This window comes from Arachis ipaensis, chromosome B9 (genome assembly GCF_059453495.1).
Source record: "Arachis ipaensis isolate K30076 ecotype BB chromosome B9, ASM5945349v1, whole genome shotgun sequence".
Classification (NCBI taxonomy): Eukaryota; Viridiplantae; Streptophyta; class Magnoliopsida; order Fabales; family Fabaceae; genus Arachis; species Arachis ipaensis.
Genome location: NC_142444.1, coordinates 141,561,874 through 141,632,575, shown reverse-complemented (window position 1 = coordinate 141,632,575; position 70,702 = coordinate 141,561,874). Strand labels below are relative to the sequence as shown.

Here is a 70,702-nt window from a genome sequence, read left to right as displayed (position 1 = left end):
TCGAAAACTCCATAACTATTTGATATCCGCCTGACTGAGATTTACAAGGTGACCATAGCTTGCTTCATACCGACAATCTCCGTGGGATCGACCCTTACTCATGTAAAGTTTTATTACTTGGACGACCTAGTGCACTTGCTGGTTAGTTATGCGAAGTTGTGAAGTTATGTTTGGACCATGATTCTGTTCATCCGTTTTTGGTGTTATTGCCAGGGAAAGAACGAACAAATAATTTTACAAACCTACATCTGAGTGATCACGATTTCGCATACCAATAATTCTTTTGGACTGGAATAAATATTATTTTTAGGCAGAGTTAGAAAACAGAATAAGTATATGAATAGAAAAAATAATAAAAACTATTAATTTTACAAATTCAATTAAATTTTTTAAAAAATATTATAGCTTGAATTGTTTTCTTAATTTATATGTGTAATTATAACTAGATAATTCTCTAGACCAGACTAAATATTACTCTTAGACAAACATAAAATTACTATTTTTAAAAAGTTTTAAATGTTTTTATTTTAATGAATACACAACAATTGCATTGAAAATCAAACTTTGCATAATTTTCTATAATAAATTTTTTTGTTAGTAACTTTAACAGATGTCCTAGGACACATGTTAACTAAACCCTCCTAAATGGATTTTTATATAATGTTGTTGGATAACAACAATTGCAGAACAATGCATTACATTGCATTCCATTTTTGTTGTTGGATTCTTGCTTCTTGGAATTTTTATATAATATTTGAAAGGTAATAATTATATGCTAGGGAATTATTATTTTTCAACTACATCAATTAATTTTTTAATTTTTTATTTCAATTTTTATATCCTAAATCATAATTACCCTAAATTAGAATTTTGCTAGTAATATTTAAGGTATGTTTTTGTAATTTAGATGGAGTTGCAATTTACAAACCTTTGGAGTTAGAAATTTGAATTTTAAAAATTATAATTTAGAATTTAGAATTTATTATTTTTGTTTAGATTGTATTTTATTATAAATTTAAATATGTACTTATTTTAAGGAGAGGAATTTTGTATTTTAAATGTTGGAGAGAAAAAAATATAAGACATCAAATCTATAGATGTGGTTTTCTTGCATTATCACATAAGTCAGTTAGGTTACAAGCTAGACATAAGTTAGTTAGTTGCGATTAAAAGTTTGTTATGCAGTTAAGTTTAGTTAGAAGATATTTATTGTAAGAAGAGTTAGTAGTATAAACAGAAAAGGGAAAAATTGTAGAAGATGGAGTTAAGCCCTATTTTGGTCCTTGAGATTGGCGAGTTGCACTGATTTGGTCCCTGACTTCTCAATTGCTACACTTTGGTCCTCCAGATTAAAAAAAGTGCACCAATGTAGTTCCTCTTCAACACTGTTAGTGAGATAACTCAAGTCTTACCATGTTAGACATATTAAAACGACGTTGTACACGTTTTGACGCTAAAAGAGTACTAAATGATGTCATTTCAGGGTTTGAACAATATCAAAAGAGAGGGATATAACGTTTTAGTATTGTTCAAACCCTCAAACGACGTCATTTAGTGCCTTCTTTAGCGCTAAAACGCATACCACGTCGTTTTAATATATCTAGCGTGACAAGACTTGAGCTACGCCACTAACAGTGTTGAATTCCAGCGACGGAAGATACACGAGGGACTATATTGGTGCACTTTTTTAAATCTCGAGGATCAAATTGTAGCAATTGGAAAGTCAGGGAACAAATTAGTACAACCTGCCAATCTCAGGGACCAAAATAGGGTTTAACTCGTAGAAAGTGTGGTTTGTTCTTGTAAGTCTCATTTCTTGGAAGTTCAGAAAATACAGAAAAGCTTGGACAATCTCTTCTCTCATCCTCTCTTCTTCTTTCCCCTCTTTTTCAATCTTCTCAATGTTCTTTCGATTAGATTCTTTATTCATTCTCAAAACTCACATTTTTCGCATGGTGCAATGAGCATGGATGAGAAATTGAAGGAATCACCAATATTTTGAGCAAATTCTTAATCCTTGAACAAATCCAAAACTATCTCAGAGTTCGAATCCATGGATGAAACTCCACCTTCATTTCCTTCCATCGATATTCAAGCGTTAGTAAATCTGGTAAATCAGATCAACCAAATGCAGATCAATCAGATGCATATCAACAAGATGCAAATAAATCAAACCAAAACTCTAGCAAATCCAGCGCTAGATCCAACAAGCCATTATTATCTACATCCTGGAAAAAGTCCAGGGACTTCGTTGATTGGAACTACTCTTGGAGCAAGCAATTACCTTGAATGGGAGAAAGCAATGTGGCACGCACTAAGATCGAAGAACAAGATCGTGTTCATTGATAGATCAATCGAGAAACTAAAAAATGATGAACCGCTCTATACAACATGGGAACAGTGTAACACTTGCATGACTTCTTGGATCAACTTCTTGTTGAGTCCAGAAATTGCAAGAAGTGTGATGTGGATAGATCCAGCAAAGGAATTGTGGAAATAACTACAACATAGCTACTATCAAAGTGACATTTTTAGAATTGCAGAATTAGAAGAAGAATTATTCACTATGAGACAAGGAGATCTTTCGATAACTGCATACTACATGAAATGGAAAGGAATTTAGAAGGAATTAGAGAATTTCCAACCAGTTTCATCATGTATTGTTTGTGAAGGTGACAGTTGTAGGGGCGGGTTCAATGTGATGAGAGGATACAGAGAAAGAACCTGTGTAGTGAGATTTCTTAGAGGATTGAGTGAGTAATTCTCCACTATGAGGTCCCAGGTTATTTAGTTTGTTTAAGATTGCTTGTATTATCATTTTTAGATTAGAATAAATATTCGATGTTATCGGCGCCAGAAAAGTTTTAAGGCTACGTTCACCATCACAAAAGAGTGTATGTTGGGTTGACTATATGGGTCAATCTCATAACAGTGCGATGCTTTTTTAAATAAATTTAATAAAGTGCAAGGCAATTATTAACTTATTATTAATTAAAAAAGAATAAATTATCAAAATAGTACTTGAAAGACTTTGACGATGACAAAAAAGATTTTGAAAGATGTAAAAGATAAAATAGCCCACGTAAAATTTTAAAATTTGACAAAATCACCAAACCGTGAAAAGATGACGTTACAATAAATGAAAAATGCTGATGTGACCATTGGAAGAGAGCTCCGAGATGGCAGAGAATTTCAGTGACTGATAGATCACTATTTTACGGTTTATTTTGTATTGAATTGAGTGAATTTTATCAATTGTTCATATACTTATTCATATAAATTGCATGGATTTACAAATCCTTCGATCGCAGAGAATTTCAGTGACTGCTAAACCACTATTTTACGGTTTATTTTGTATTGAATTGAGTGAATTTTATCAATTGTTCATATACTTATTCATATAAATTTCATGGTTTTACAAATCCTTCCTAATTTTATACTATGACTGAAAACATGCTTCTTTGGCCTTAAATTTGCTAATTTTTAATCCTCCTTTATTACCATCGATGCCGTGATATATTTGTTAACTGTTTTCAGGATTTATAGGGCAGGAATGGCTTAGAGGATGGAAAAGAAGCATGCAAAAGTGGAAGGAACACAAGAAATTAAGGATTTCAGAATCTGGTAGCGACACGCACGCGTGGATGACGCGTACGCGTGGATGACGCGTATGCGTGACTGGTGCAGCATACAAATGATGCGCACGCATGGCTGACGCCTACGCGTGGCCAGTGAAAAGTCCAGCGATGCGTATGCGTGGCTGACGCGTACGCGTGACGAGCGTCACATGCTGCATTAAACAGAATTTGCTAGAGGTGATTTCTGGGCTGCTTTTGACCCAGTTTCAGACCTGAAAATACAGATTAGAGGCTGCAGAGTGGAGCTGGAAGGGAGACAAACTTTCATTCATACACAAGTTAGGTTTTAGATGTAGAATTCTAGAAAGAGAGACTCTCTCCTCTCTCTAGGTTTTAGAATTTTTAGTCTTGTTTCTTCTCAAATTCAGATTTCTACCTTACTTTAATTTATGTTTCTTCTACTTTTATTTGTTCTAGTACTTTAGTTTATCTACTTCTCTTGTTGATTTCTTCATGTTGCCAATCTAGTTTATGAATTCTTCTTGTTCCCTTTAATCCATATTAATGCAATTTATGTTTTCATGTTTATGATTGCTTTCTTTAATTTGTTGTTACTGTTTCCTCTTACAAGTGTTAGTCTTAGATTTTGCTATGTCTTATTAGTTTTCTATGTTTTTATTTTGTGCCTTCCAAGTGTTTGATAAAATACTTGGTTAGTTTTTAAATTAGATTTTTATGTTTTTGACTTGGATGGATTAATTAGAGACTCTTGAGTTATTAAAATTCTCTTGTTAATTGGTAATTGAAGATTGTTGGTTAGCTTGAGCTTCACTAAATCTAGTCTCTCACTATAATGTGACTAGGACTTGTGAACTCAAGTTGATTGTATGCACTTGACCTTCCTCCATTGGTTAGAGGTTAACTAAGTGAAAACAATTTACATTTACCATCACAATTGACGATGTTAATGAGGATAGTTCTTCTAATTCTCTTTCCTAGCTAAGCACTTTCTTGGTTATTAGTTTATTTTCTCGCCATTTTACTTTCTTGTTTCTTATTACAAAACCCAAAAATATATTTTCCCATAACCAATAATAAACTATACTTCCCTGCATATTTCTGAGAGACGACCAGAGGTTTGAATACTTTGGTTAATTTTATTGGGTTTGTATTTGTGACAAACAATCTAAACGTTGATTGAGGTTTAATTGTCGGTTTAGAATTATACTTGCAATGCGACATCTTTGTAAAAATCTTTACCGACATTTTTTCTCCGTCAAATTTTTGGCGCTGTTGCCGGGGAATTGCAAATGTGTGCCTTATTACTGGTTATTGTGAATATTGTGAATATGTTTGGCTTTTGTTTCTTTGTTAGTTTTTGCTAGTTTTAGGAGTTTATTTTCATTATTTCTTATTAGTTTTTGTTTTTATTTTCTCTTGTTACTATGAATTCTCACGCCTTCGGCTATGAGTTTGGTTCAAATTGTGTTGTAGGGAATGGAAGCTACAATGAGAACATTCATCAAGGTTGGGACAATCAAAGGTAGGAGGAGCCTCAAGCTTATGGACAACCGCCGTGGCAACAACCCTCTCCAATGTACTATGAGCAAGAGCCATTCCATGATGCATACCAAGACAATGGATATAGTGGACCTCCTTGTGACTACCAACAACCACCACCATATGCCCTATGAACCCCTAATAAACCCCATTTTTAGGGTTTATCTTGTGTTGAATTTAGAGGGTTTTGTCAACTTTTCTCCCATGAATCCAATGAAATAGCATGGTTTTGTAAATTCTCCTTTAATTGTGCTTAAGAGTGAAAACATACTTTTTAGGACTTAAAATAGCTAAATTTAATTCACCTTGATTCCATTAGATGCCTTGATGTGTTTGCTAAGTGATTTCAGATTTAGGAGGCAAGGATTGGATTGAGGGAATGAAGAAAAAGCATGTAGAAATGGAGAACTCATGAAGAAATGAAGGAATCGCAAAGTTGTCAAGCCGACCTCTTCGCACTTAATTGATCATAACTTGAGCTACAAAGGTCCAAATGATATAAAGCTTGCCATAGTTGCATCGCGTTTAGGGACGCGTACGCGTACTGTACGCGTACGCGCCGATGTTGCACGTGACTCACTTAAGTGCAACTCGTGGCCAGCGATTTCTGGTGCATTTTGGGCCCAATCCAACTCATTTCTGATGCTATTTAACCTAAGGACTGAAGAGGGATGAGGCATCTAGTTAGTTAGTGAAGTTTTAGTTTAGTTTTCACATGCTTTTAGTTAGTTTCTAGAGAGAGAAGCTCTCTCTTCTCTCTAAGATTAGGATTAGGTTTAGGTTTAGGTTAATCTCTTCTTAGATCTAGGTTTCAATTCATGCTTTCTACTTCTTCTTCTCAATTTCTTGTTGTTACAATCATCATTCTTCTATTCTTTTGTTGTAATTTCTTCTATTTTGTTTCTATGCTTTGTTGTAGATCTACTCTTGTTCCTTCTATTTTCTTTCAATTCAATTTGAGGTAATTCATAATAATTGTGTTTCTTTTGGTTGTTGTTATTAATTCCTTGCAATAATTGTTGTTAGATTTCATTGTTGTTGTCACTTTACTATGCTTTCCTTTTATGCCTTCCAAGTGTTTGATGAAATGCTTGGAAGGATGTTAGATTAGATTTTGTTCCTCTTGGCTTGGGATGGTAATTTAGGAACTCTTGAACCACTAATGTCCAAGTAATTGATGATTGGGAGCCATTGACTCTAGTTCTCACTAATTGAATTAGTGGAGAGTTAGGACTTATGGACTAGGATTGATATAGCTCATTTGACTTTCCTTTACTAGTTAGAGGATGATTTAATGGGATTGATCCTTGCCAATTCTCATGTTGTGGTTAGTGATAAGGATAGAGATCCTTGACCACCAAACCTTGCCAAGACCTTTTTGTTATTTGAATTTCCTTGCCATTTACTTTTCATGTTCTCTTGTCAAAACCCCAAACATTACTCATAACCAATAACAAGACACTTTATCGCAATTCCTAGGGAGAACGACCCGAGGTTCTAATACTTCGGTTTATAAATTTAGGGGTTTGTTTTAGTGACAAACAATCTTTTGTATGAAAGGATTATTTATTGGTTTAGAAACTATACTTGCAACGAGAATTCAATTGTGAAATTCTAAACCGTCAAGAATCCATTCATCAACCCCCTCCTCAATATAGCCCTCAACTATACTCACAAGCCCCGTTTTACCAAACACCTTCATATGACCCTAATCCTTATCCACCATACCAACCACCCTACGAGCCATATGAACCATACATAGAATCACCCACATTCCAACACAAATACTCCCAAGAACCACCATTCTCACATATACCACCTCAATATACACCATCTTCATACCCTTATCAAGATAAACCACCTTCCTATCATGAAAGCTTTCTCCCATATAATTAACCCTCCTATCCACCCCAAACCCCAATAGATGATTCTCTCACTTCACTACTTCAAGGGCAAAACGAGATGAAAAGGGCGACACTAGAATTTGCGGCTGCCTTGACTGAGTTAGTAAGTCGATTCGCTTCCCAACGGTTGGACACTCAAGAAACTCCCATGGCCACATGTGGAGAATCTAATGAGGAGCGTAGCATGAAAGAGAGATTAGAAACTCCGGTGGAAAATGAGGAATGTGAATTTATATTGGAACAATTAGAGGAAGCCGTAATCGTTGAAGAGGAAGAAGTGGTCGAAGACTTAGGAGATGCTGAACCTCCATGAGAATCTAGAGTTGTAGAGTATTCCTCCAAGAATCTTGAAATTGATGTTGAGGAGGATAGTGCACAACCTCCAAGGCATGTTCCCTATGAAGAATTGGACGGGATAGATCAAGAGATGAGTTTCCTTGGTGATGGTGATCATGAAACAACCATCCTAGTAATGAATTTGCATCCACAAGTCAACCCCTTGAGTTTAAAGAACCTTCTCCCGATAAAATTGAAAGCAACATTGAGGTAGATTTCTCTCAACCTCATATTTATGATTTGAGTGACGGAGAAGAGTTGGATGAACTCGGTGAGAAAGAGCTTGAAAGTGAAAAATCTTTTCAAAAGGTGGAAGTCCTTCGGCAAGGTTGGATGGGAGTTGAATATGCTTTGTCAAGATTGTTGGAGACTTCTCTACCTAGGTTGCCATCTACTCCTTCATTTGAGTGGGTAAAACTTATCTCTATTAGCTTTATTGTCCCACTTGAGTGTGGTATTATTGAAACGGATGGTCAACTTAGGAGGCTTTGTGGAATGAAGCGTAAGAGAAGGATGTTTAGTGATTGGAGTTGCAAATCAAGATTCGTCAAGGTTGAGATTTCAAGAGCTAGATGCAAGGGTTACACTAGTGATCAATTGGTTAGAGCTAAGAGAAGAGTTTGGTACTTCATTGAGAATTCGGATTGCTTGACACCCGGTTAGAACAGTGACGATCAACTTAAAGACGGGTGTAGAAACAAGATTTGGGTCCCGACATATAAGAGGATCAACTTTGGGAGCTCAAAGCTTGTAAAGAACTTCATCAAGGTTTGGTGAATTCACTTGGAAATGATGGAGCTTATTGGAAGTCCAAGCGTTGGTGGAAATTTCAAGATGAGTCCAAGCACAAGCCACCATGACAAGGAGCTCACTAAATGTCCAACTTAAGGACTTTAACTAAAAGTGCTAGGTGAGAGACACCCCACCATGGTAAATTATTCCTATTTTCCCTTTTATTTATATTGGTCATAAGTTGAATTTTCAATTTTAGTTAGATTTATTTATTTTGAGCTATAGTTTAGCTTGTTTAATAATCTTTGACATTACTTTGGTAGCTTGTTAGCTTCTCAATCAGCTTAAAAAAAAAGGCTGCCATGCGTACGCATCGATGCCAATTTTACTCTCTGGTACAAAAACCCGAGAGTTATGCTGGAACCATGCGAATGGGGTGCTAGGCGCACAACCGACCCACGCGTGCGAGTCGCTGACGCGTACGCGTCATTTGCAATTTTGGCTTCCCACGCGTGAGCGTGGCTGACGCGCACGCGTCATATGTTAATGATGCCACCTCTAGTATAAAAACCCGAGAGTTGTGCGGGCACTGTATGAGTGTTGTGCGAGGAGCACAATTCACACCCACGCGTATGCGTGACTGACGCGTACGCATCACCTTCTCTTTTCTGCATTTCACGCATACGCGTGACTGACGCGTACGTGTCACCTCTTCATTTTGCAATCCACGCATACGCGTGGATGACGTTTACGCGTCGCTTTTTCTTTTCCTTTCTTCTTCTTTCTTATCTCCTTTCTTATTCTTTCCCATTTCCTTTCTTCTTCCTTTTCTTCTTCCTTTCTTACTTTACTCTTCTCTAACTTTTCAACATTTCACTTCTCATTTTTTTTATCTTTCTTTTCTTTTGTTTATTACATTTGCATACTTGCATTCATTGAATTTTAATTTTGTTGTTTGTTCCTCTTTTCTTTTCTATATTTGTTATTTTAACATTGGTGTTAAATGTTCTTACTCATCTGTCGAATATTTCTTCCATTATTTTGGTGCTTAGTGACTTGTTTTATATTGTTGGGTGATATTATTTTTAGTTCAATGCTAATCTCTTATGACACTTGATTGTATTCCTTTTGCATTGATATGAACTTATATTGTCTTTCATGACCAACTTTCTCTCCCTCATGTTGCAATTCTTGCACTATTGATATGCCATTGCCTATATTGTTTTCTCACTTGCATGTTGTAGCTACAATGTAGTTGAGAACCTCATTATTCTTTGGCATTAGCCCACCCATATTTTATTTGTTTGCATATCTTTGTTTGTGGGTTATTCTTCTTCTTTTTGCTCTTCTTTCAGGATGGCCACCAAGTAGGAAAATGGAAAACTTCTAAATGGAGTGGACAAACAAGTTCCTGTGCACAATCTTTTGAGACAGCGCATCAGTTGTAGCAACCCGTCCACTTTCACATCCTTGCATGCACCAAGGAAGGTGCAATCTTTAAGTGTAGGGAGGTCGAGACCGACTTCCGTGGGTAACTACTTCCTATCTCAACACCAATGTTTAATCATCTTTGTTAGTTAGTTGTTACATTGCATAATAAATTTCATGTATAGTTATTGCTTGCATTGATGTCCTACTTGGTTGAAGTGATGAATTCTTTTCCAAGAAACTATTTTATAGCATTTTACTAATTTGAATTAAAAAATTTTTTGAACTTGTTTGAAGAAATTTATTTTGGAACATGGTTTAGAGCTCGAACACACAAAACCAGTGAGATTTTGAACCTATTTGATTGGTTGCATCTTATCAACCAATGTTTTATTTTGGTGTGTGTTGTTCTCTCTAAAATTGTGATCTTTGTCTTGCTTGATTCTATATTTTCATTGTTTGATGTATACATGCACCTACGTAATTGAGGCCTTTATTTCACTATAGCTCACATACTCATATGGCCTTACCCTTTCATTATCCTTTGCAAACTAATGTTGAGCCTATTTTACCCCATTTGTTCTTTACCTTAGCACATCATTAACTCTAAGCGAAAAATAATGAATAACCTTAATTTGAATCCTTGGTTAGCTTAGACTAGTGAAAGTGTTCATGATTTAAGTGTGAGAAAGTTGGGTTTGGAAAATATGGTTTGGGAATTGAGTATGTAAGACTTTTTTTGTGAAAATGTGAAAAGAATGTTGAGGACATGTTCATGCATTCAATACCTTAATCGTATGCATTGAGAAAAACAAAAGAAAAAAAGAAAAACCAAAAATAAAAGAAAAATAAAAATAAAAAAAGGGAAAAAAAAATAAAAAGGGGACAAATTGCCCCAAAGTAAATGGTGGTAGCAATGCATATGAGTTGTACTCAAAGTCGGATGCATGAATATGTGGTAAACATAGTTAATGGGTAGTAAGATTTTATGTTCTGATTACATGGATTGTCTTAAGTTAGGTGGAAAGTTTAGGTTAATCAAGGATTTAGATTTTAGTCCACTTGACCAAATACAATCCTGCCTTGACCCTAACCCCATTACAACCCTTAAAAGACCTCTTGATATGTGTATTCGTGCATTAAATTTTTGTTGATTGGTAGAAGAAGAGCAAGCCTTAGAAAGCAAGATTAGTAGAGAATTGAGAGAATCGAACCTCAAACACTTGAGTGATTAGAGTGTATACACTTCTGGTAAGGGTTCGATGCTCGATTCTTTGTTCCCGGCTTTCACGAGCTTTTTTCTTGCACGTCTACTTGTACTTTATTTTGGAATTCGAATTAGTGGAATTCAATTCATATTTGTTTTTGGAAGGTTGATTTACTTTTAACCAAGTAGGTAAAAGCATTTTGCATTTAGTTGCATTCATATAGATAAGTTGCATTTCATTAATAGCTATCATTCCTTTTCACCTCTTTTATAGCTTCTATTGAGCTTAGCATGAGGACATGCTAATGTTTAAGTGTGGAAAAATTGATAAACTACTATTTTACGGTTTATTTTGTATTGAATTGAGTGGATTTTATCAATTGTTCATACACTTATTCATATAAATTGCATGGTTTTACAAATCCTTCCTAATTTTATGCTATGATTGAAAACATGCTTCTTTGGCCTTAAATTTGCTAATTTTTAATCCTCTTTTATTACCATCGATGCCGTGATATATTTATTAAGTGTTTTCAGGGTTTATAGGGTAGGAATGGCTTAGAGGATGGAAAAGAAGTATACAAAACTGGAAGGAACACAAGAAATTAAGGATTTCAGAATCTGGTAGCGACGCGCACGCGTGGATGACGCGTACGCGTGACTGGTGCAGCATACAAATGACGCGCACGCGTCGCTGACGCCTACGCGTGGCCAGTGAAAAGTCCAGCGACGCGTACGCGTGGCTGACGCGTACGTGTGACGAGCATCACGTGCTGCATTAAACAGAATTCGCTGGGGTGATTTCTGGGTTGCTTTTGACCTAGTTTCAGGTCCGAAAATACAGATTAGAGACTGCAGAGTGGAGCTGGAAGGGAGACGAACTTTCATTCATACACAAGTTAGGTTTTAGATGTAGAATTCTAGAGAGAGGCTCACTCCTCTCTCTAGGTTTTAAGGTTTTTAGTCTTGTTCCTTCTCAAATTCAGATTTCTACCTTATTTTAATTTGGGTTTCTTCTACTATTATTTGTTCTAGTACTTTAGTTTATCTACTTCTCTTGTTGATTTCTTCATGTTGCCAATCTAGTTTCTGAATTCTTCTTGTTCCCTTTAATCTACATTAATGCAATTTATGTTTTCATGTTTATGATTACTTTCTTTAATTTGTTGTTACTATTTCCTCTTGCAAGTGTTAGTCTTAGATTTTGCTATGTCTTGTTAGTTTTCTATATTTTTATTTTGTGCTTTCCAAGTGTTTAATAAAATGTTTGGTTAGATTTTAAATTAGATTTTTATGTTCTTAACTTGGATGGATTAATTAGAGACTCTTGAGTTATCAAAATTCTCTTGTTGATTGGTAATTAACGATTGTTAGTTAGCTTGACCTTCACTAAATCTAGTCTCTCACTATGATGTGACTAGGACTTGTGAACTCAAGTTGATTGTATGCACTTGACCTTCCTCCATTGGTTAGAGGTTAACTAAGTGAAAACAATTTACATTTACCATCACAATTGACGATGATAATGAGGATATGACTTCTAATTCTCTTTCCTAGCTAAGCGCTTTCTTGGTTATTAGTTTATTTTCTCGCCATTTTACCTTCTTATTTCTTATTATAAAACCCAAAAATATACTTTCCCATAACCAATAATAAACTACACTTCCTTGAGAGACGACCCGAAGTTTGAATACTTCAGTTAATTTTATTGGGTTTGTATTTGTGACAAACAATCTAAACGTTGATTGAGGTTTAATTGTCGGTTTAGAACTATACTTGCAATGCGACATCTTTGTAAAAATCTTTACCGACATTTTTCTTCCGTCAGTGACATTTCCGGGATTCTTCTTCTTCTTCTTCTTCTTGCCATGGCGGCGGAAGGAACGCAGTACGGCGAGGTGCTGCTATGGCGGAGGGGATGCGTTCTCTCTTCTTATTCTTCTTGCCATGGCGGAAGGGAACACCGCAGCATGCCATGGCGATCTGGCAAAAGGAGACGCATCGGCGTGTTGAAGAAGAAGAAGAGACAAACACAAAGAACACGGAGAGGTGCTGCTATGGCAGAAGGGGATGCAATGGTGTACCATGGCGGGCTTCTTCTTCAACTGCCATGGTGGAATGGGACGCAGCGGCGTGTTGAAGAAGAAGCAGCGAACACGAAAAAGAAGGTCGCCGAAAATGTCGTCAGAGCTCTCTGCCATCATCAGAGTTCTCTTGCAGCGGTTATATCAGCATTTTCTGTTTACTATGATGTCATCTTTTTATGATTAGATGATTTTGTTAAAATTTAAAATCTTTCAAAAACTATTTTGTCTTTAACGTCTTTTAAAAAATTTTTTTTGTCAATATCAAAATTTTTTGGGTACCATTTTAATAATTTACTCGTTAAAAAAACCTTCTTTTAAGGCTCTCGATGCATCGTACTATGTATTAAAAATGTAAAAGCGTACTATTTTAAAAATATTAAAATAGTCCTACTACATTAGTTAAAAAACACATCATTTAATAATTCGATCAGAAATTTTAGGAGATCAATTATTTTTTGTCAGGACTGTATTATTTTTTTATACAATTTTAGTTATGTTTATCAAGTAAGCATGCAATTACGTTTGAATAATACATACATAAATTTGTTAAAAATATAATAATTCATATATCTCTTTTTATTCGCTTAAATTTTAAAAATAATATTTTAATATAGTACCAGAGTTTCTAAGCTTCTATAATATAAATATTTAAAGTTAATAACCCAAAAAAAATTAGCATAAGATTTAAAAAAACAATTATACAAAAAAACATATTAAAAATCATGTATGTGATTTAAATTTTTGAAAAAAATAATTTAGTCTATTTTCTTTTAATCATCATTTTCATTTATTTTTAAATGAGACTGGGAGTTGGATTTCATTTCCTTTATGACTTTCACTCCCCTTAAAGAAGGCAGAACTCAACACGGCAGGTAGCGAAGTGACTTCCGGATCTGGATTAACTGATTGAGGAGTCTTCCCGGAGAAAAGGCACCGATCTGACTTATTTAGAAAGCTAGAACGGAGAGGGAACACCCGGTTAAATATGGTTTGCTGGTACAGAATCCGTTGCTATTGTACTTGGCAAGTATAGCTGCATCTAAGCCTTATTTGGGCAAGTTGGCTTCATCGACTCAGCAATTGAAGTGGTTGATCTTGAACCACGAAGTCAGAATCGAATCTTTGTGTTGGCTTCCCAATTCATTCGTGAATAAGAATTCAAGGGCTAGAAGCGAGCGCTTCTAGCTGCTTCGCCTGCTTCTTATTATTTGAATAAATTTATGATCAGTATTGACTATAATCTAAATGTTGGACAAAAAATTATTAACTAGTTAGAACTCTATCTTAATTGAGTAAAGTATCGTTTTTATTCTTAACATTTGGGATAAGTTTTATTTATGTCTCTAACATTTAAATCATCCTATTTGTATCGATCTCTAACATTTATAAAAGTGATTTAATGTTATCCTGCTGTCAATTACATATCATAAGTTTTAGTTGGAGTTTTGAAAATTTATTCTTGAAGTTAGAATACAGATATTTGCCATAGAACCGATAATCCACCCTGGATAATAGTTCATCAAAAGTTAAAATTAATCCCTGCAACATTTATATAATTCATTTTTTTTAGGAACATAATTGAACCTGAACACAAATAATAGATTCAATATTAAAATCAAACCCATCCAAATGAGATCTAATTGAGAATGAATATGTTCAAGTGAGAATAATTAAAAAATACAATCAGATTTTTTAGTATAATTGACGGCAGAATAATATTTAATCACTTTTATAAACGTTAAAGAAACAATAGAACAATTTAAATATGAGAAATATAAATAAAACTTATCCCAAATATTAAAAACAAGAGTGATCCTAGGTAACCAAAGAATAATTACAATATAGAAATGTCATGTAAAAATTTTCATTCTCTTGATAAGCAAGTGACATACACCTCCTTATTACTTATCCTCCTTATCACCTATTATTTTGCTGCATGTTTGGAGTTATTAATGTTCTTTCCAAAATCAATTTCAGGTTTCTCCCAAATCAAATCCCTAACATCTCTCAATCACATTATTATCCATTAAAATGCAATAATTCTCTGTAAAAATTATGGAAATTAAGTTTAAAACTTTTAACAACTTTTACTATACAACTTATATTTTACATATAGACTATTAAAAATAAAAAATAAAATATAAAATATAAATAAAAATTAAAAAAATTCTTTAAAATAATTATTAACTCGTCATATTAAAATCAACAAATAAGCATACATATGAATATTAAATAAAAATATTAAAATAATTAAAATCGTGACCTATTAATGCACATATGAGATAATTTGAAAAATATAATAAGACAAATAGTTTAAAATGTGATAATATTAATTATAAAAATTTATTAATTATAAACATCATAGGTATGAAATTATGAATATTATGAGTATAAATTATGGATGTTATGTTTATGAATTTATGGATGTTATGAGTAAATTTATTAATTAAATAAATTAATTTAAGAATTTGATATTTTTTTTAAATTCAATTATGATAAAATTTAAAAACATCTGTGTTAACTTTATAGTTACTTATGCAATAACTAAAAAATGATATGTGTATGGATGTAATATCTAATAAATATGAATTTAATTTTTAGATGTTAGTTGTATATAATTATGGATGTTATGTATATGAACGTATGAATGTTATGTGTATGAACTTAGTTAGTACAATATAATTATAAATGCACATAAAAGTACAAAAAAAAAATTAAATTAGTTTATTACCATACCTCATCAAAGCTAGTGTGGTTTTCCATATTCTCGAAAATTGGTTGACTGACAACAATCTCGTCGGGTGAGTCCGTTTGTTGTTCAAATTCTTCATCAGCACTTTCTACCATAAATACCGTATTAAGGTCGAATTTAAATGTCATACTATTTGCAATGATAAATGCGACTTCTTATAAAATTTCTTGCCTTATACACTATTGTACTTGCAATGGTATTAGAGTCATATTTTTGAATTATCATAATTAAATTAATGGAAGGTATATATTACAAAGAATTAAGTGTAATTAAATGCCTTGACATACAGAAACAAAGAATTAATGATTTTTTTTCTATCTCTATTGATTGATATTAAATGCCTTAAGAAAAACAAAGAATCACGTGCAATTAACTCAATTAATATATTATTATTATTAATATTTAATGTATTTTTAAATATAAAAATTAAATTATAAAAAAATATTAAATATTAATTACAAGAATGTTTAATAGTAAGGGATATGATATTATAATTAATATCATTAATAAGTGGAGTTGATAAGAATATAATAAATAGAAGGGTAAAGTACTAAATTGGTCCCCTATGTTTGGGCGTAATTCTGATTTGGTCCTTAAAGTTTAAAGTGTTTTATTTGAATCTAAAAAAGTTTCATTTAGCATCAATTTAGTCCCACAGTGAGGTCAAAATTAAATAATTAACAAAATGTTCTACATAACAACAGTACAAGAACAAAATCGATAATCTGGAGAACAAGTACAAGTTCCAGAGGCATAAAATCAACCATTGATGCATCAATACATTTATTTATTATTTTTTATAATATAAATAAAATATTTTCTATAAAACTAAAGAAAATGATAAATAAATGTATTGATGCATCAATGGTTGATTTTGTGCCTCTAGAGCTTGTACTTGTTCTCCAGATTATTAATTTTGTTATTGTACTGTTGTTATGTAGGACATTTTGTTAATTATTTAATTTTGACCTCACTGTGGGACTAAATTGATGCTAAATGAAACTTTTTTAGATTCAAATAGAACACTTTAAACCTTAAAGACCAAAACAGAATTACACTCAAACATAGAGGACCAATTTAATACTTTACCCTAAATAGAATAATAAAAAAATAGAATAAAAAATAAAACTGTTATTAAATAATATAAATAAAATAAATTATAAAAAAATTTTAACTAATTATAATTAAAATTTGTTTGTTACCAAACTTTTTTCTAAAAACAAAATCAATACTTTACTCATCTTAATTAATAATTATGGTTGAAATAGTGATGGTCGATGTAGCTACGACATAAATGAAAGGGGCCACATACAGAAATAAGTGAACACTAAATTTAAAATGACATATAAACTACCACGGGAAGTGAACTAGGGTAGACATACAATACGATTGAAATGATAGGGAGGGGTGAAATAGAAAGAACAGTTGAGAGAGATTGAGTCAGAAAAATGAATTATGATTGTTATTGGTTGATAATTGATGATTACACTACACATAGAAAGGGAATATATATATATATATATGTTAAGGGAGAATATATACTCTTTTTTTTTTAATATATACTCTGATTTTGTTAAGGAGCCATTTCTTTCCTTTTTTTTTGGTCAATAATAATCAACCAACAACATATATTCGTTGAAAAAGTTAGTTGACTGTATATTAGTTGAAAAATAAAACTTCATTCCAAATCCTATTATTATTATTATTATTATTATTATTATTATTATTATTATTATTGTCAATTTTTTAAAAGTAATTCGGTAATATTAATTAATTTTTTCATTAATAGTCCGATTAAATAAAAAAGAAATAGTACATAATATAAGTGAGAAAAGAGAATAAGAATAGAAAAATTAATGAAAGTATTAACTTTATAACCTCATCTAAATTTATCTAAGATTGGTATATTTTTAATTATTTTCTTAATTTATGTGCTTAAATATAAGTAAACAAATATTTCCCACCGAAACAAATATTATTTTAAAAGAGGATTACTGATCAGTTACGGATATCTATTTTAGTTTTTACTAAAAATGCTTTTATATTGCATTTTAATTGGTTTTTGTGTGACTTATTAAATATTTTTCGTTACATATTACAAAACCCTTTAAAAGATTATATTCATTTTCTCAAAAACAATAGAAAAAAGTTGAATTGGATTAAAACAAAAAAATATAATAAATTAACCATTAGATTTTTTTTCTGAAATTATTTATATAAAAAATATGTGACGGTTATCAAAAAATAAAAAATAAAAAATAAAAATATATATAAATAATATATAATTTCATTTAAAGTAAATTTTATCATACGATTTATATCAATAACAAGGTTCAAGCTTCATAAAATTTTTATAAATAAAAAAATAACGAGTTTATATTCGTGCGATGTATAAAATAATTACTATATAATTATTACGTTATAGATATATTCAAATTCACTAATTTAAATTTTTATTCATTTTTAATATAAGCATTAGAATAAATAAAATTTATATAATTAAATGTAGTGTAACAATATATATATATATATATATATATATATATATATATAATATTAGTTAATTTTTAAAAAAATATGAAAAATTAGTTTCTTTTATTTTAGTCAAATAACTATTTATTAAAGTGGACAAACTAATTAATTTATTCTCATATAAAATTTTTTTCTAAGACATAAAAGTAATTGATTGGGAATTTAAATGAGACAATTATTAAAGTTACAATTCGTTAAAATTTTAATTTAAAGAGAAATCTTAGTTAATTTTGATATAAAAATCTTGAATTTAAAAGCATCAATAAAATCCACAAAAATTTTCTCCATAAATATTTTTCTTATTATATGTGCTCCATTAATTCTCTATTTTCCAAAAAATTATGTTATTAATTTATGATGCATATGCCTGTATTTGTCTTATTTATGTCTTTGTATGGATTCTCACATAAAATAAAAATAGAGTAATAATAATTTATGATAAAGTATTATAATTTGAACAATAAAAAAATAATAATTGTAGTTAGCATTTAATTTAAGTATGATAAATTTAAAAATAATATTTCACATATCTCTTTTCATTGTTTATTATAAGTTTATAACTACTTTAAATAGTAAACACATTTTCGAAGATGTATGGGGCCATTGTCTTTATTCATAGTATAAATATGTAGTTTCAAACATCGACTATTTTCCTTTTTTATTTTTTGCTGGGCTCTTACTTTTCTTGTAGAAAGAATTTTTTTTTTTAAAAAAAAAAAAGAGAGGAAAGAAAACTTCAACGAACGAAATTGAGAATGTTTTAAAAAAAACAAAAGTTGAAAAGTAGTGCTAAGTGTCAAATTTTTATTTAACATATAAGTTATCATGAAGGTAGAATGACTTTAACAAGCTATATCAACTAAATTCTTAAAATGATATTTGAAATTGGTCCTTTGTATTAAAATTATTTTAGAGATTTTAATAGTTATATAAAAAATATCTTTGAGATTGGCCGATGTGATCCACGTACATAATTAGTTCATAGTCTAACTTGCGTGTTGACATAATCAGTTACTTTTACGTGTTATAATATAATTTAACAACGTGTAATAAAATAATGATATAACAATTAGGGACATATGGCATGTTGATTTTCACATACATATCACAATTTTATTTGTCTACGAATTAGTTTGGTATAAATATTATGTACGTTGCAACATGATTTACCTACGTGTATGTCATCATTGCATCATGTAGATCAAATTAGTTCTAAAAAATTTGTATTGACTGGTTGATTTTAGTTCTTAAAATTAAATAATATAAATAAATAATCTTCGCATTGATATTTTTTATTTTTGTTTTATAATAATTTAATATTAATAAATTTTATAATATATATATATATGTCAGCTCCATATATTTTAAATTGAAATGTTTAACAAAAACAAATATAATTTAAAAAATCTATTAATTGTTATTTAAGAATTTATCCAAATCTTTAAAGTACTAGAGAATTTGTCCCTTAAGTCTTTTTTTTTTAAGTAAAATAGTTCAATACAATAAGATGGAACAAAAGAAAAGTAATAAAAATTCATAATGCTAAAAATAATAATTTTTAGTCATCTTTAGTATTGTTATTAATAATTATAGAGTTCACCACCAATCCACATAGTCATTGTAACTTATAAAGGATCTGTTAATAATGTTCATCACACTTAAACTTTATTTTTTGAAGATTCTATAACTTCTTTCTAAATAGCTCAACACAATAAGGTGAAATAAAAAAAAAGCAATAAAAACTCATAATGCTAAAAATAATAATTTTTAGTCATCTCTGGTATTGTTATTAATAACTACAGAGTTCACCACCAATCCACGTAGTCACAACTAGAAAATGGATTAATACAGACAGATTTACAGACGGATTTGGTCTTTATTACAGACAGATTTTTGGTTACCGACGAAATTACCGACGGATTTTGTCCCTCTGTAAAAGTCATGTCGGAAATTATTTACCGACAGATTTTTTCCGTCGGAAAATTACAGACGAATTTTTACCAGTTACCGACGGATTTTGCCTCTGTAAATTTTCTATCCATTTCCCAAAGGCGACAAACTTTCCGACGGATTTTCCGTCTGTAATTACAGACGGATTTTCAGACAGATTTTTTGTCTGTAATTACAGACGAATTTTCAGACGGATTTTTCGTCTGTAATTACAGACGAATTTTCTGACAGATTTTTCGTCTGTAATTACAGACGGACAGACGAATTTTTCGACAGATTTTCTGTCTGTAATTTGAATTTTGGAAAATCATCCCACGTTCTGATTACAGATAGAAAATCCGTCTATAAATCCGTCAGTAAGGTAAAATAGAATTTTTTTGAATTCTTTCATTGCAAAATAAATACTTTAGATTTTTTTTCTAAATTTACTCCATCAAACACACGATAAATTAGAAAAAATAGAAAGCCAAAAATCACATAAATAAACATAATATTCATTACATGATACCTATAAAATTGGATGTTATTTTTCAACACCATTAGTCAATATCTCACTGTCTCAATAAAAAGATACCCCAAAAAAATAAGATGACCATCCCAATAAACAAGTTCCTCATTATAGTTACTTTCCTATGAATATAATCATATCATTAAATTAATCCCTAAAGTGCTACTTCAGGATGCTAAAATTCAACTCCACTCCACAATTAGGAGGGGGTTCTTATCAGAATTTTCAATAGATCAAGCAAATTACAAATCAAGAGTTAATTTTCCTCATTCAAGCATGATGCTGTTGTTGTGACTTGTGAGAGGAGCTACTCCTGCAGTTGCACTTTGTTTATTCAGCCAAGGACCAAAAAGGTTCACATCCCTTAAAGGTTCCAATTTGGTGGTGGAGTCATGAAGGTTCCAATTTCAGTTCTTGTACCTGAGAAAACACTATTATTAAACTACTTGATAGTTAAAGAAGTCATGTGCAATAATAAAGTTGTATTATATTAAAATTTAAATTCTTAATATTCTTTAAACAAAAAAACGAACTGATTATTGAATTAAATTGGTTTAAAATAATCATATAGTATTGAATCTATTATAAAGAATAAAGTATACGAATTATCACATTGACATCATTATTATATATAAGAAACAAATGAAGCTAAGCCAAATAGCTAATTAGATAGCAGGGTTGTCTTGAGTTCTTTTCTTAATATCTTGTCGATTGAAGATTTTGGGATTGCGTCAATGAAAATTACTCTATGTAGCCTCTTGTAAAATACTACCTATTCGCAACAATTAAATTGAAAAATGTCATGCATTGTCTTATTAATTAATTATTTCTTATCAAATACAATTAAATTAATCAAGTATAAATCATTTACCTGTTTAGCTATAAAGTCCTTGACAGCATCTTCAGTAATAGGATCAAATAGGATCATTTGATGACCTCACCACAAAAGCAACTGGAACTTCACCAGCTACATCATCTTTTTGCCTATATATGCATATGTGTGCAACAAACCATTTAATTACTTATTATTACTCAATAATTATTATTAACTAATAGCTAGCTTAATTAATTTCAAAGATACATATAATTATATATGTATACTTACGGGACAACAGCTGCATCTTCAATAGAAGGGTGGCTCATGAGAATTCCTTCAAATTCTGCCGGAGCCAATGCATCAATAAAAGATGCTAGAAAAAAAATATACATAAGCATATTATTTGTGCTACTCTATTCAATGGTAGAATGGTTTAAGTTAGATGACTTCATGAATCTTTTCTTAAATTAACAATGGATGCAAAAATCAGTCCACAGATCAAGATAAAGAGACTCAAAATATAAGTTTTGCTTTCATGTTATCTGACTCTAGAGAAGGGTCAGTATGAATGTGTAGTAGGTAAGTTTATTAGCTTGAATTTGGCAAGAAGCTGATTTTACAACCAAAACTTCGAATGTTAACTACTGACTTTTGCACCATGGCTCCAAATTTAAGAGTTTTGGTAGTATTGCAAGTCTGTCTCATCTAAAAATAATCTTAGACCTTGTAAAGCAGAAAAAGCCATGAACATACCTGATTTAGTTTCCCCTTTGTGAGAATCTTCTATATAGTCTTCCCTTATCTCCACAAGACCCTCCTGTGCCAAAATCAAATATCATCACAAGCAAATCAATCAGTTAAGAAAACTTCATGAACACTTTCATATGCATGCATGATGAAAGCACAAGACGGATCAAGTCCCATTAATTTTAAAGTCAAAGAGCTTATCAACGGTGACAGGAAATGCCTTCTTTTCACGCACAGTGTAGCGTAGCTTATCATGCTTATCATAGCGCAATCCAACACCAAGTGTTGCTGATAACTACATTACAGTATCACATAACAAGAATTAATTAATTTAATTTGAAAATACGATTAGGACTTGGGAGTAAAACGGAACTGACCGAGGCGTAGAAATGTCTAATTTGGGCACTCAGAGAACTGGCTTGCCCGACTCTGGTATCAAGCTCTCCATGAACCTGCCAGAACAGTGCCACGTACACAAACCCCAACTATAAGGAGAAATATTTCTTCAATTACAGCATAGCATTTGATGGACAAAAAACACTGTTACCTAGAAGAAAGTGTTTGAGTCGATTGGGACTTTCTCCTTCGCATGGATTCTTAGAGCTTTCGAATCTCCTCCATATCTCAGAGATGTCTCCATTTTTTCCCCTCACTCGATTATCTCCTACTATCTTCAGCAGGACTTTAGATTGTTTATTCCATAAAACCCTAAAACATGCTACGTTTTTTTTTTTTCAGTTGATGATGCTACATTTTTTTATTTGGTGTAACTGTATAAGGCTTTCTTTTCCTAGTTCTTATCTATGGGCCCATTTGCTGTCCACTCTCTTGGGCAACATAAGCATATGGTAGATGGGTTTGTTTGCACACAAAAAGCTTTTTAGGATTAGCCCCAAATAGGGTAGGGACAAGCAGGTACATATAGCCTATAGGCATTACTAACTTAGAATGTCAATAGAATAACACACAAATTCAAAGAATCTTCAAACAAGATAGCAACCTTCACCACTGCTTATACTACAGAACAGCAGAACACACACCATTAACATGAATAATATATTTAATGCTTGCGAGAGTAAGAGAAAGAGGGGTACCCTCAAACGATCAGAGAGAATAGAAGGAGTGATGAGCTTGAATTTGGGAGCTTCAGAGAGGAGCTTGTCATAAGTACCCTGATCAAATAGCACCTGGTTGTTCACCTTCTCCTTTTGCTTTCCCTTGCTCCACTTCTGTTATTCACATTCACAATAACAAAAAAATCCAAACTTTAAAATCTCCAAAATTACCCAATAGGTCAACCAATGATTCATTTAGGGCCTAAAAAAAAGGTAACATTTATTTTAAAATTAAGGTCTAAAATTGGTTAATGCATATGGCCATGGGAGTCAAGTGACATTCAAACTACAAGTCAAACACCACACATATCAAATATCTGCTTAGAATGTATGTCTACTATGATTTACACAGCTAACAATAAATTCAATCTATTGTTCCAATATAAGGTCAACATTTTGCCTCCATTCACTAGTGTATTATTTATCTCTAATTCAGATTCACGTGGGAAATCAATAATTTCCATATCATATCATAGGACCTTGGTATTCTAATTATAAAACATAAAAGATCAAGAAGAATTTGGCCAACTTCAAAAGACATCACAGCAATTTAATTATTTGGTGCTTTAATTAAAAAGTAAAATACAACATAAGGAGTTATTTTGGTGGCCATACTATCATAGGCAAAGTCTGTTTCATGGCCATTTCCTTGATGTGCATCAAGATCAATGATCATCACCCTAAAGATTTTGCAAACAGTTAGAAGATAATTCTAATTTGCACGTGTTAAGAGCATGTCCTAACTTGCAATGATAAAGCCTAAACGACAGTTATACTACCTTGATATATTCAACCGAACCAAAGCAAAGTGGATGCAAAGAGAAATATCTGCATAAGCACAAAATCCATCTCCTTTTTCTGCAGAGTAGTGATGAAATCCTCCTCCTACGTTAATGGCCCATCCTCTCTCTTTTGCAAGTTTTGCAGACAAAATAGTTCCACCAACCTACTGCAGTAATAAGAATAAGACGGGAGTGGATCCTCTCCAGTGAATAAAAAACTGGATGGTGTGCAGTGTTTAATCTAACCATTCACCACATTCTCTCTCTTATTTATTTCTGGTCCCACTATTAAAATCAAAGGTGAGAGATTGCACTGTATTTTGTCAAGTGTTGAAAAAACTGGAGAGGATCCATTTCCGAATAAGACCTGAATTTTGGAGAAGCTAAACAGACAAAACAACGAAAATGAACAAGGGAAAAGAAAGTTACTTCACCTGCTTCCAGAATGGATAAAGAACTTGTTGTTGCACAAGACAGTTGGGAAATAACCCCATCGGAGGGACCTACGTTTATTATTCTATATCAGTGAATATTTAGCATGTCAACTGCATAAAGTTCCAGCAATTACCAATTTTGTACAAAATAACAAAATAATAAAAAACAAATACACAAAAGCATTCCAATAAATATGTAAGTTTATTTTCTTGATTTCTTCCTATTGTACAAAAGGAAAGATAAAGACTAACTACATACCCTTTCATGCAAGGGCACCATAAGTAATGAAAATCAAGGAATGAGAAGTATCAACATTGTTAAAAGAAAACATTGTTAAAAGAAAAGTGTCAAGCTAATTTAACCAATCAAACTGAAAAGTGAGACTTATAAAAAAATGCAGAATTCAATTCTATGATTTTTTAGCAACCAAACAGTAACAGAAACCAAAAAATAAAAAAGAAGCAGTGCGTCTGTGTCTTAAATCCTTGATCCAATAAAAGTGAAACATCTCTTCAAAAAGGGGGAAAATGAATACAAATTAGTTCCCTGGAGTTAAGTTTGCTAAACAACTCAGCAAAATGTAAAAATTGAAGAAGCACAAACATAAACACCAGTAACTAGTAAGCTTTTCTTAAAATAAAGAAGTTTAGAAGGAAACTAAAAGTGGATAGTAGATAGGAAGTCTAAAACAAAAAAACTGCAGGAAATACAGAAATCACTAGATTTCCAAGCAAATTATCTTCTTTCTGAAAATGGAGAAAATTTTACAAAAAACTAATAAAGCCCTACGAAGAAAGGTATAGCAATTAAATTAATGTATGTTTGCAAGCAATTCTAAGAGAAAATACAGATAACCCAAAGTGAGCAAACAGAATAAAAAAAAGGATGCACTTGTTAAGTCTATCAGGCAGATCATATATGAACTATTCTTCAACAAGGATGAAAAATATGTGAAGAACAATGTGAAACCAGAAAGGACACATCTAATAGCTCTAATACCTGAACTTTACGGAGAAGATTGCAAGTACGATGCAGCTTCTCTATGTGCTCCCTTTTGTCAAAAAGAGAAGTGTTAACGCTGTCACTCCTTGACTGCATAGACATTATCTGCAACAACCAGAAAAAACACACATTCCTATCAAACTCAATTCGAATCGGATTGAGTAAATTATAGCTACAACTACCTTCTCAAGAAGTTGCTCCATGTTTGAACCTTCACGAAATTCCCCAATTTAACGATTCCAAATCAGAACCGAACAAACAGAAAACAATCATAACGAAATGCGAAGAGGCTTGGAGGGGATATCGTCGGATAAAAAAGCACAAAAGCAGAGTATGATAAACCTAAAATTCGCACAGAAAAATTGAGCCCTAAGATTTATCACGAAGAACAGAATCACAAAATTAGGATATATATACCTGAAATTTGAGATGGTTATGAGAAGAACCGAGAGAGTGAGTTGAGATTAGATGGAAGAGGAGCTAGAGGGAGCAGATGCGATGAGAGCAGCGGCAGAGAGAGCTCTGCGACCATGGGAGTAGATGCGACGAGAGCGGCGCTGGAGGGATCTCGTGCAACGCAAGGGATGAGAGAGAGATTGTGCGACACAACGGCGGCAGCGGCGGAAGAAGCAGAAGTAGCAGCCACGGAGAGAAGTAGCTCGTGCTAGGGAGAGGAGAAGAAGCTTTCATTTGCAAGAAGCTCATGTTTCATTTACCTTTAATTCAATATTTTAGACGGAAAATTTTAAATTACAGACGGATTTTCCGTCTGTAATAATTTAATAAAACGCACCATTTTGTCTACTTATTTACAGACGGAAAATCCGTCTGTAACTATTTTCTACGAAAAAAAAATTAATTTTTTCGACGGAATTATCGACGGATTTTGTTTTCCTTCTGTAATTTATGCTAATCTATTCTTTTGATTTTCCGACAAAAAATTCCTCTGAAATTTCCTCTGTATTTCCGTGGGATAAAATCCGTCGAAAATATCCGTCTGTAATAACTAGTTTTCTAGTAGTGAGTCATCGTAACTTGTAAAGGATCTGTTAATAATGTTCACCACACTTGAACCTTGTTTTCTGAAGATTCTATAACTTCTTTCTAGCTAAATTGTTCAGATGACCGCAAAAAAGTCAACCAACCACCACTTTTATTCCATCTTTTTTGCTGATATATCCGCTCAACTTTCATAGTGTTGTTTGAGCGTACCTGGAATAGTCCATATCCTTCCAAGAGAGCAAACAACTAAGCACACCGCACCTGTCAAGTGAGCTCACAATGCAACCAATAAACAAGTGAAAAGCAATTTCAATAGACTTATAACATAATACACACATATTATCATTCTGGCTAATAACACTTAATCTACATGATCTTTTTTTTATATTCACTCTACCAACTAGTGCAAACCAAATAAACAACTCAATTTTTGGTGGGACGATTTATCTCCAAATAGTATTAATAAAGCTATAACTTATGATATCCGTAAAAAATATTTCTGTCTATAACACGTATACAAAAAAATTAATAAAATAAATACCTATTTTATCAAATTTTTAAACCACTTTATCTTTTCTTCCAATTATCAATTTCACTAAATATAAAATCGCATAAAATTAATTTACTAATTCCAACTCCCATTAAAATAATTTTCGTCTCCCATTAAAAATTTCCCTTAAGCCTTTTATTACAATATGAAAATATATAAGACCTAAGCAAAACATATTATTGACAAGAATATCTGAAAACGTGTTTTTGGACTATCAAGTATCGAGAATGGATTTTACTATTTTTTTAATATTTGAGAGAATAAAATATAATCTCTCACCTTTAATTTTATAAGTGGGATCAAAATTAAATAAAAGAAAAAACAATAAAAAATAAGTTCTTACACTGAACAATAGACACCATCCTATTTTTTTTTATTAAAGAAGATTCACTCCCATTAAATATCAACCACGTTAGTAAAAAAAATATAAAGTTGTGATTCCAATATCTCAAAAGTGACACGTTATCAAAGAAGCACAGAAATGCATTGAAACCAATAAACACTTCAGCAGATTGACAAAAAAAAATTATTTTATTTAATATTTATTAATTATTATAAAAATTAATAAATATTAAATTTGCAAATTTAAATTGTTTTTAATTAATATTTTTTTGTTATCAAATATTTTAGTTAACGTGATAGATGTTGAACAAGCTAAACCATTTTAAAAATAAGTCTTCTTTTAGCGGGGCATAGGACTAGTTGGCGAACGACAAAGATCGAAGAACTAGAAGCAGGACCAACGACGAACAGGGAAGCCGCTAGGCGGTGAGCGACGATGAAGAAAGCCACTGAGGAAGGGAGGAGCTCTAATGAGAAACGCCGACGGTGAGATGAGACCTAGTGAGAGAGATGTCCAAATGAGATGGGAGGAGAATTAGGATTCTGATGAGTTAGGTTACACTTAGCTATATATTTTTATTTAGAATAATATTATATATTTAAGTTTTTTTATGAATTAAATTTAATTAAATTAAATAATATATAAGACTTAGAACCAATAAGTTATAGTTTAAACGGTATAGTCTCCCCATATTTAATTAAGAGGTTATGGATTCGAATCTTTTATTTTTAGTAAGAAAAAAATATATATATAAGACTTAGAATAATATTAAAATAACTAATTTTTATTATATTAAATTAATTTAGTTAGACTTATTAATAAAAATATTTAAATGCTTAATATAATTTATTTATTTATTTTTTGAATATAAAGATCTGCGGATCAATTCTATGGATATCTACTTGAAATCTACAATCTAATTTTATTAACTTGTGGATTAGATTATATTCATAATTTTTAAATCAAATTCAGATAAATAACATAAATTCATAGATTGAATTTAATCCATCAACACCATTTCTCCTAATAGTGTACTACATCTTGTCACGGGCGTTAATTAAACGTGTTTCTTAAGAAATATTTTTTTATTGAGCAACGCTAGGGAACTAAAAAGGGTATTAGCCAAAAATCAACCAAAATATTTTTGGTGAATCCAAAATTTTTACGAATTAATATATATGGATGTTTCTTCTGCTAAGTATCAGAATGTTTCTTTTTCATACTAAATGAATGTTCTTTTATATATTTTTCGAATTTTTTTGTATTGCAAATGTGAATGCCTCTATTTTTTAAAAAATTTCATATTTTTTTTAAATTTTATAAATATTTAATTATTTTTGTTAAAATATAATTAGATATTTCTTTTGTTAAATATTAGGATATTTTTTTTCATATTAAATGAATGTTTTTTTTATATTTTTATTTAAATGCTTGTAACATCCACGAGAAATTTTGTTTATAACCTGGTTGGTGACATTTAAGTCTAAGATTACAAAAGAAGAGAAGTTTGTTGTCCCTAGCAAATCATCTACATAGGATGATGATGGTATTTATGTGGTAACAGAAATCAATTAGTGAGAAGGTGGATCTGGATTGAACTTGACAGATTCCCTCCATATGAACTCCTTGACATCCTCTTCAGTGCATGTTGGATGCTCAAAGTCAAAACTGAATGGCCTCGGACAAATCGGCTCATCATTGATGGCCTCCGTCGCCTCCTTAGATAGCACAATCGGCCTCAGGCTTATGCCGGAGCTACTCGGTCTCGACGCGCCTGTTCCTATCGCTGTTGACGCCGGCTCCGAGGGGGAAGTCACGTGCGCTGACGCGTGAAAACTCCGAGACTCGAACACGAGTTCAAACATAAGGTTCACAAGCTTCCGATCTGGTAAAGACAGTTCCGACTAGAAGCAGAAGCGATCGGAGGAGTGGGTTGCGGTGGGGAGGCGGAGAGGGCCTGCCGGTGAGAGAGAGATTGATTGTTAGAGGTGGGTAGATTAATGTGAGAGAGAAAATGAAGGTTTTTATAGGTTTTAATTAGGTTTAGTAAATTAATTTTTAATTTTTTAAATTTTGAATTTAAAAAATTTAAAATTAATTATTAATATAAATTAATGTGGTTTCGTTTAGTTTTTGGCTGGTAACCTTTTGGTTCTATATACTTTTCCTTTTTTATTTTGTGAAATGGTTGATTACCGATCAACGGTTCAAGTTCATTCCTCCTAAAAGGAGGCATGTGGGGTTTAATTTGGTCTTGACTATGCAATGCATGGTCCGCTTAATTATTGCTGCAAGCACTTTAAACTCTCTTTTAACAATATTTCGATTAAAAATTTGAATATATAGAAAAATAAATGTTTTAAGCTTTTCGTGTATATAAAAAGAATGCATACGTTACAAAAAAAAAAAAAAATACTTTTGTTTTCTTAGATTTTCTTAGAATACTTTTAGTTAAACTAAATAATAACTAAAAATGCTCTTAGAAAAAGATTGTTAGAAGAAAAAAAACTCAAATTCTTAAAATATATAGGTAATATTAACAAATATTTTAGAACATTTATTAAATAAAATCCTTGTTTTCTAAGTTTAAGATTTTGTGTCTTCTCACTACTTTTCTCAATTTTACTTTAATATATATGGGTAATACACTTTATTAAATAAAATATAATCATAATTGTGAATATCGTATTTTGTCCAATCAAACTATACTATTTTAAAAAAAAAATGATAATAAAAATGAATCAATTCATAATTTAGTTTGTGTTTATTATACTATAAAACAAAAAAAATAAATAAAAAAAAAATTCAGTTCTATGAATAAAAAGGAAAACAAAAAAAAAGGAAGTAGAAGAAAAAAAAGAAGCAGACGAAGAAGTTTGGCTAATATAGCCCAATATTCCTGAAGACTATGCTCAAGATTTTTTATTAGATTTCAACAAATGTACAAATTAAACCTACCGATAGCATTCATTATGATAAAGATTAATCAGAATAACACAAGAGAAAAATAATAAGATGTAATGGTAAATGAAGAAGAATGTCAATTGATGAAATATCCCCTATATAATGAAGCCACAAAGCATCAACACTCCCTCCTTAACTTGTTAAAAGATTTCAAATAAATGAAGAAATGAGTTGGAAGGCATGGAAGTGCAATAATATCAAACGTCTTTTATGTTCTATAAATTCTAAAGAAAGCATCACAAGGGAGGACCAAAAAAAAAATATTAGAGAGAGCACATAAGGCAGAAGGGAGTTTTCTTTGTTTTTTTTTTAACAAAAAAAAAAAAGACACAAAAAATTATTTTTTGAAAAAAAAAATATATATTGATAGTTAATGCAAAAAGCAAAGATGAAAAAGAAGAAAGATGATCTAGAAGTAAATACAAAATAGACATATTCAATATTAAGTATATTTCATGCATTAAACACTGTACGTAATTTTTTTTACTTGCAATGTAATATTCACGTAATCAAAAAATATAGTTCAAAATTTTTTTACAGTACAAAAATTTTGGAGGAATGGAAAAAGAAAATTCTATGAAGGCAATTGTGAAAACAGAAAATTTTTATTTTTATTTTTTATTTTTTGTAAAATTTATAAAAAAATATTTAAAGAGAATTTTAAGATATAAACTAAGAAGGAATAATAGATGTATCCATAAGTAGGATTTTTTTTGGTGTCAAATGGTGATTTTATTTTATTTTATTTTGATTTTTTTACATTGTAATACTCGTATAATAGAACGAGTTTAATTTTGTATGAAACTTTATAAATGTTTCTGATCCGGCCCAGTCCAATAGCAGTCAGGGGTCCAATTCCATGGACTACCAACCCGATGGGTCCTCAACCCGATGGGTCCTCAACCCGTATGCGAAAGTAACCCACACATCACTCTTTCTCTAAAGTGAAGACCTGGACAGCTGGCAAAAACTTCTAGAGGGACGGATCCAAGATAAAGGGCCTACCCGAGTACGGAGTATAAATAAGGAGGGACATACCCCTCTCTAGAGGTACGTCATTCATTACTCTAATTAGCCGCTTCTTCGTACGGACACTGACTTTAGTATTAGAGTGTTCTTACAGGTGGCCCCACCCGCCGACCTACCGATGATCGGGATGACTTCATCCCATTCCTCCATGAGCTCGCGTTCAGGTCCAATCTCATTCTCATTCACCCGTTGATCATGACCCATCCACCACAAGATCCGCCTAGTCAGTGAGCAACTGAAAATTGGCATCGTCTGTGGGAATCTGACGCGTCTATGGAGCTCTCCCCTGATAGGGAGGTACGAGAGGAAGGAGGAGTCCACCTGCAAAGTAGGGTGACCTCGGGGTCTTTTCAGGAGAACCTGAGATCCCTCTCTCGCCAGGGCGACTCCCACACTCGATCCCCGTGCGACTCCCGTTCCCGATCTCACGGGAAATGACCATTTGGGGGAACAGGTAGTGACAGCTCAAAAATCATGCAAGAGCTCAGACACCGGGAGCAAAACTTGGAGAAAGAGCTGGTAGCAAGGGACCGTTATCATCCCGAGAACAGCAGAGACTCTCATTCGAGCATATCTCGCACCCGATCTCCCACCAAGAGGTCGGAGGACCATAAGAAAAGCCCCAGGCGGGACGACGAGCATGAACGAGCCGACGCTCGGTCTCACTCCCACGCCCATGGCAGGTCGGAAGGCCGGGGAGAGGCTAAGAAAGACAGAGGAAAGAAGCGTCGAGATCCCATTATAATGGGTGCCACCCCCTTTCACCCGTCCATCCTTAAAATCCGGTTGCTAAAGAACTTCAACAAGCCAACAGAAACGAGGTATGACGGGACCAAAGACCCACAAGAACATTCAATGGCCTTTAAGGACAGAATGAACTTGGAGGGTGTTGGAGATACTGTCATATCCCGTACATTTCCAGTGACCTTGGCAGGTCCGACGATACAGTAGTTCAACACGCTCCCGCAAGAGTCCATTACGGCTTTTGCGAACATCGCGCCGAGATTCATAGCCCAGTTCACCACTAGAATAGTGAAGGCCAAGCACCTGATCAACTTGCTGGGGGTGACCCAGCGTGCCGGAGAGCCGACGAGGAAGTTCTTTGACCGGTTCAACGACGAGTGTCTAGAGATTGATGGCCTAACGAACTCGGTGGCGAGTCTATGCTTGACAAACAACCTATTAAATGAGGATTTCAAGAAGCACCTCACTACCAAGCCTGTCTAGACCGTGTAAGAGATCTAAAATGTAGTTAGGGAGTATATTAATGATGAGGAGGTTAGCCAAGTGGTGGCTGCAGTGGTGGCTGCCAACAAGCGGCAGCCACCCAACCTGCCGGCACATCAGACCAGATACTTAGAAAAACCAAAAGAGATGCCAAAGGAAGGAATGTTCGGGAAACCGTTCAAGCTGTTTCCCCGGGTGGACAAGTTTACTAACTACACCCCTTTGACGGCACCCATTGTGGAAGTTTACCAACAAATCACAGATAAAGGCATATTGTCGAAACTTCGGCAGCTCACAGATAGGACAGCAGGAAAAAAAGTTTGTACTGTGACTACCATAAAGGATTTGGCCACAAAACGCAAGACTGCTTTGATATGAAGGACGCTCTGGATCAGGCTATCTGAGAAAGGAAATTGACAGAGTTCTCGTAGTTTATACGGGAACTGAAGAAGAGAGAGCGGGAACGTTCTGAAGAGGATCGAAGCCAAGATGTGAAGGCAAGACAGGGGCCCCCGAAAATGCTAACAACGCTCCAACTATAGTCATCAATGTTGTGGTAGGGAGAGACGCACCACCCAAGTCAAAATCAGCAGAAAAGAAAGATGCAAAGGTCCTAGTCGTGACATCGGGAAGCCACGATGCCCAATCTAGAGAGCTCCCCGAAATATCTTTCGGCCCAAAGGATTGTTGGTGCTGCGACCTCCCCGAGGACCCGCCAATTGTGATCACGGTGAGAATCGAAATGGCTCTTGTAAAGCGGATCCCAGTGGACACGGGAACAGACTCGAACATCATGTTCCGAAATGTGTTTGATCCCCTGGGCTCAAAAAGAGTGACCTCAAAATCCATTAGCATGGGGTCGTAGGCTTGGGAGATAATTACATAAGACCCAACGGGCTGGTCACGCTCCCGATCTGTGTTGGAGCCGAGGAAAATAAGAAGTCAGCAATGGTAGAGTTCGTGGTCCTGAGGGACTCCACAGCGTACAATGTGATCTTAGGAAGGAGAATTATCAACGAGCTGTCGGCGATCATCTGCACGAAGTTCCTCACGATGAAGTTTGTGATAGATAGGGGAGCTGTAGGATCTATCCGAGGGGACTTGAAAACGGCGGTTGCTTGGAGACAATTCCATCCTATCTCTAAGGAAGAAGTCAAAGGAAGCAGCTGGGGTGTTCCTAGCGGATTTGGATGCGAGAGTTGATGACAAGCCGAGGCCAGAGCCTTAGGGAAACCTGGAGAAGTTCCGAGTAGGAGACACAGAAAACAAGTTTACCTTCATAAATCAAACCCCCCCCCCCCACACGAGATAAAGGGACCTCTCATTGAGGCTATCAGGACAAATAAGGATTTATTTGCCTGGACCTTGGCAGACATGCCAGGAGTAGACTCCAACTTTCTGTCGCATCGGTTAGCTGTGAAACCAGATGCCAAGCCAGTCGCACAACGACAAAGGAAGATGTCGCCAGAAAGAGCTAACGAGGTAGCCAGGAAGACGCCTAGCTTGTTAGAAGCCAGTTTTATATGGGAGTTGGAATACTCAACATGGCTCTCAAATGTGGTCCTTGTCAAGAAGGCCAACGAGAAGTGGAGGATGTGTGTTGATTATTCAGATCTCAATAAGGCATGTCCAAAAGATTCTTTCTCCCCTTCCAACATTGATGCGCTGGTAGACGCAGCAGTAGGATACCAATTTTTGAGCTTCATGGATGTGTGCTCGAGGTATAACCAAATCCCGATGCACCGCCCAGCGAGAAAAAAATGGTGTTCATCATGCCAACAGGAACTTAATGCCACAGGGTCCTGCCATTTAGGCTAAAGAACGCGGAGGCAACCTGTCAAAGGTTAATGAGCAAAGTCTTTAAGGATTATATTGGCAAGTCGGTGGAGGTATATGTTGACGATATACTGGTAAAGACGGCCGAGCCAAGTAGCTTGGTTGCCGATTTGGAGGTCGTGTTCGGGTCACTTCGGAAGCACAATATGAGGCTGAACCCCCTCAAGTGCGCATTCGCCATGGAAGCCGGGAAGTTTTTGGGCTTTATGATCACATAAAGAGCAGTGGAGGCCAACCCAGACAAATGCGAAGTCATCATCCGGATGTCAATCCCAGGATGTGTTAAGGATGTCTAAAGACTAGCAAGGAGGCTTACGGCTTTGTCTCGTTTCCTCGGTGCTTCGGCAGCAAAGGCCCTTCCCTTCTTTAACTTAATGAAGAAAGGGATAGCTTTTGAATGGACTCTGGTCTGTGAAGAAGCCTTTAATTACTTCAAGAGGATCTTGTCGGAACCTCCATTGCTCGGGAAACCGAAAGAAGGAGAGAATTTATACCTCTATCTAGCTATGATTGAGGAAGCCATGGCGGCCGTTTTGGTCCGCAAAGAAGACAAAATCCAGCATCCAGTATACTTCATCAGTAATGTGCTTCAAGGAGTGGAGTTAAGGTACACCAAATTGGAGAAGTTAGCTTATGCTTTGCTAATCTCCTCTCGGAGGTTAAGGAAATACTTCCAGGGGCACCTGATCACTTTGAGGACTGACCAAGCCATCAGACAAATCTTACAAAAACCCAACGTAGCAGGCCGTATGATGACATGGGCAATAGAACTATCTCAGTACAACATCCAATACGAACCTCGACATGCAATTAAGGTGCAAGCAATGATAGATTTTTTGGTGGACGTGACTGGGGATTTTTCCAAGAACTCGAGTGTACCGTGGAAGCTCCATGTGGATGGAGCATCCAACTAGGCTTTCGGAGGAGCTGGGATCATTGTAGAAAGCTTAGAAGGAGTAACCTATGAGCAATCAATCAAATTTGAGTTCTCGGTCTCAAACTGTTCATACCCTGGGTCGAGATGTCCGACCTGGGATGATCGACGACAAGCCGACCGACCTCTTCAGGTCAGGACTGTCCGACCTCTTCTCAAAGAGCTCGGCTAAATCACCAGAAAAAGCCCAAAAAGGGCCCAAACAGAGGAACACGACCCAAATCCAAAGGCAGCCCAAGCCTATAGAGATAAGGGTGATTCCCTTGAAGATAAGATGACTCCACTCAAAGATAAGATAAGATAACTATCTTATCTCCAGAAAGGTCATTCCTCATCATTATAAATACACTGGAGCACCCAGGTATAACTCATACTCTGATTCTACTAAAAACCTGCTTAATACCCTTGCTAACTTAAGCATCGGAGTCCCTTGCAGGTACTCCCACCCTCCGGTGACTAAGGATCAGAAGCATAGCCAGTCCAACAAGCCGGACACGGCAGCTCCGGCGGCCGCCCACCAGCTGGACACGTCATCTCCGACTAGTACAGAAGATCTCGTCCGAGATCGACCTACAGTTTCAGGTAACCCTCGAAACATTGGCGCCGTTGCCGGGGAACTTGGAAGTCATCCCATCATCATGGCAGACAACCTTGACAACGACCACAACTCTGATTTGGAGAACAGAACGTCACATAAGAACGCGGAGGTCACACTAGACGATACTTCTCAACCTAACAAAGACAAGAATTCACCAAACGCAGGAGCCATGGAGGCACTTCAGGATCGCCTAAAACAACTCGAAAGAGAGGTCGAGTATCAACGGGAAGCCGAGAGAGACCTACGAAGGGAAGCTAGGCGACGTCGCAAACTAGAGGACAAGATCCTAAAGATCGAAGCCGATCTCAAAGCTAAAGATACCAGATCCAGCCATGAAGATAGCTCCCGCACAGACCAAGACCCATTCACCAAGAAGATTATGAAGGCTAAAATCCCAAGAGACTTCAAACCTCCTGACATGACTCTATACGATGGCACGACAAGCCCCGGCCATCATCTTAGCAAATTCCGAAGCAGAATGTATCTCACCGACGCCTCAGACGCAACTCGGTGTAAAGCCTTCCCCACTACTCTGGTAAAGACGACAATTAAGTGGTTCGACAACCTGCCCCCCCAGGTCCATCTCAAGCTTTGACGACCTGGCCAAAAAATTTCTAGCCAGATTCTCCATTCAGAAGGATAAAACTAAACATGTCCCAAGTCTACTAGGGATCAAGCAACGAAATCGGGAAAGCCTTCGCAATCACATGGAAAGATTCAACAAGGCATGTTTGGATATACAAAATTTACCAACAGAAGCAGCCAATGGGCCTCATCAACATGGAGGAAAACTCCCGATTAGGAGAGACCTCAAAATCCGGATTCGCCTATAAAGATAAAGAGACCAAGAAAAAAGAAGATCAGTATGGGGAGAAAATAAAAAAATACCACAATTACACCTCTCTTCGGGTGTCTCTTGTGGATATCTATAGAGAAGTATGCCACACTGAAAAGATACCCCCACCCCGTCCACTCAAAAGCAAGAAAGGAGGAGGAAATCGGACAGAATACTGTGAATACCATCGAATCTATGGACATCCCACTAACGAGTACTTCGATTTGAAGAACATTATAGAAAAATTGGTAAGAGAGGGGAGGCTAGATCGATACCTAGCCAACAAAGCAGATGATCCAAGAAAAAGAAGAAGGGACGAAGAGGTCGGACGAACTGAACGGCCACCTTGTACCCCGGAGAGACATGTCCACATGATACATGGACGATTTGTAGGAGGAGGGGTCTCCAAATCATCTCGCAAAAGACATCTAAAAGAGATATATCATGTCGAAGGAGGAGAAGGAGCACCCGAACTCCCCACTATCACATTCACTATAGAAGACACAGTTGGCATCATCTCAGGGCATGACGACCCCATGGTCATCACTATCATATTGGCCAATGCTAATCTCCACCGCACGTTGGTGGACCAGGGAAGCTCGGCGGACATTCTATTCAAAACGGCCTTCGACAAGCTCGGCCTAGATTAAAAGGAGCTTAAAGCATATCCAAACAGCCTATTCGGGCTGGGAGACACTCCAATCCAACCACTTGGATACATCTCGTTGCACACCACCTTTGGAAAAGGAAATCGGTCAAGGACACTCAGCATAGACTACATAGTGGTCGACGTAGGTACAGCCTACAATGCCCTGATAGGTTGGACCACGCTAAATCAGCTCGGCGCGGTAGTCTCAACTCCACATTTGTGCATGAAGTTCCCGACCATAGAAGGAATCGCAACAGTAAGAGCAGACCAAAAGACAGCTGATAAACCACTATTTTATGGTTTATCTTATGCTCAATTGAGTGATTTTTATCAACTCTTTACCTGCTTATTCATAGAAATCGCATGTTTTATGTTTTTCCTTCCTGATTTTGTGCTATGATTGAAAACATGATTCTTTAGCCTTTAAATTACTAAATTTAATCCTCTCTCATTATCATTCGATGCCGTGATGTGTGTGTTAAGTGATTTCAGAGATTATAGGGCAGGAATGGCTCAGAGGATGGAAAGAAAGCATGCAAAAGTGGAAGGAATACAAGAAGTTGAAGAAACTGCAAAGCTGTCCAGCCTGACCTTTTCACACTCAAATGGTCATAACTTGAGCTACAAAGGTCCAAAAGACGCGGTTCTAGTTGCGTTAGAAAGCTAACGTCCGGTGCTTCGATTTGATATATAATATGCCATAGTTGCCCTGACAATAAGTGACGCGAACGCGTGCTCCACGCGGACGCATCGCAGTGACGAAAATCAGCGTGGCAAATTTCTTCTCAAGCGATTTCTGGGCTGTTTTCGACCCAGATTGCGGCCCAGAAAACACAGAATAGAGGCTATAAAGTGGGAGAATCCATTCATTTATGAACAGGCTTATTATTATTCACTTTTCATGATTTAGATGTAGTTTTTAGAGAGAGAGGTTCTCTCCTCTCTCTTAGGATTTAGGATTAGGATTCCTCTTAAAGGAATTAGGATTTCTTATTATTTCAACTTTACAATTTCTTCTGAGTTCCAGGTTCATTGTTCCTTTAATTCAACTTCTATTCTACTTTTATTTATTCTAGCTTACTAGTTTATTCTATTTTTCTTGTTGATTCTCTTTTTAGCCAAATTGGCTTATGAACTCTTCATGTTAGATTATAATTTCTATTCAATGCAATTCGAGATATTTCAGATTTATGATTTTTATTTAGCTTTTTATATTCTTGGCTTTAATTGATTAACTGGAGGCTCTTGAGTTATCAAACTTATCGTGATTGATTGTTATGTCTGCTAATTGAATTGAATTCCACTAACTCTAGTCTTTCCTTAGGAGTTGGCTAGGACTTGGGAATCTAACTAATTAGTCCACTTGACTTTCTCTTGCTTTCGTAAAGGTTAACTAAGTGTGATTAAACTCAATCTCGTAAGGATAACTAGGATAGGACTTCCGAATTTTCATACCTTGCCAAGAGTTTTATTAGATATTAATTTATTAATTTATTGATTCCTGCAACTTATTTGCCTAGTTCAAACCTTTCAAAACCCAAAAACATTGTTTTCCATAACTAATAATAAGAACACCTCCCTGCAATTCCTTGAGAAGACGACCCGATGTTTAAATACTCGGTTATCAATTTTATTGGGTTTGCTTAAGTGACAACCAAAATGTTTGTAAGAAAGGATGATTGCTTGGTTTAGAAACTATACTTGCAATGAGAATTTATTATAACTTCTAAACCATCAATCCTCAGTTCTTCAAAATGGCGCCGTTGCCGGGGAATTGCAAACGTGTGCCTAATTATTAGTTATTGTAAATATTTGCTTTTTGCTTGTTTATTTGTTTTTATTTTTTCTTTTTCGTAAATTAAGAGGTTATTGGTTTTTATTTAGTTATTAAAAAAATTTTTTCAAAAATTTTTCTTGGTGTTCATCTTGATCTTCAAGTTGTTCTTCGTGTTCATCTTGACCTTCAAGTTGTTCTTAGTTGTTTTCTTCTTTTTGATCTAAAAATTTTAAGTTTGGTGTCATTTTATTGTTTTTCTCTTTCCTCATTTAATTCAAGAATATCTTTTCTCTTTATTTTAATTGAATTTTCGAAATTTGCAAAAAAAAAAAAATTCAGATTTTTATTTTAAAATTTTTATCTTATCTTATCTTAGTTTTTAAATTTCAAAAATCATATCTTTTTCAAAATCTTATCTTATCTTATTTCAAAAATCAAATTTCAAAATTTAATTTTCAAATTCAAAATTTAAATTTTAATAACCTTTTAATTTAAATTTGTTTTTATTTTCGTTTTTAATTTTTATTTGCTATTATGAGTTCTCACCCCCATCGCTTTGAGTTTGGTCCAATGCTGTTGTAAGGAATGGAAATTATAACAGGAACATGCATCAATATCAAAACAATCAGAGATGGAAGGAGCCGCGAGGATCTGATCAATCCTTTCGGCAACATCACCTTCCAAGATACCATGGACAACGACCATCCTACAATACATGCCAAGACAATAGATATGGTGGACCCCCTTGTAGTTACCAGCAAGCTCCATCATATACCAATGAACCACCTCCTCAAAATAGCTTTGGACCACCATACTCACAAGTCCCTTTCCACCATTCACCTCCATATGACCCTAACCTGTATCCACCATACCAACCACCTTATGAGCCAAATGAACCATACACAGAACCACCCCCATTCCAACACAACTACTCTCATGAACCACCACCTTAATATACACCATCTCCTTATCATTATCAAGATGAACCACCTTCCTACCATGAACCCTTTCTCCCAACAAATGAACCCTCCTATCCACCCCAAACCTCCATGGAGAAAGCACTTGCCGATCTAAACTCTACTATACAAGCTCTCGTCGCCCAAATCGGACCACCAAATACCTTCAAAAATCAACCCTCAAGCTCTAGTGCACTTTCTTTTCAACCACAGAATGATCTCTCCATCCCATCACCACCATCCATGGAAGAGCACCCACATCCATCAATCCAAGAGCAATATGATCCCAATGATGCTATTGACATGGAACAAGAGAGAAGGGATTATCTTCGCGAATCCATACTTCATAAGGAGCTAGAGGAGGCCCTAAAGATGAAGGTAGTAAAGACCCTTGAAGTCGAAGGAGTGGTTGAAGAATTAGTGAAGGAAGACATCAAGGAGAAGTCTGATTTTGTCTTAGAGCAAGAGGATGCCCAAAATGTGGAGATAGGAGAGACCCTTGAAGATGAAAGAATAGTTGAAAGGAGTTGTCATGGAAAGAAAATCATCAAGGATAAGTACGATTTTTTATATTAAAACTACTGGACAAAGCAGTAATTATTGAAGAGGAAGAAGTGGTTGAAGACTTGGGAGATGCTGAACCTCCATGGGAAAGTCAAGACATAGAGCCTCCTTCCAAGACGGTTGCATTTGATGTTGAGGAGGGTGTAAAACCTCCAAGACATGTCATGGTTAAGGACTTGGAAGAGGTCGATCAAGAGATGGAGATTCAAGAAGAAGAAGCACAACCTCCCATGCCCTTGGAAGGCAGTGAAGAGGAGATTGAATTGGAAGAAAGCTACCAAGAGGAAGATGTTGAAATTGAAGAAGCTTACAAGGAGGCGGAAGTTGTTAGAGAAGAGCACAAGGGAGTGGAGCTTGCAAGTTCATTAGAAACACCTCTCCCAAGGCCATTACCGTCCAACACAATGTTCAAGTGGGTAAAATTATTATCCTTGACCTTTACCTTCCCACTTGAATATGGGCTACTGGAGACGGATGGTCAACTTAGAGTTCTTTGTGGCATTAAGAGTAAGAGGAAGATGGTCAGTGGTAAGAATTGTCCTGCAAGGTTCATTATGGTTGGAAGCTTTAAGTTTAAATGCAAAGGTTGGTGTAGAGCTCAATTGAATTGGTCTGGGAAGTTGTTTGGACGCTTCAGTGAGAATTCTAAGGCAAAATCACTTGGATGGAATCATGATAATCAACTTGAAGACGGGTGTAGAAACAAGATTTGGGATCCAGGAATATATGAGGATCAATTTTGGGAGCTCAAAGCTTGTGAAGAACTCCATCAAAGCTTGAGAAATTTACTTGGTATTGATAGAGCTTATTGGAAGTCCAAGCATTGGTGGAAGTTTCAAGACGAGTTCAAGCACAAGCCACCATAATGGGGAGCTCACCAAATGTCCAACTTAAGGACTTTAACTAAAAGTTCTAGGTGGGAGACAACCCACCATGGTATGATCGTTCCTTTTCAATTTTAATTCGTTTTTAAGCTTTATTTTATTCCATTTTATTGAACCTGGAATTATTCATAACATCCATATCAGCACTGCATTTGCATATGCATATTGCATACAAAAAAAAGAAGCATGCGACGCGACGGCGTCGCTGACGCGTCCGCGTCACAAGTGCATTAGGAAGAAAAGAAAAGTGAACAGAGAGTCACGCGAGAGCGTGGCTGGAGGCGCGCTTTAGGCACAAACATACCCACGCGTCCGCGTGACCCACGTGGCCGCGTCATTTGGAAAAGTAGCCTCCCACACGTCCGCATCACGCACGCGAACGCGTGATCCTACAAATCGACGTAAAAGGGGTGCATGGCAGAGAGTTATGATGGAGCGGGGCTGGAATGGTGCTAGCAGCACAAGCCCCACCACGCAAACCCGTCACCCACGCGTTCGCGTCATATTGGAAATAAGGCTATTCACGCGATCGCGTCACCCACGCGACCGCGTCACCCTAAAAAATTGGCAAAATGAGTTTTAGACAGAGAGTTGCGCGAACGCGAGGTTGCACTCGGCCAATCTCACAAATCAGGCCACGCGATCGCGTGACCCACGCGTCCACGTCACCTGACCTTATCGCACACCACACAACCGCGTCCCTCATGCGTCCGCGTCGCCTGCGCTGCACAGCTTATCCAGATCAGTGCCAATTATCTTATCTTTTTTTTTTCTAATCCTAATTTCTTCTATCTTTTCTTCTTTCTTCCTCCTTTCTTCCTTTCTTTTTCTTTTTCCATTGGTGTTAAAATTCTCTTCTTCAACTATTGCATCTTTTCTTGAATTGTTTTGGTGCTTCATGACTTGTTTTATTCTAATTGGGTATTATTATTCATAAGTCAATGCTAATTTTTATAATACTGATATTCCTTTTGCATTGATATGCACTTACACTATTTTGCATTACCCACACCCTCTTCCCCATTGTTGCAATTCTTGCACTATTGATATGCCGTATGCTTCTACTGTTTTCTCACTACATGTTGTAGCTACCATGTAATTGAGACCTTTATTATTTGGCATTAACCAACCCATATTTTATTTATTTTCTTATCTTTATTTATGGGTTACTTTTCTCCCTTTTTCCTCTTCTTTCAGGATGGCCACCGAGGAAGGAAAAAGGAAGAACTTCTATATGGGGAGACAGGCAAGTCAATCTGTACAATCTATAGAGAAATGCATCAGTTGGAGCAGCCCGTCCACTTTTACATCTCAGCATGCACCGAGGACGGTGCAATCTTTAAGTGTGGGGAGGTCGATACTGGTCTCCATGGGTCAGCTATTTTCTTCTTTTCAACACCATTATTTTATTTTCTTTATTTGTTCATTGTTGCATTTGCATATTTGATTGCATATTTGTTTGATTTTATGCATATTCTACTTGGTTGAAAAATAATAAGTTTCTTCTAAAGACCCTATTTTTGAAAAATTTTACTAATTTAAATTGAAAATTTTTATGTTAAAACTTGTTTGAAGTTGTATTTGGAACATGAATTATAGCTAAGAACACACAACCTGTGAGATTTTGAGCTTATTTATATGGTTACATTATTTAACCATAAATCTTTTATTCTTGTGTGTTTTCTTCTCTATAATTGCAATCTTTGCTTTGTTCCATTCTATATGTCCACTATTTAGTATATTTACATGCTTGCATATGATTGAGGCCATTATTTATTATTAGCTCACTTATCCTAAATAAGCCTACCTTTTTCATCACCCTTGTTAGCCACCTTGAACCTTTTTATCTCCATTTATTCTGTTCTATAACCACATCACTAGCCTTAAGCAGAAAAATAATTAAATATCCCAATTGAATCTTTGGTTAGCTTAAGATAGGGATTGTGTAACAATTAAGTGTGGAAAAATTATGGGAACATGGGTTAATAGGGAATGTGTTATGTTTCTACAATTGATAAAATACTGGGAATTTGGGTACCTACTCATGTGAAACTAGAAAAATTAAAAATCCATGTGCATTGATAAGTTATGTTTACTTTTACTTTTATTTTCAGAAAAAAAAAGAGAAAAAATCCAAAAAAAAAAATTCAATAAATAAGTAAATAAATAAAGGGACAAAATTACCCTAATGTTAAGTCTAATGAAAAATCAATGCATATGTGATGCAAGTTAAGAGAAAAGTTGATACATGAGTATGTGAAACATGCAAAAGTGGGAAAATTATGGGTAGCTAGGCGTGATTCCAGAGTTATACAGAGTGTATGTATGTTAGGTGATAGCTTAGGTTACTCAAAGATTCAATTTATAGCTCACTTGGCCATACATATATCCTCACCCTTACCTTAGCCCCATTACAACCTTAAAAAGACCTCATGATGTTTGCATTGGTGCATTAAATAATTGTTGATTGGTTAGATGAAGAACAAAGTTTTAGAAAGCATGACTAGAGAAGACTATAGTGATTAACCCTAGACACTTGAGAGATGAGAGTGATACACACTACCAGTGAGGGTTCAATGCTTGATTCTATGTTCCCTGCTTTCATGAGCTATCTTCTTACAAGTTTACTTGTCTTTTATTATATGAATTGAATTAGTGGAATTTGAATTATTTTTGTCTTGGAGAACTTATTTACTTTTAACCAAGTAGGTAGAAACATCTTAGCATGTAGTTGCATTCATATAGATAGGTTGCATTTCATACATTCTACCATTCCTCTTCACTCTTTTATAGCTTCTCTTGAGCTTAGCATGAGGACATGCTAATGTTTAAGTGTGGAGAGGTTGATAAACCACTATTTTATAGTTTATCTTATGCTCAATTGAGTGGTTTTTATCAACTCTTTACCCGCTTATTCATAGAAATCGCATGTTTTATGTTTTTCCTTCCTGATTTTGTGCTATGATTGAAAACATGCTTCTTTAGCCTTTAAATTACTAACTTTAATCCTCTCTCATTATCATTCGATGCCGTGATGTGTGTGTTAAGTGATTTCAGAGATTATAGGACAGGAATGGCTCAGAGGATGGAAAGGAAGCATGTAAAAGTGGAAGGAATACAAGAAGTTGAAGAAACTGCAAAGCTGTCCAGCCTGACCTCTTCGCACTCAAACGGTCATAACTTGAGCTAAAGAGGTCCAAACGACGCGGTTCTAGTTGCGTTAGAAAGCTAACGTCCGGAGCTTCGATTTGATATATAATATGCCATAGTTTCCCTGACGATACGTGATGCAAACGCGTGTTCCACGCGGATGCATTGCAGTGACAAAAATCAGCGTGGCAGATTTCTTCTCCAACGATTTCTGGGCTGTTTTCGACTCAGTTTGTGGCCCAGAAAACACAGAATAGAGGCTATAAAGTGGGGAAATCCATTCATTCATGAACCAGCTTATTATTATTCACTTTTTATGATTTAGATGTAGTTTTTAGAAAGAGAGGTTCTTTCCTCTCTCTTAGGATTTAGGATTAGGATTCCTCTTAAAGGAATTAGGATTTCTTATTATTTCAACTTTACAATTTCTTCTGAGTTCCAGGTTTAATGTTCCTTTAATTCAACTTCTATTCTACTTTTATTTATTCTAGCTTACTAGTTTATTCTATTTTTCTTGTTGATTCTCTTTTTAGCCAAATTGGCTTATGAACTCTTCATGTTAGATTATAATTTCTATTCAATGTAATTCGAGGTATTTCAGATTTATGATTTTTATTTAGCTTTTTATATTCTTGGCTTTAATTGATTAACTGGAGGCTCTTGAGTTATCAAACTTATCGTGATTGATTGTTATGTCTGCTAATTGAATTGAATTCCACTAACTCTAGTCTTTCCTTAGGAGTTGGCTAGGACTTGGGAATCTAACTAATTAGTCCACTTGACTTTTCCTTGCTTTCGTAAAGGTTAACTAAGTGGGATTAAACTCAATTCTCATAAGGATAACTAGGATAGGACTTTCGAATTTTCATACCTTGCCAAGAGTTTTATTAGATATTAATTTATTAATTCCTGCAACTTATTTTCCTAGTTCAAACCTTTCAAAACCCAAAAACACTGTTTTCCATAACTAATAATAAGAACACCTCCCTGCAATTCCTTGAGAAGACGACCCGATGTTTAAATACTCGGTTATCAATTTTATTGGGTTTGCTTAAGTGACAACCAAAACGTTTGTAAGAAAGGATGATTGCTTGGTTTAGAAACTATACTTGCAACGAGAATTTATTATAACTTCTAAACCATCAATCCTCAGTTCTTCAACAGTGCGCCGCTGCTATAACGAAAGTCTGAACCTCCGAGGCAAAGGAGAATAAATTCACACCATTGAGCTCGGGAGAGTTCGAGGACGGGAAGAACTTCGTCCACAACCTGAAGGCGAAACAGAAAAAGTTCAAATCGGAGATACTCCAGATAAAACGACCAATATTGGCACAATCCTAAAAGGGGGACGAAAAGGAGTCCCTCATACAGTTCTTGCGAAACAATGTCGATCTCTTTGCATGGAAGGCCGCAGACATGCCGGGCATAGACCCTGAGTTAATGTGCCACAAGCTGGCAGTTTACCCCGGATATCGGCCAGTACAGCAGAGACGTAGAAAGCTCGTACCAGAATGATCCCAAGCTGTGGAAGAGCAGGTACAAGCTCTACTGGAGGCAGGATTTATAAGGGAAGTCAAATAGCCACTATGGTTAGCTAATGTCATCTTGGTGAAAAAATCAAATGGAAAATGGCGGATGTGCACTGACTACACTGATCTCAACAAAGCTTACCCAAAAAATCCTTACCCACTCTCAAGTATCGATGCCCTGGTGGATGCCTCCTCCAGATACAAATACCTCTCGTTTATGGATGCCTACTCGGGATACAATCAAATTCCAATGTACCCTCCTGACCAAGAAAAAACCTCATTCTTAACTCCGAAAGCAAACTACTACTATATAGTCATGCCATTCGGACTCAAAAATACAGAAGCGACTTATCAAAGATTAATGAATAAAGTCTTTGCAGATCACATCAGAAAAGTCATGGAAGTTTATATAGACGACATGTTAATAAAGACACAAAGTGAAAAGTTGTTATTGTCCGACCTCACTCAAGTGTTCGACACTATAAGAAGGCATGGCATGCGACTTAACCCGGCAAAATGTACCTTCGCAGTAGAAGCCAGTAAATTCTTGGGTTTTATGCTCACACTAAGAGGAATCGAGGCAAATCCAGATAAATGTCGGGCTATACTCGACATGAAGAGTCCGACCTGTGTCAAAGAGGTACAACAACTCAATGAAAGATTGGCAGCCTTGTCCAAATTCCTAGCGGGATCGGCAATAAGATCTCTACCTTTCTACGCCACTCTACGGAAGAGAAAGAGGTTCGAATGGACAACGGAGTGCGAGCAGGTCTTCCAGGAAATAGAGAAGTTTGCCTATGCTCTCATACTAACATCTCGACGACTTCGCCTGTATTTCCAAGCCCACATCATCAGGGTTCGGACCAATCAGCCCATAAAAGGCATCTTACAGAAAACAGACTTAACAGAAAGAATTTTGCAATGGGCAGTCGAGTTGTCCGAATTCGACCTTCAATATGAAGCTCGGACAGCCATTAAATCACAGTATCTGGCTGACTTCCTTGCTGAGTTTACGGACACCCCAGAAATCCCTACAGAATGGAATCTATACGTAGATAGTTCTTCAAACAAAACGGGAAGTGGCGCAGGCGTGATACTAGAAAGCGATTAGGGAACCCAAATTGAAATTTCCCTCAAATTCGGGTTCCCCACTTCAAACAATCAAGCCGAATATGAAGCACTACTAGCTGGTTTGAAGCTGGCTAAGGAGGTTGGAGCTCAAAAGCTTACCATCTTCAGCGACTCACAAGTAGTCATCTCACAAATAGCAGGGAGCTACCAAGCCAAGGATTGCACCATGAAAAAGTACTTGGACAAAACCAGGGAACAACTCGGACAACTCAGGGAATATGAGATCCGTCACAGACCTTGGGAACAGAATGCTCGAGCTGATGCACTCTCAAAACTAGCCAGCACCAAACCAGGGGGCAACAATAGAAGCCTCATACAGGAAATGCTACAGAACCCGTCAATCTCGAAAGAAATGGTTTTAGCCATAACAAGTTTGGATCAGGGATGGATGACTTCCATAATCAAATACCTCAAAACAAAAACACTCCCTACAGATAAGAAGGAGGCAAAGAGGTTAAAACGGGAGGCACAATACTACACCATCATAAACAACACTCTATATAAGAGAGGGATCTCAACACCACTGTTAAAATGTGTGCCGACTTCCAACACAAAGGAAGTTTTAGAAGAAGTACACAGTGGCATCTGTGGCAACCACCTCGAAGAGCAAGCTCTCACAAAAAAAGTACTCCGGGCCGAATTTTATTGGCCGACTTTACAAAAAGAAGCAACAGAATTCGTAAAGACATGTTCACCATGTCAGAAACATGCCAACTTCCACATCGCCCCACCAGAGGAACTTATCAGTGTAACCTCACCCTGACCTTTCACAAAATGAGGACTCGATCTTTTCGGTCCTTTCCCTCAAGGATCCGGACAAGTCAAATTCCTCATCGTGGGAATAGACTATTTCACAAAATAGATTGAGGCGGAACCTCTAGCTAACGCTACTGCTCAAAGAAGTCAAAAATTCCTGTACAGAAACATTGTCACAAGGTTTGGGATTCCATACTCCATCACCACAGACAATGGCACTCAATTTACGTCCGTAGAACACCCCCAGGCCAATGGACAAGCAGAAGCTGCTAACAAAGTCATATTAGCCGGGTTAAAATGGAGATTACAGGATGTAAAGGAAGCCTGGGCTGAAGAGCTCCCACAAGTCCTATGGGCATATCGAACAACCCCACACTCCACCACAAAGGAATCACCTTTCCGATTAGCTTACAGAATGGAGGCAATGATCCCAGTGGAGGTCGAAGAAGGGTCACCCAGAGTGATCCACTTCAGTGAAGAGGACAACTCCCAACTTCAAAGGGAAGAACTCGACCTACTTTTAGAAATCCGAGAAAGAGCTCGGATCAGGGAAGAGGCGTTAAAACGTCGAATGGCTTCAAGATACAACTAAAAGGTGGTGCCACGAGGTTTTTCCGAGAACGACCTCGTCCTAATCCAAAATGATATCGGAACAACTCGTCCTGGAGAAGGAAAGCTGACAGCAAACTAGAAGGGACCCTACCGAGTCATAGAAGTACTCGGAAGAGGCTACTACAAGCTATCCAAACTTGAAGGGCGAGAGCTCCCAAGGTCATGGCATGCCTGCAACTTAAGGAGGTACTACAGTTAGGAGGTAAAAAAGATCTTAGGATGAGGTGCACTCTTTTTCCTTAAAAAGGTTTTTTAACGAGGCACCAAGCCAAGATCCATAAAATACCTAACTTAGAGGAGTAAAACTCCCACATGTATATATTTGCATATTTTTTATTTTGAATAAAGTTTTTCAGATTTTCTACAAATCCTTTATCAAGACGTATTAATCTGAAACGCAAAATTTCATCGCTCGATTATAAAGCTACAGATCGGCCAAAGTGAAAACCAAATTCACTATCCGATCACAATAAATACCAACAAAGATGAAAACTGAATTCATCAGAGGTCGACCAAACAAGGATCAAACCCAATTTTTACAAAATCGGTAAAGATGAAAAGCGACAAAATAGATTAAATGCAAGAAGTTATCAAAAGTGACCCATAGGAAAGGACCTGACGAGGTCTTAATAAAAATGGGTTGCTAAAAAATAACTTAAAAAGACAGACCGACATGAAGAATTCGGACCAGTCGACCACAAACAAAGTTATAAAAAGTAAATCCCTAGAAAGAGGCCTGGCCAGCCCTAAAAAAGAGGATTACTAGAAATAACTTAGAAGGGACCGACATGATGAAGTCAGCCTCCCACAAACCAAAGTTATAAAAGTAATCCATAAAAAAAGATCTGACCAAAGATCCAAAAAAGGATTACTAGAAATAACTTAGAAGGGACTGACATGATGAAGTCATCCTAAGAAAGTCACAAAGTTATAAAAGTAATCCATAAAAAGAGATCTGACAAAAGATCCAAAAAAGGATTACTAGAAATAACTTAGAAGGGACTGACATGATGAAGTCATCCCAACAAATTCACAAAGTTATAAAAGTAATCCATAAAAAGAGATCTGACAAAAGATCCAAAAATGGATTGCTAGAAATAACTCAGAAGAGGCCGACACAACAAAGTCGACTCCGCAAGGCTACCAAAAACTATAATCCATAGGAAGAGATCAACCAAGATCCAAGCAGAAGGGATTACTAGAAATAGCCTCAAAACATGACCAAGTTTAAGAAGTCGGACAACAGAAGGCAGGCGCTATAAGGGACCTAAGTTGGACCCAGAAAGCCATGACCTCAAGAAAATCAAATTATAGGCATCATATATCAAAAAAATGCAAAGAAGAGATTGGACAACAAGGCTCCAATACTCCCAAGATTCCAAAAAATGTCAAAACTGTGCAGACAAGCAATTAAAAGCAAAATTGCTGTAATAAACAAAGACCTAAGAGGCCACCCGAAGTCGACCCCAAAAGCCTAGGGAAAATACTTTGTTTTTAAAAAAAATAAAGTTGCTAATAGAAAAGTAACTATGAGTATCTGGCAGATAAAAACGACAAATAAAAACGAGTTCAACGCCCACAGACCGAGCTATACACATCAGATATTCATAAACAAAAAACTACAACAGATTCAAAGATTCTCCAGTGGCAGCATCCCGGGGTGAATGAGGACGAGTCTGAAGAGGCACCGCATCTACCGTCCCATCATCCCGGTTCAGAATTCGAACATCTGGATCAGACTCCGGCTGACCAACTTCAGCTGAAGTGGAGGAGGGCGGAATAACAGAAGTTTTGGCAGAGGATACAGCTGGAGGGCTGACGTCATCATCATCATCAGGATCATCAGGGATAATCTTACCATCCTTAACAATGTTGTCCAAACTGAAGAGGGAAAGGTCAAGCTCGGGCGCAAGAACTCGAACTTGCTCCTTCAAATTCTCATAAGCAGCATTAACACTGCGTACAAGATGACCTTGAAGTTCGGCATAATCAGCTCGGACAGATTCCAAACTCTCCCTGAGAACCATCATCTCCTTATAAGTAGTGACATAGCTCTCCTTATGCTTCAACACCATATCCTCAGCCAACTTCGCAGAGGCCGCCAAAACAATAGCTCTAGTCTTTTCACCCTCCAACTCTTTCTCCAACCTGGTCACTTTCACCTCAAGCTCCTCCTTCAAATCCTTAATCCGGTCAAACTCTGATTTAGCCTCCTCCATAAAGGCCTTCGTCACATGGATAGGAAGATCTTGGGTGGTTCGGTACAGAGCTGCCCCCATATGTGCCATCTTGATGCTGCTTCGAGTTATAAAATCCAAATGACGAAGAAGAGAAATATCGTTAGTAGGAATGACACCATAGGAACCGATCTGCTGGTTGACAAACCCAACAGCGTCAAAATCAGGAGCATCTAGGTTGAAGGGCTCAACAGTCCGAGGTCTTTTTGAAGGATGAACGGCCATAAGAGAAGAAACAGCAGCAGAAGCCTGGGGAGGATCGAGCACATGGACCCGAGGGGTAGGAATCATCCTCCTCGGTCCAGGAGAGCTCGTCATTGGTTGCTTGGGAGGAACACGAGAAGACCCTTCCCAAGCCACTCTGGCCGAGATGTTTTGGGCCACAGTAGCCTTCCTCGCCTTTTTAAAGGCTTTCATAGAGTCATTGTTCTTGGCCATCTCTGAAAAACAAAATCAACCATAGAAGCAGATTACAAACTGGAAAAAGAAAGAAGCAAAGTAAAAATAGAGCAAAATATATTGATCAATACCCAGCGTAGTTCGGACAAGGGATGGACCCCCAAAAAACTTCTTGGTATCAAGATGGGGAGGTTTCCCCCAAATATCCTCCAAGACATTTACAAAATCCTGTTCGACCTCGTCAAGCATCTCCCACGAGTACCGAGACACTACCACATTCTTTTGCCAACACAAGGGAAGGCAGGTTCACTATTTGCTTCTAAGAAAAATGGTCAAGCTCCCTCAACAGCTCGTACCTTAAAAAAGTAATTCTTAAAGTCCCGAAAGGACTCGTCATACATAGCAAACACTTTGTGTCCCTGGGCAGATCGAAAAGAAATCCAAGAGGCTTTCTTTTTTGAGGAAATCCCGGGCTTAGTCAAAATAAAAAGATAAAGAAAGAGAGTCTGAGAAGGTGTGATGTCTAGCTCTTGGCAAAGCAACTGAAAAATCTTGATAAAACCCCAAGAGTTTGGATGGAGTTGGGATGGAGCTACATTACACGACCACAACAAGTCGGTTTCAAAGGAAGTGAAAGGAAAAGTAATATTCAACTGGCTGAAAAAATAGTCATAAGCATAAAAGAAGGGACGCTCCCCCCGGGTCAGAGCAGGAAAGCAAACCCTCTCATCAGAATCAGGCGCTACCAATTCATAGTTCTTTTCCTGATCCCTATCCTTACAGAGCCGGTGATGTTTCCTAAGCTCCACACAAAACTCAGCATTTACCACGGAAACACACATCAACACAAGGGAGTCTAACCAGTCGGACATCCCCTTAGGAACCTTAGAAGACGTCTCAACAATATTTTTGCGAGAAGACATGGCCAACTAGTCCTACAAACAAGAAAAGAAAATGGATTACTAACCAAAAACAACTCGGACAAACATGACTCAGAGTAATACAAAACAGTAAAAGGAAAACCCCAACACGCACATCAAGGTCCAGGGGCATCCTTTGGAGGCAGGGACAGAGTAAGGAGGACTCAGAAAAAAGTTTATAAAGATATACCCCAAAACCCTCAGAGAAATCCCTTTCCAGACAAGCAACAACACGAGAAGAAAATTAAAGTTATCCCAACAAAGAAAAACCTTCTTTCAATCAACACTCTGAGAAGAAAATTACAAACCAAATAAGTCATCCATAGCCACCTCTCAAACTACAGCTTCAGTCTATCAGCAAAAAGAACTACCAAGCAACAAAACATGTCAAGCGGAAATCATCAAAGACCTAACCGTCCTTCAGAATCAAACAAACCATTATCCCAAAAAGCTACAAAATCAAATAATATAGAAAGAGGCAACAAACATGAAAAGCCCTAAAAAGCTTCAACCATCAGGAGAAACGCCAAGAGTATACATAAGGTCGAAAGAAAGCCAGAAAAAATACATCACAGTGACAAACGAGCACAAGAAATACGAAAAGGTTCAAGCTTTCCAACATACACTCAAGCAAAATCAAAACTTTACCAAGAAATAAGAACAACGGAAAGAAGAACCAACCTGAAAAAAGGAGAAAGCTCCAAAAAAATTGAAGACGGAGAGGCAGAATCCGGAATCACCTTTCGAGCAAAGAAAGCACCAACAACCACCAATGACGTTACAGAAAGAAGCGTGAAGACGCGCGAACAAAAATCTTAAAGGAACAAGGAAGTACAAACAAAACGGAAGAATAAGAAAGAAAAGGGGGAAGTTACAGCGAGCAACGGTGAAGAGAAAACAGAAAAAGAGAAAGTCTTGATGCAATTCAAAAAATAAAACAAAGAAAGTGGGAGACAAAGAAACAGAACGATTAATTAATGGGGCATTAAAAACCCTTGCACGTTCCTAAGACAGGGAACACCTGTTTTCAAAAATCAAAGAAAAGGAAGAAATGCTCCGTATTCATAAGAGGGTCTCTACACAAAAGAAGTCAACAAATGCTCGAGTTCTACTTCCCCAGAGAAGGACTGAAGTCCTCAAAAAAGGAAGACGACGCTCGAGCAGGGGCACTGTTCATACCCTGGGTCGAGATGTCCGACCGGGGATGATCGACGACAAGCCGACCGACCTCTTTAGGTCAAGACTGTCCGACCTCTTCTCAAAGAGCTCGGCCAAATCACCAAGAAAAGCCCAAAAAGGGCCCAAAAAGAGGAACACAACCCAAATCCAAAGGCAGCCCAAGCCTACAGAGATAAGGGCGGTTCCCTTGAAGATAAGATGACTCCACTCAAAGATAAGATAAGATAACTATCTTATCTCCAAAAAGGTCACTCCTCATCATTATAAATACACTAGAGCACCCAGGTATAACTCATACTCTGATTCTACTAAAAACCTGCTTAATACCCTTGCTAACTTAAGCATCGGAGTCCTTTGTAGGTACTCCCACCCTCCGGTGACTAAGGATCAGAAGCATAGCCAGTCCAACAAGTTGGACACGGCATCTCCGGCCGCCGCCCACTAGCCGGACACGTCATCTCCGACCAGTACAGAAGATCTCGTCCGAGATCGACCTATAGTTTCAGGTAACCCTCGGAACACAAACCATCAGACAGAGTATGGGGCCCTAATAGATGGCTTAATCTTAGCCAAAAAGGTCGAAGCAACGAAACTCAAAGTCAACAGCGACTCGTAACTTCTCAAGTGAATGGAACCTACCAGGCTAAAGATCCTTTGTTACAAAAATATTTGGAAAGAACAAAAAGGTTATGTGAGGGTTTTGAAGAAGTAGTGGTCCAGCATGTACCCAGGGAGAGAAATGCTAGGGCTGACCTCCTATCGAAATTGGCGAGCACCAAGCATGGTGCGGAAAAACCGATCCCTAATCCAAGGTTTAGTGAAGGAACCATTGGTGACCCTTTGCATGACCCAAGTCCTAAAACCTCCTTCGTGGATCGACCCAATTCAATGTTTCCTTGAAGATGGGACACTCCCTGGAGTTGAAAAGGAAGCCAAAGTGATAAGAAGAGAAGATGCCAAGTACGTAGTAATACAAGGGCAACTATACAAACGAGGACTTAATCAGCCTCTGTTGAAGTGCCTGCGTGTCGACCAGACAGACTACATTCCAAATGAAGTCCATGTGGGATGCTGTTGCCACCACATTGGAAGGAAGGCGTTAGCCAGAAAGCTCGTCAGAGCAGGATATTATTGACCCTTTATAATGGCGGACGCCCAACAGTTTGTAAGGAAGTGCAGGAAATGTCAAGAGAATGCAAATATTTACAAGGCTGCAACGGGAAAGCTAAGTTCCATGTTGGCCTGCTGACCTTTTTCCCAGTGGAGAGTCGACCTTTTGGGGCCATTCCCGGTATCCCCAGGGCAAGTTAAGTACCCATTATAGCCATTGATTACTACACGAAGTGGGTAGAGGCAGAGCCGTTAGCTAGCATATCGTCAGCAAATTGTCAAAAGTTCCTTTGGAGACAAGTACTCTCTAGATCGGGATCCCAGAGATTGTGATCTCGAACAATGGGACGAAGTTCTTTGATAAAAAAGTTTGGGAAGTTCTTGGCTGGATTAGGGATCAAGCAAAAGTTTTCCTTAGTGGAACACCCCCAGAGTAATGGTCAAGCCGAGGCAGCAAACAAGGTTATCATTAGTGGGTTAAAAAAGCGTCTTGATTAGCGAAAGGGCTCTTGGGTAGACAAGCTAGCTTCAATTTTGTGGTCTTATAGGACAACACCGCAATCCTCCACTGGGGAGACGCCTTTCCGACTTATCTACGGAGTCGATGCGGTTATCCCTGTGGAAAACGGGGAACCAAGCCCAGGGTTACTCCTGGGTGGCGCTAGTGAAGCAACCGAAAAAGATTTAATGAAAAAAGGGAGATGGCTCACTTGTCGAAAGCTGCACTAAACAAAGAATAGCCTTGTGTTACAATCGTAAAGTGCTAAATAAGAGCTTTGAAGAAGGCGATTTGGTGTTACAACATAACTATATTGGCCCACTGATCCCTGGAAAAGGCAAGCTAACAGCCAACTGGGAAGGGCTGTATAGAGTAAGAGAAGTGTTTGGGAAAGGCGCACACAAGTTAGAACGATTGGACGGAAAAGAGGTTCCGAGAACTTGGAACGCGACAAATTTGAAGATGTTCTACTCATGACAACAAACGATCAAACAACCTGACGGTTATTTTTATCATTACCATATTTCATTTTACCTTATTTAGTTGTTTAATTATTTAGTTTGTTTTTGTTTCACTGTTAAAGAGTACTCTTTCCCCCGTCCCTAAGGTGGGGCAACGGCGAGGGATTTTAACGAGGCCCACCATTGAAAGATTGCATTGTGATTAAGTTTGCATCTATTTTGATTATTCATAAAACGTCAATAACGGCCGCCTGGGATTGATCACCCCGGGCACCACAACACGACAAGCGGATATTGATTACACAATAAGTCAACGGCCAAATAAAGAAATAATATCAATAAGCATTAAAATTCCAACAACGTATTAAAAACATCAGGATGGTAGCTAACACGTTCAAACACAAAAGGAATCGTGCCGATCTAACGGCAAACAAAAGTAACATTGCTTTGTTACAAAATAGGGGCATCACATCTGCCTAATATTTCAAAGTCAAAGATAAAGTTATAGATTTCAAGTTACGAGGCTACTTCCTTGGGAGGTTGACAATTTTGCCATCTTGGATTGTCTTGAACTCTCCAACGGCTGAGGTGTCGAAATCCAGGGCCAACAGCGAAACTTGAGCCTTGATAGCTTCGTCGGTAGCCCCAATGGCCTCCAGAGCATTCCTTATAATTTCCTTATTTTTCTTCTTAAGGAAGGACACCTCAAGTTTGGCGGTATCAACCGACCTCACGGTCACGGCCAACTCCTTCTCCAGGTCGGCCACCTTGGTCTCAGCTGCAGATGCCCGACCCAGAGCAGCATTGAGCTCTCTTTCCAGGGTAAGCTCCCGGTTAGAGAAATGAGCCACCGTTTCATTGGTTTCCTTTAGTTTCTTTTCATTCTCCTCAAGGAGAACCTTTATTGCCTCCCCCTCAGCATTCAAGTCACTGATGTCCCGTAGGGCTGTCCGGTATTTCCCTTCCAGGACCTGGCATTAGGCCAAAATAGGTTTCTCCTTCTTCGCAATGGCGGCACCCCCGAAGAAGACTCTGGTAAGTCCATCGCGCCTGGGAGGCCAAGTCCTTATCTTGGAAGAAGAACTCTGTGCCCAACAGGAGTTGAGAGTCAATGAAACCCCCGGAATCGAAGTTCCTTTGCATCATGGTGAGGGTCCCTTACGGACTAGACTTAGCTTTCCTCTTCTTGGGGTTGGGGAGAATGACTAGTTCGGGACCAGACTCCTCTAGGATAACCTCGTTGCGAGGCTCACCCCCACCCTCGGCACTAGGGCCGGGAATTGTTTTGACTGAAGGATGGGATTGGACCTTGGCAATGGGAGAAGGAGGAGCTTCTGTAGATGGGGTCGCTGAGCAGTCCTTACTACTCCTAGGAAGGAACTGAGCCATCAAGTTCGTCAGACTAGTTTGTCCGGCTGCCATCACAACTGAAAATAAGAGGAAAAGTAATGAGGCCAAGTTAATAAAACAAAAATATGCAGAAGTAAATAAGACGGGAGAAGAAAGGAGACAATTCGGAAGATCGGGGGATGGGGGACAACATTTACCTACATGACACCTACTAGTCTCATAGTCTCGCCCCCATCAAAATATGAGGATTAAGGTTATTGATGCCAAAGATGGCTAACATACATCGGCAATACGCCGATTCTATTGACTTAACCCCTCATAGGTCATCTTTATTAAATAATTAGAGCCAGCACCAAAGCTCTAGTAGGTCGGAATATAGCGTTCCCCTTCTAGTGTAAGTCGAAAAGGATGCCAAGCTTGGGCAGGCCGTACCTTGGAGAATTTCTTCTTAAAGCCATGAAACGAATCTTTGAAGAGGCCAAAGATTCGTCAATTATGCACGGCTCGGAAGGAGAGGTAACCCTTTTTATGCTTTCCCTCTCTCGAAGGATTGGTTAGAAGTAAGAGGTAAAGGAAAACTTCAACAGAGGCCGGGAGCTCCAAGAAGTCGCGCACCATCTCAAAACAACGGATGGCGGCCTATCTATTCGGGTGAAGCTGTGATGGTGCCACTTTGCACCGGTTGAGGAGCGACATAACGAAGGGAGAGAAAGGGACCCAAATGCCTAGATTGGTGAACATGGACTTGTATACCCATAACCAGTCAGCGACCCGGGGTGACGACATGTTTATGTGGTAGATGTGCTCCCGATATCTGGGAACGAACACATCGTAGTTGGCCTCCTCTGGACCACCCCCACATAATGACCCAGAGTTACAAAATTCTTGTTGTTCCTCCTGGGTTATCCAGGAGGCTACGTCTTTCATGCCAAAGGCAACCCAGATATAATTATCTATGACCTCTCTTGCCGCAGGCTGCTGCACCATACCTACAGTGGGACACCATTTTAGTCAGATTGAAAAACCGAAAACTCAGATGAAGATAAAACTAAACTACACTATGCTAAACGCTACACTATTCTACGTTCCAGTTCAAGCCTAAGTCTAAGGAAGACAAGGATCTATGGTACCCCCTCTAGGACAAAACTAGCAATGGCATTTCAGACAAGGTAAAATCAAAAAGCAAGCACAGATACAACAACGAAATACTCAGTTTCAAGAAGCATCAAAAGATGCATAATCAGTATAGAAGAATCACTTACCAGTAATAGAAGCAGAAGAAGTAGTTGATCCCAAAGTGAATACAATAATGTGCAAGGAGCATGTTAGTTAAGAAATGAGAAATAAAAACAGAAACAAGTTCAGCGAGAGAAGTTGGAAAAAAGCATGAAAAAGAAGAACATAGGGAAAATATAGGTGATAAAAGTCGTAAATGTCGAGGGGAGCGTGAAAAGGCAGGGGTAAAATAGACTTTTTCTCTTGCTTTTAAATCAACAGTAAAGGCATTTAATGCTCAGTGCAGAAACCAAAGCGACGCCCTCGGCTGACGGTTGGGGGGAACTCGCGCATGCCAAAGGTGCCTATCTCGCCGACGACTTTCCGAACAAAAGGGAACCATTGCATCAGGAGACACGAGTGGCTCTAAATGCTTCGATCATGAACCTCACAAATCGCCGCGTTGGGGGCACTATTCCAGCCCAGCCCAATAGCAGCCAGAGGTCCAATTTCACGGACTACTGACCCAACGGGTCCTCAACCCATATGCAAAAGTAATCGACGCGTCACTCTTTCTCCAAAACGAAGACCTAGAGAGCTGGCAAAAGCTTTCAGAGGGACGGGCCCAAGACAAAGAGTCCACCCGAGTACGAAGTATAAATAGAGAGGGACCTACCCCTCCCTAGAGGTACGTCAATCATTACCCTAATTAGTTGCCTCTTCGTACAGACACTGACTTTAGCATTGGAGTGTGCTTGCAGGTGGTCCCACCCCCGACCTACCGACGATCGGGATGACTTCATCCCATTCCTCCAGGAGCTCGCGTTCAGGTCCAACCTAATTCTTACTCATCCATTGCTCATGACCCATCCACCACAAGATCCGCCTAATCAGCAAGCAACTGAACATTTTCCATAATTGTAACTCAATAATATAAATAAAACTAAAAAAAAAGAGATATGTACCTTGTGAAATATATTATGTGCTCTAGTATTCTTGTTTTGCTTTTTCTACTATGGTATCATCTTTATTGTTAATGATGTGTGTAAAATGCATTCTTAAATGTATTGTATAAGAAGTAATGAAGTATGAAGGATGAATTAGTGTGTTGTGTGGGGAAAAGGAAAGCGAAAAATAGAATTTAAAAATGGATGTGAAATGAAGTATTTTGTAAAAAAGAATAATGGAGTTTAAAGTATTGAATACAAAATTTTGAGGTATTGTGTTGTATTCATATGGTTGTGCATGTGAACCAAGTGTATATACATGTCTATGTTAGATCAATTGTTTTGCTTGAATAATTATATATGTATAAAAAAAAGAGCATTGTGTTAAACTCAATTCTTTTTTCAAATAATAATAAAAAATATAAAAAATGTTAAAAAATATAAATATTTTTTTATTTGTCTTTATAGTTCCTATAAATAATATTATTTCATTATCATTTCTTGTTTAAATTAAAATAAAATATAAATATTATTTAAATTATAGTTTGGATGTGTTAAGGGTGCAGAGAAATTAAGTTTTCATCCTTCCTTAGACATAATGAGACTCTCAAATTCAAGATATCTTTAAAATACCAGTTTCTGCAAATTAATGGCTTTATCCAAATTTTCCATAATAAAATTGGTGGCGAATTCATTGTTCATATTTCTTTTCTTTATTTGTCACATCTTCGTCACATTTATAGTCCATTTTGAGCACGTTATATGGTTGTAATAATAATCAACCAACTTTTTGAATTATGCTCATGTGTCACAAACATTGTGATTAGGATAATGCTTAATTGCCTTTAAAGTAAACCAAATTAATTTCAAACTTAGAATTAATTAAAACTCACATAACGGGTCACAGACCGCTTGTCAGCGAATCTCTCCTTGTTCGCCTTTAAGGTATGTGTATACTTGAACGTCTCCGCCATTGTGGTCTCACGATCCAACAACTTAGACTATACCAATTCAAGCCAACCAATAAGAATTAATCAACAAACAACTAATCTGCAGATATGATTAACACTAATTAATACCAGACGAGTATTAAAAAATTACTTACCAGTTTGCTCTTTGTCTTCACGAAGGTTGCCAATCCACCCAAATACCTTGACGAACTCGGTGAAGCCTAGTTAGCATTATTTGTCAAACGGCGACGCTTGAATCCCTCGTCTGTAGCAAAATGGGTCTCCAGCCTCCTCTTGATGTCTGAATAGATCCAGCTCGCTAGGTGGGTGTGCCCCTAACAAAGATCGCTCATCATTTGCTGAAGGCGTTTAGATGTCCGGTAGTCGAAGATCTTGTGGATCATCAAATCATGCTTCTTATCCCAAATAAATTTTAGCTGCACATAGTGATTCAACATTATATAGTCGAAATAAAATACAGTTCAGATACAGTTAATTAATTCAGTAAATTAAAAACATATTGCCTACTTCTGAAACCAGCTCTCTTTAGTCTCAGTAGGAACCTTGGTGTAGGTTGGCCAAGCGCCGTTGTACATAGACTTAATGACCTCCGTGATTTTCTATGTGCAGGCATTGGGTTCTGAGGTGAACTTATCAATGAAAAAACTTAAATTAGCAAACACAAAAACGTTAACAATTTCAAAATAGATTACGGATTAAAAGATAATCAAAATAGTTTGTACTCACGCTTGCATGCCATTAGGCCAAATCGTCATTCGGATGACGGATGGTGGTGGAGGGGTATCCTCTTGGGGGGCATCCTTTGTCACTGGATCTGTAAGGGGTGTAGCAGTAGGAGACACGTAGTTTGGGTTTGGGCCCATGAGGAATTGTTGGTCTGCTGGACCTGTCGTCACAGTGGTCGACAAAGTAGTCGGGATAGAAAGCGATGACTGGGCAGTCTCTGGGAATTCAGTGAAAGCCTGCCCTTTACCACGACCACGTGACCCACTCAACCTATCTCTGCTACCTGTCGTCATGTCTGCACAGTGAATATATTACTAACACTAATCAAAACACAATTAAATTCACCAAATCTAAACATATTAATACACTCAATACAGTAAACATATTAATAACATAACAAACACAAATAAATAATAATATAAGACGAAACTCAAGAAATAACAAATAATTATAACAAATATAAGAAAAGATATGAATAACAAACAATATTTTCATTATAAGTTAGGAAGTCAAAGTTAAGTATAAATAATTTAGTAATCAAGATTATATTGCAATGTTACAATCATAAGAAGAAACTCAAGAAAGAAAAATGTACATGGACATAACTAAAAACACTTAAAATAAGAATTTTAAGGATGAACCAATTCATGTCACAATTAACACAAATATCTAACCCTAAACATAATTCTAAGACTTTCAATGACATAATTTTAATTTTTAAATTTTACTCAAAATCTTATAAAAATTTTGACAGAGTTTCCCCTAAAATTTAGATTTCTCCACCTTTCAAGGGTTGCATCCAAACTAGTTATTCAAACTAATGGAATTTATGTCAAAAATTAAATAAAACAAATTTCTCATAGCCCATGATTTTCCAATCTAACACAAACAAGTAAAAACAAAACATAAATAAAAATCAAACAAGTAAGAATAAATCCTAAATTATTATATGATACCCAAGACACAAATTCTAAATTAACTTAACGCTAAACTCTAAATTAGCATATAATACTCAAATCCTAAATTAACATAATCCTAAACCCTAAATTAGCATAAAATAATCAAATCTTAACATTAATAGAATAACAAACTAACATATAACACACTAACAATTACAGAAATTCTATTTCTAATTTTGAAATAGATTTCATGGAGATGATGAGTGAGGATGTACCTGATTTGCAGTAGCGGCGGAGCTGGAGCGGCGGCGAAGGGGCTAGGTAGAGAGAGAAATGGAGAAGCGATGCAAAACATAGGGCTGGCAACGGCGATTCTGGAGCAGCAGCGAAGGGGGCTAGGTTGGGTAGAGAGAGAAAGTGAGAAGAGGGTTTGAGAGAAAGTGTGTGTGTTTTTGAAATGAAGGGTGAGAGAGTTCAAACTCTCAATTTTAGGGCTGATTACTTTAACACCCTACCATACAGAGTTTTATACTTAAGTCGTAAATCAAAGGTGGTGAGGTATTACGACCTCTAAAAACAAAATATATACATAGTATTTGAAGAAATATTCGTTTTACTCGGAGCCTGTGAAGAAAGTATAATAAAAAACAATCTCGTATCACTCGCAAAGCATTGAGAATAAAAGTGCATAACCGAGAAAACAAAAGAGATAAGGAAAAATATATAAAATTCAAAATATAAATACATAAGTAGTACTAGTCTCAACCTGCGAAGTAAAAGGCTGGCTAGACAAATATATACAATTCCAAAAGTATGATGACAGTAAACATAAATTCTGTTTCTCCAAAACCAATCTCTAAAAGGGATATACAAATTAATATAAAAGTGGAGAATATATATAACTGAGATACAAGATGTAGAGCCCAAAATAAATCTTCACTACCCAAAAGAGATGCTACACGCTCAGCGAGGTGTATCATGTCCTGTATCTAAAACAAAAATTTTTGAAACAGGTGAGAACCCTTCTGGTTCCAAGCAGGGTGAAAGTTCCAAATGAAGACGATGTAAAGACTATACAAACTCACTAGGCAATCTTACTCCCCAACAGACAAGATCCAAGCCTAGGGTTCCCTTTAAATCTCCACATGGTAAACAGGCTAATCTCGGTTATACCAATGGAGTAAATATCCATAGTCGTCCCTGAGATTCGCGCAAATACTCAATCTAATTTTCAAGATCCCGATTTCCCCATTATAGTCCTCCAGATAGAGCTCCGAGCACGCAAAGTGGTCCCTGCCCATATTTTAGGTGATGAGTCATCACCGGAGCGCTGACATGGCCTCGGATTGCCATGTGGGAGGGGTCCAAAACGTCGTCGTTTTGGTTTGACACCCTTGATAGCCAAAAAACGACGCTGTTTAGACGTTATTTAGTATGAAAAATAGTTTTCTCTCCCAACAGAAACACTTCACTTCACTCGTCTCTTCTTTTTTCACCCTCTGACTTCTTCTTCATCTCTGCATCAATGGCGTAGCCATAGGTTATATTCGCTAGCTTGAAAAAATTGAGAGAAGAAGTAATACGCAGAAAAGTTGTTATCGTTCTTCCCCTCCTTCACGAGAAGCACGAGGTTCTGACTTTGTGATCGGACTCAAGGTAACCTTCCTTTTTTTTTTTACTTTACATTTTCAATATAGTGTTAGTTGATGATATGCAAGTTGTTAGTATGGTTGAGGTTCTAGAGTTTTGGTGTCATTGTAGTATCTAGGGTTTGAAGGCTGGCTGGGGTTTGTGGGGTTGCTCTATTTAACCCGAAAGAACAGGGATGAAACAGGGAGATGTATGCAGGATTGGAAAAATATGTTTTCTTGTGGTGATTTTTTTTAATGCATTAGTAGGCTTTCAAATTCTGCCTGTATTAAGTGAAAATTCAAAATTTCTTGCAGACGGAAGAGAAGTCGGACATCATGTTTCATCATGGGGGTGACTTAAAAAAAATGCAGAAGGGATTATGGTATATTCTCCGGACAACAAGGCCTGTTTAGGTGATCTAGACACTGATACTCTAGATGTCTTCTACATATGGAACTACCATAAGGAGCTTAGGTACAATGACATAAAATAGTGCTGGTGGCATGTTCCTAGAAAAGGCTTGGATAATGGGTTGAGAAATGTAAACAATGACAAAAAAATAAGAGAGATGGTGAATTGTGCTAGGACAAATGAGGGATTGATTGATGTATATTTCGAGCATGGAGTGTCAGTGCCTGAGGTGTTAGAGGGAGATAACACAGTTGTGTACTTGGATGACAATGGTGGAGAGGGGTGTAATACAAGTACAGATGCTGATGTGAGTCCCCCACTCAATGAGACTCATGCACTCATAGTTTCTCCTATCCCGAAGGTTGTACCCAATAGTTCTTGCAAATCCAGTCCAAAAAAAAAAAAAACAAAACAAAACATCTCCACGGCAATCACAACCATCACACTCCAAAACCAAGATGCCTACAAAAAACACTAATCCTCCCAAGACAACCAACTCTCCCAAGAAGACCAACCCCCCAAAGCCCACCAAGCCCACTAAGCCCACCAAGCCCACCAAAACCAGCCAGCCCACCAAGCCCAGTCAGAGCTCTAAATCAAATAAGAGCAACAAGCAGAAACTGTCCAAGAGATCAAGTATTTGTAGGAGACCCTGTACATGGTCTGCTGCTAGAGAATTCAGGAGCAAAGTGTTTAATAATAAAGTTTCCTTTGATGTATCTTCTGACTCCTCTGACAGTGAAGAGGATAGCCTGTTTAAGCCAGGTTTGGATGAGGGTAATTCCTCTGATTCTGAGGCTGCAGGGAATGATCCTAAAAGTGGGAGTAGGATTAGGAGAAACATGGTACATGCAGCGGTGGGTAAGAAAAATATTAATCCACTAGGTAAAAGGGAAGGAGAAGATATTTCATGAAGACGATGCTTTGGTGCAGGAGGTGAGTGACGCTGAGGTTGACCTTGGGTTCGTGGGTTGTGTTCGTGAAGGTGCAGAGGATGGACTAGACCCAGGTGTTGACTCAGATGGCACCAATTCTTGGCACTCAGCGGAGATGAAGACGCCTCCAAACTCAGAAGATGAGCTGGAGGAAGGAAATGATTCTGAAGAGGCATCTCCGCTCTTTAGGGAAGGTGCAAGGTTTGGAGAGCTTCATCTTGAGGTTGGCATGAAGTTCGGAACGAAATGGGAATTTAGAGAAGCTGTGAGGGAATACACAATCTAAAAGGGTAGAAGCATAAAGCTAGTGAAAAATGATAACATAAGGTGCAGGGCGGTGTGTAAGTTCAAAGAATGTCCATGGGTGGCTTATGCATCAAGAGACCATGAAGACACCTGTTGGCAAATTAAGACCTTCAACGATGACCACACTTGTCCAAGAGAGGACAAGAATAGGGCTGCCAATAGGAATTGGGTATGCAGCAAGCTTATAAAGAAGGTGATAAAGTATGCAAATTTTAGACACTGCGAGGCTACAACTTACTTCAAGACACGGTTTGACTTGACACTGAATAAGAATTCAATATCCAGGGCATTAATGGATGCTAGAAGTGTATGAGGATAAGAAAGAGCAATATAGGATGGTTAGGGATTATGGTATGACGCTGTTGAAGACTAATCCCAGTTCCACTGTACAAATATGCACCACCCCCAACCAGATGGTGAAGTTACCTTTGATAGGATGTATATATGCTTAAGAGGCTGTAAAAATGGGTTCAAGGCTGGTTGCCGTCCTCTGATAGGTCTGGATGGCACTTTCCTGAAGACAAGGTTTGGTTGCCAGATTTTGTCAGTCGTGGGGTTAAATACAAATCACCATATCTATGTAATAGCCTAGGCTATTGTCAGAGTGGAGAATACAGAGACATGGAGATGGTTTCTTGAGCTACTTCATCAGGACTTGGGTTACTATAAAGATCATGACTGGTGCTTTGATGATCTGAATGATTGATGGTTTAGAATTCACAATAAATTCTCGTTGCAAGTATAGTTTCTAAACCAAGCAATAATCCTTTCATACAAAAAAACTTGTTTGTCACTTAAGCAAACCCAATAAAATTTTATAACCGAAGTATTGAAATCTCGGGTTGTCTTCTCAAGGAATTGCAGGGCAGTATGATTTATTATTGGTTATGAAAAATGTAGAATTTTTGAGTTTTTGAAATAAGGAACAAGTAATTTAAATGGCAAGAAAAATAAATAAATTAATAATTAGAAAATCTCTTGGCAAGGTATGAGAATTGAAATTTCTATCCTAGTTATCCTTATCAGGTGTGATGAGAATTGAGTTTTAATCCCACTTAGTTAACCCTTACTAAAGCAAAGGAAAGTCAAGTGGACTAATTAATTTGATCCTCAAGTCCTAGTCAACTCCTATGGGAAGACTAGCTTTAGAGCGATCCAAATCAATCGGCGACTCCAATTTCAATCAACAGCTGAGTTTGACAACTCAAGTATTGCCAATCACTTAACCAAAGCCAAAAGGGGAAATAAATCTTAAATTAAATTAAAAATATCTACCACATAAATAAATCAAAGCAATTCTTAATTCTGAAATATCTCAAAATATATTAAATAGAACATTTAAATCTCAACATGGGAATTCATAAATTAAATTGGAAAAATAAATAAAAGGAACATTGAACCTGTGATTGAAGAAATAACCATAGAATAAGAGGAATCCTAATTCCTAAAACCTAAGAGAGAGGAGAGAGCCTCTCTCTCTCTAAAACTACATCTAAATCTAAAATTATCAATTATGAATGTTGTGTATGTTGTGTTGCACGTTGTTTTTTTATTCCTCCATTCTCTGGCTTATATTCTGTGTTTCTGGATTTGGAATTGGGCCGAAAAAGGGTCCAGAAATCGCTGGGGGCATTTTCTGCAGATTTTTGTACGTGGCGTCTGTCACGCGAGCGCGTGGGTCACGCGTATGCATTATTTGTGTTCTGCTTAAGGCACGCGTCCGCGTCAGTCACGCATTCGCGTCGATGCCATTTCGTGCTAGGCACGCGTCTGCGTCATCCATGCGTACGCGTCGCTGCCCTTTCTTCAAAGCTCCATTTTTGTGATTTTCTTCCATTTTTGTATGTTTCCTTTCTGTCCTCTAAGCCATTCCTGCCCTATGAAGCCTTAACACACAAATCACGGCATCGAATGGTAATAAAAGATAATTAAAATTAATACTTTTAAAGCATAGGAAACATGTTTTCACACTTATCACATAATAAGGAAGGAAAAGTAAAACCATGCAATTCATATGAATAAGTGGGTGATGAATTGATAAAAACATTCAATTTGAGCACAAGATGAATCATAAAATAGGGGTTTATCAACCTCCCCACACTTAAACAATAGCATGTCCTCATGCTAAATCCAAGAGAAAGAGTAAAGGTTGAATGGTGGAATTTTATGCAATGCAATCTATTCTAAATGCAAGCTACCTAAATGAATCATGCAATTCTAATTACTATCCATTTATATATATAGAGCTTTCATGTTGTTAGTTTGATTCATAATTTCAAGGAATCATATATGCATAGCCAAACCTAAATCATGTTAAAGTACTTTCACAATTGAGTTGGGTTAAGATATTTCACAAACTTGCAAGACAATTAAATAATTAAATCTGGATATATGGAGATGAGCTATTGAACCCTCATTGGATTTGTGTTTACTCTCTATTCACTCAGTGTTTGGGGTTAATCACTCTATTCTTTTCTATTCATGCTTTCTAAAACTATTTTCTTCATCTAACCAATCAACAAATATATAATGTATGCATACAGACATCATGAGGTCTTTTTGAAGGTTGTAATGGGGCCAAGGTAAAGGTGAGGATATATAAGGCTAAATGAGCTAATAATTGAATCCTTAATTAGTCTAAGATCTCACCTAACATATACATACTCTATATATAATTAAAATTATGCTTAGCTTCCCATGATTTTTCCACTTTTGTATTGCATACTCATATACCAAGTTTATTTTGTTTTTACCTCCATGTGTATTGATTCCTTTACTAAACTTATCATTGGAGCGATTTTGTCCCCTTATTTAATTACTTAAATAAATAAAAATATAATTTTTTTTGAAACATAAACATAAGATTTTCAATGCACATGGTATTTTCATTTATTTTGGTTTCATATGATTATGCTCCCAAAATCCTGATTATTTTATTAATTTAATCCTTTCCTATCAACCCATGTTTTCACGTTTCCCCACACTTAGTGTGTATCACAATTCCTATCTTAAGCTAACCAAGGATTCAACATAGAATTTTTAATTTGTTTTTCTGCTTAAGGCTAGTAATGTGGGTATGGAACAAAAGGGGATTAAAAGGCTCAAGGGGGCTAACAAAGGTGATGTAGGAGGTAGGCTTATTTGGGATATGTAAGGGAAAAATTCAAATGATGGCCTCAATCATATGTGGGTATGTATCTACATTTTATATTGGACATATAGATTAAAACAAAGTAAAGATTACAAGTATAGAAAAGAAGTGCGAAACACACAGGAATGAAATTTATGGTTAAATGTAACCATACAATTAAGCTCAAAAAATCACGGGTTGTGTGTTCATTGGTTCAAAAACAATATATCAGTTATGTATGTCATGCAAGTAGAAATCAAGAGTTCCCATTATTCTCAATGTGAATCTTAGGATGGCTCTTATAAAATTTAATGTTCTTCCTTGAAGAAATGTTGTTAACTAACTCACATTTGTTGCTATATATATACAGTGTTTGGATTGTTGTGATTCTGTTATACTAACGTCTCTAGTTTACTCTTTTTATTTTCAATTAATCCAAATTATCGTATGCTAAAAGGGTAAACTAAGCTAACTAGTCCATATTTTCTATATCACAACTTAATAAGCTAAAAGTGCAACTAAACTAGATATCTAAGATAAATATATAAACCAAAGTGCAAAATGCAGAAATACAGTAAAAATACAGAAAAATGTACAAGTACTGAAAGATAAACAAGATAAGATAAAATAAAAATAAAAATAAAAATACAGAAAAATAAGCAAAATAGGATAAAAAGAGAGTCTGAAAAGTAGTTCACCAAAATAAAGTTTGCCAGAGATGGTGACCTCCCCACACTTAAATAATAGCATCGTCCTCGATGCTCACTCAAGCTGGGTGTGAAGAAGTGGCATCTTCGGAGGGATGTGCAGCAGGTGTCTCTGTGGTGATTTGAGGCTTTGCAGTCTGTATGAGTGTCGAAAGGTCTGCCTGCTGAAGTGGAGGCTCTGTCTACAGAGGGACCTCTGGATCAGCCGGCTGTATCTGATAGGGCTCCTCATCGTGTGGTGTAGCCTGCTCAGGTCCTGCCTGCTCAGCTTCTGCATGTGCCTCCTCCTCATGATCGTCCGCCTCCGCATCAGATGGCTTAGAAGGGGTGTCAGGCTTGGAGGGGATGTCGTGGTGGCCAGATCGGATCATCAACTTTAAGTGCTCGTAGCGTCGCTTGTTGCGATGCTCCATACGATCCAATCGTGCGAAGAGTCGGTGCACGAGGTCATAAATGGGCTCTGAGGCAGGTGAGGGTGCAGTGGTGGCTGGTGGGGCAGTGGATGCAGAAGGGGCAGCAGAAGATGTAGCTGCCTCAGCAGAGGCAGTGAAAAATGGAGGTCGGTAGCCCAAAGCCTGAAACTTCCTGCTGTGAGGGATGATCTCTTGCAGTCTGCTGCGGTTGGCTTTTCATCAGCAATCTCCCAGGGCACCTCAGCTCGGCGGCCCAGCTGAGTAATCAAGTATGGAAAAGGGAGGGTGCCTCTGACATGGACTCTGACCATGTAGTACCGGATGAATCGGGGGAGATATATGTCCTTTCCCTCCATCACACACAAGATGAGGGTAATCATAGCAGCTGGCACCTGCGTCTCATGAGTGCTCGGCATCACATAGTTACTTAGAATTTGCTGCCAAATCCGAGCCTCATCATTCAGATAGATAATTTTTATTCCTTTTGGGGCCACTGTGGACTTGCCCATGACCCATGGGGTAGTAGGATCAAGGGCTATAGTCCTCTTGACTGCGTCCCAGTCAAATCGCATGAATCGCATATCCTCTTCAGCTTTTTGGTAACCATCTGGCTGATTCGATTTAGGTAGGAGTTGGAGGATTTCTTCTATTGCTTCTTCAATAACTAGAATCTGCTTGCCTCAAAGCTGTACTGCATCTAGGGATGTTTTGATGTAGTTACAGTAGAATTTTCTGACCCAGGATGAGTTGACTTTAGTCAGGTTCCTTTCCAAGTAGAACCAGCCTCTCTGTTTAATTTGTTCTGAAGTGTATTGTTTGAGTTCTTCTGGAATTTTGAGGGTCCTTTCCAGGTATAGGTTTCTGGAAGTGGCAAAAACTGGATACTTAAGCTCACAGTATCTGTTGGTAAACTTGATAGGGTCTGTGGCAGGCAGTAGCTGATCGGCCTTTTCCTGCAGGGTAAAGTTCTTTTTCCGTCAGGAATCGTCATGAAGGATATCGAATATAGAGGTAGAGGATTCTCCTCCCTTTTTTTTCAGTGGTTGCTTTACCCTTTCCTTTACTTTTAGGATCAGACATCCTGAAAAGCAGAAATTCCATGATACAGTTTAAGAACTAAAGCAGGAAAACAAGTAAGCAAATAGGAATATATCAATAGAAGCATAGATTGGCAAAAGAGGAATAATGTGGCAATGTAAGCATGAATTGAGTTAATTTGATGTAAAATTTTAGATTGTATTCAAGTTAAAAGTTGGAGAAGAAAAATCACAATCCACAATCTTTGATGTGCGGAATTGTTTGTTAATTAGGAATAACACTAAACATGCCTTGAAGTGGTTTTAAAGTGGTTAGTTGAAAACTAAAAAGTTAGAAAGTTAAAAGTGGTTAAGAGTTAAAAATGAAGTTAAAGTCAGTGGCATGGTGTTGTGGTTCCCAATAACTAAAATTGCACAAAT

The 70,702-nt window shown here is 36.8% G+C and overlaps 2 protein-coding genes and 1 pseudogene across 9 annotated transcripts; 1 reads left to right on the top strand and 2 right to left on the bottom strand.

The window, feature by feature from the left end:
• Window positions 1-20,515: 20,515 nt before the first annotated feature.
• Window positions 20,516-22,778, bottom strand: LOC148546599 (outer envelope pore protein 21, chloroplastic-like). Its single transcript, XM_088499259.1, has 7 exons — window positions 22,716-22,778; window positions 22,516-22,623; window positions 22,359-22,433; window positions 22,145-22,208; window positions 21,680-21,764; window positions 21,446-21,558; window positions 20,516-20,994 (listed from the first exon to the last, which is right to left on the bottom strand). Exons 1-6 carry the CDS (start codon window positions 22,776-22,778, stop codon window positions 21,489-21,491), a joined length of 465 nt encoding a protein of 154 aa, XP_088355385.1. The 3' UTR covers window positions 20,516-20,994; window positions 21,446-21,488.
• Window positions 22,565-26,176, bottom strand: LOC107618240 (histone deacetylase 2). Of its 8 annotated transcripts, none has more exons than XR_015900101.1 (9): window positions 25,890-26,176; window positions 25,655-25,814; window positions 25,470-25,577; window positions 24,470-24,538; window positions 24,033-24,199; window positions 23,869-23,933; window positions 23,233-23,367; window positions 22,686-23,155; window positions 22,565-22,590 (listed from the first exon to the last, which is right to left on the bottom strand). XR_015900101.1 is itself a non-coding variant. In XM_088500440.1 (7 exons), exons 2-7 carry the CDS (start codon window positions 25,673-25,675, stop codon window positions 23,315-23,317), a joined length of 483 nt encoding a protein of 160 aa, XP_088356566.1. In that variant the 5' UTR covers window positions 25,676-25,814; window positions 25,890-26,176; the 3' UTR covers window positions 23,174-23,314. The 8 variants fall into 8 exon arrangements, 2 of the variants coding, with proteins under 2 accessions (XP_088356566.1, XP_088356567.1); XR_015900102.1 differs by having other exon boundaries at window positions 25,655-25,683; XR_015900104.1 differs by lacking the exon at window positions 25,655-25,814.
• Window positions 26,177-63,911: 37,735 nt separating this feature from the next.
• Window positions 63,912-65,693, top strand: LOC148546598 (uncharacterized; annotated as a pseudogene).
• Window positions 65,694-70,702: the final 5,009 nt, after the last annotated feature.

Coding starts and splice junctions, on each gene's coding strand:
- LOC148546599 (XM_088499259.1), bottom strand. CDS start 22,778: ATGGAGACATCTCTGAGATATGGAGGAGATTCGAAAGCTCTAAGAATC. Junction 22,434..22,515: donor TTAGACATTTCTACGCCTCG/GTCAGTTCCGTT, acceptor ACTGTAATGTAG/TTATCAGCAACACTTGGTGT. Junction 21,559..21,679: donor GAAGATGCAGCTGTTGTCCC/GTAAGTATACAT, acceptor ATGCATATATAG/GCAAAAAGATGATGTAGCTG.
- LOC107618240 (XM_088500440.1), bottom strand. CDS start 25,675: ATGGAGCAACTTCTTGAGAAG. Junction 24,539..25,469: donor ATCTTCTCCGTAAAGTTCAG/GTATTAGAGCTA, acceptor TAATAAACGTAG/GTCCCTCCGATGGGGTTATT. Junction 23,368..23,868: donor AACAGACTTTGCCTATGATA/GTATGGCCACCA, acceptor TGTGAATAACAG/AAGTGGAGCAAGGGAAAGCA.